The sequence below is a fragment of the Mesoplodon bidens genome (assembly GCF_964165515.1).
Source record: "Mesoplodon bidens genome assembly, contig: HAP1_SCAFFOLD_923, whole genome shotgun sequence".
Lineage (NCBI taxonomy): Eukaryota > Metazoa > Chordata > Mammalia > Artiodactyla > Ziphiidae > Mesoplodon > Mesoplodon bidens.
Genome location: NW_027671466.1, coordinates 9,923 through 81,620, shown reverse-complemented (window position 1 = coordinate 81,620; position 71,698 = coordinate 9,923). Strand labels below are relative to the sequence as shown.

Sequence of the window (71,698 nt, the reverse complement as noted above, 5' to 3'; positions counted from 1 at the left end):
AGTGCAGGTCCCTGTCATCAACTTCTGCAGGGAGTCGGGTGCCTCTGGGACAGGCCCGGCCAGCCCTCTCGTCTCCCACACGTAGCTCAAGTCTGCATGTGTGTGTGCATGCACACGCATGCATGTGTGTGCACGTGCACGTGTGTTGGGGCCCGGCCCTGGGGGGCTGAGGCCAGAGACGCAGAGCGGGCGGTGCCTGCCCGTCTGGGGAAGGAAGTGGGGGACTGCTTCTGGGCCTGTTGTGGACGGCGTGGGGCCAGGCCACCAGCGGCTCCAAGGCTCCAGGGACACAGACTGCAGCCACTCCAGGCTGCAGGCTTGGCCCGGGCCGGCCAGGTGCGTGGGGAAAACCGGCTGGACGCAAGGGCTGCGGCAGGAGGGGTGGGGGGCGCAACCCCAGGGCCACCCCGAGTCTCCTGGCCCTTTGCTGGCACAGCCCTCATGGCCTTTCCCTCCCACAGGAACAAAGTCTTGCAGCTCTCCGGAGGGCTGGAGGTTCCGGGGGCCCTCAACTGGGAGGTGACCCTGTGTCTCCTGGCCCGCTGGGTGCTGGTCTACTTCTGTGTCTGGAAGGGGGTCAAGGCAACAGGAAAGGTACAGCCGGGGTGACGGCAGGCCTGGGGGCAGCACTGCGTGGGGGGCTGTGGGTGTCTGCCAGCGACCACTGCTGCCACGGGAGGAGACTGCACCAGGGCCAGAGCCCGAGGAGGGGCAGGGACTTCAGTCCGGGCCACTTGATCCCCACCCCCCTGGCTGGAGAGTCCTCCCCACCCTGCGCCTCCAGGCCCGGCAGCCTTCCCTCCCGAGTGGAGGGGGAGAGGCCCCGGCAGCGGGTGCCCCTTCCCTGCGGTGGGGGGCATCCCTGGCTCGCCTTCCCTCCCTTCCAGTTTCTCTGGGTTCTGGCTCTGAGTCAGTTTTTGACCTTCTCGGTCTGTCTTCCTCACCTGCCTGTCTGCCCTGGGGCACCCAGCAGGGAGCCTGCACACATCCCTCCCTCAGGGGCTCCCTGTCAGGTTGCGGGGACAACTGTGTGAACAGACACAATAAGACAGCGTGCCGACGGTTGCGGGACACGCGGGACACGGCCAGGTCTCTGGAGGGCGGGAGCATTCCAGCAGGGTCCGCAGAGCAGCCGCTTGGCGCTGCTTGGGTGGGAGGCAGAGGCCTTTGCTGTGGTCTTGATCTTGCCTCTGTCTCTGGCTAGCTGAGTTCTAATCCCCGGCACCGAGGACCCCCGCCTCTCTGCAGACGAGGACCTGGAGTCGGCACGGGAGGCGTGGGACCTGCCTGCGGGCTGCGGCCTCGCTCCCTGCCTCTCCCTCCCTCTGCAGCTGACCTGTACTTCTTGCCGTGGGGCTGCTGGTGCCCCAGCCAAACACCCAGCTTCCTTTGGGAGGAGCCGTGGCTCTGATGAGTAGAAGGGGGTGCCGCTGGGTGGCCTCCCTCCTCAGCACTGAGCACACCGGCCAGCTGTGGGGGGGGGTGCGGACGGGGACCGTGGCCTTCCTGGCAGCCCTGCGCAGGCTGAGGGCCCCTAAGGGGGAGGTGGGTGCCACAGGACCCCTCTGAGGGGCCCCGCCCCCCAGGTCGTGTATTTCACCGCTACATTCCCCTACGTGGTCCTGGTTGTGCTGCTCGTGCGGGGAGTGCTGCTGCCTGGAGCCCTGGACGGCATCGTCTACTATCTCAAGCCCGGCTGGTCGAAGCTGGCGTCCCCTCAGGTGAGGTAGAGGTCGGGTCGGGGGACACGGTGCGGGAGCAGGCCGGCCTAGCAGGGCTCCTCACAGCTGCTCTCCCCTCGCTCACCTCCAGGTATGGATAGATGCCGGGACCCAGATTTTCTTTCCTTACGCCATTGGCCTGGGGGCCCTCACGGCCCTGGGCAGCTACAATCGCTTCAACAACAACTGCTACAAGTAGGCACTACGGCCCTGCCACCCCTGCCCTGCCTGCCCGTGGGCAGCAGGCAGTCTCACCAGCCCACATGGTCCCCTCTGCCCCCAGGGATGCCATCATCCTCGCACTTATCAACAGCGGGACCAGCTTCTTTGCTGGCTTCGTGGTCTTCTCCATCCTGGGCTTCATGGCCACAGAGCAGGGCAAAGTGCGGGCTTTCTCTAGTTGTGGCAAGTGGGGGCTACTTTTCGTTGTGGTGTGCAGTCTTCTCATTTCTGTGGCTTCTCTTGTTGCAGAGCGTGGGCTCTAGGTGTGAGAGCTGCAGTAGTTATGGCACGTGGGCTCAGTAGATGGGGCTCGTGGTCTCTAGAGCTCAGACTCAGTAGTTGTGGCGCACGGGCTTAGCTGCTCCGCGGCATGTGGAATCTTCCCGGACCAGGGATCGAACCCGTGTCCCCTGCCTTTGCAGGCGGATCCTTAACCACTGCGCCACCAGGGAAGTCCCTTGCCTTCTACCTTTGGTTGGGCACTACTCTAGGTGTGTTGGCTGCCTCATCTCATTAGCAACTCTGAAGTAAGCAGATGGCATTCTGCCCTTTTTACAAATGGGAAAACTACAGCTCAGAGAGATTAAATAAGCGGCAGAGCTGTGACTTGTCCATGTGACCCCAGGGTCTGTGTTCCTGCCTGTACATGGCCAACATGATCTACCCTTTCGTGTTCCAGAGAAATATCAATAAAGAATACAGATGCTTATAAGAGGCCCTCCCCAAGTTAAGTCACATGCTCCCTAAAAGAGGTTTTCTGTGTGATCCTCTCTAGCACATTAATACCCATTTCTGTCAAGTACCATTTATCGGGATGGGGTGATGTCTGCAAAAATATGGACAGAGGGATCCTGATGGGGCTTCAAGGCAAGCTCACGCCTTTTATAAGTAATGCACTTGAGGAGAAAGTGGGATGCGATTTCAAATAGGGTGGCCAGCAAAGCCTGGCTGAGCGGGTGACATTTCAGTAACCCCGGTGAACTCTGGATGAAGAGTTCTAGACAAGAAAAGGCCAGTGCAAAGGCCCTGAGGCAGGAATGAATGGGCCTCGTTTCTCCTAAAGGGCAAAGAGCCCTGTGGGGCTGGATTCAAATAGGCAAGGGGAAAGGGGAAGGGGAAGGGGAAGGGGAAGGGGAAGGGATGAAGCCAGAGAGGATACAGGCTGGATCACGTAGGACTTTTCAGGCCACTGTAAGGCTTTGTTTTCAACTCTGACAGGGAGCCCCTTGGAGGGTTTGGAACTGAGTAGAACAAAAACAATCAAAAATATCCACATTGGCTTAAGCCAAAGGGAGAATTTCTGGGTCTGTGTAACTGAAATGTACAGAGGTAGTTCCTGTCTTCAGGCTTGGCTGGATCCAGGACTCGGTCCTCTGAGATCTGTCTTCTTGCTCTAGCTTCCCCTCTGTCCATTGCCAGCCTGCCTCCCCTGCAGCCCCAAAAGTGTCACTGGTTGGATGGGATCACCACGGCCGCAGGAAAGCAGTGCTCCGATTGGCCAGGCCTGAGCCACATGCCCACCCCCGGAATCAGAGGTGACGTCAACTCTATCAGAACCATAATGGCCGAGAGAAAAGGAAAGGGGAGATTTTCTAGCGTGACATGACGATACCAGTACCAAGAGAAGGGAAACGGATGCTGGGTGACAAAACCCATAGATGTCCTCTACAGTGGTGCAGACTTTTCATCAAATTCAAAATCCATTTCTAATGGTTTTTTTTTTTTTTAAAAAAGCAAGACTAGGAAAGATTCTTCTCGTAATAGAGCATGTGCCCTGCTACTGGCCCTCCCATCAGCTTCCATCCCCTGACTCTGGGGTTCCACATCCACTTCAGGGGGGTGTCCTCTTCCTAATCCTCCCACACTGACCTTTGCTGGATTAAAGTTTGTTAAGTCAGTGGTTGTAAAGGGGAAAAATGGAGCAGACTATTATTTTCCAAAGGAAAAACATTTCAAAGCTAATAATTCCTTATGAAAATACTTAAACAACATGGAAATCTAAAATCTAAATAGTGAAAGGTTTCTTCCCCAATGCCCAGGGATGACATTGACAGCAGGGGTGGCTCATTCCAGGTGGTGACTCTGCCTTTCCCCACATGCTCATATGGTCCGAATGTATCGAAAAACAGGAATATGCCGTGCCCAGAATTCTGCAGTTTGCTTTACTCTCTTTCCATATTAGTTCCCAGCTATCTACTTTGCTCTGACTGCCATATGGTACTCCACCAGGACGGACTTGCCGTGACTTACTGAACCTTTCCCCTGTCGATGTACATTCTACCTGTTTTTCACAATGACAAACAATGCTGTAATTAACGCTGTGGTCAATTCTGCCTTGTTCACATACACAAGAGTTTTCCTGTGATAGATTCCCAAAGGTGGGTCAAAGGATAAGTATATCTTAATATTTAAGAGGAAATGCCAATCAAATGTCCAGACAGATTTTACCACCACTCTGATAGTGTATAAGAGTCCTTGTTTCTAACTATAGCCTTCTTGAACACTGAAGATTCCAGTTAATTAAATTAATCCTACACTGAGACTTGCTCTGGTCCCACAAAGCAAATTTTAAAAAGTACGACTCAAGAGGTTCAAACTGTTTCCAAGTAACTTAATAGGATCCCAGAACAAAGCTCAAGAATAAGTTTAGGAATAGAAAAACATCCAGCACCCAAGGGAAATCTTACAATGCCTGGCATCCAATCTAAAATTACCGGGCATGCAAAGAAGCAGGAAAATCCAAACCATTATGAAAGAAATCAGTTAAAATGCATCGATTGGAGAGGAAGAAGTAAATGTGCCTTTATTTACAGACAAAATGATTGTATATGTAGAAAGGCCCATGGGATTTATAAAAAGAGCTATTACTATCAACCAGTGAGTTTAGCAACGTTGCAGAATACAAGCTGTTTTAGAGGGAGCTAATCACCTCACCCCAAACACTTAACCAACTGCCCCAGCACTTTTCTTTGCAGATCTGAAACAAGGTCGGTAAGCCACAAATTCCTACTTAGTATTCTGGCATTATGTGTTAATATAAAAATGTAACTATAAAACTAAGAAAATATTCCAAGATTAACACTGAATGGCAGGACGCAATTTTCTTTTTGTCCCATTGTCTTCAATTACGTGTACTACTTGAATAGCTGAATCCCAGACCTCCCCTCCAACCTGAGGACAAATGCAAGAATATTAGGAGGTGCAGAAGCTAAAACTAAACTCAGGCACAGAACAGCAGCTCAGTTGTATTTTCTGCAGTTAACATTTAATCACCAAACAAAATACGTGGACCCTGAGTGCCCAAGGGCCAGTACAGGCAAACGATGAAACGGCAACAACAAAGTGGTGACCACTGAAGAAAGCAATGCCCTAGGGAAGGACGCCAAGGACAGGACACAGAAGTTAGGGTTAGGCCCCTGTGGACTGCTGACGCTGAACTTAAAAGGGGCGCACAGAGCGCTGCAAGATGTGAACCGCACAGGAAATCTTGTTCACACAGAGCATGATGGAAGTTCGGAGTTGGCCAAAGTCTTCACCACTCAATCGGCTAAAAGGGAGGGAAAAATAAAATTCAGGTTCGTGTGGAGGAGCACGTCCCTCCCTGTCCCCCCACGCCGACAATCCCAGAGCAGCACACTTCTTCTTTAGGCTTAACCCTCCCTTACAGCTCCACCGGGCCTGAGCTTGGCTCTGGCCACTTGCCACCACCCCCTCCCCAGCCCCCTCTAGAACTGACACGACCAGGACGCGGCCCTCCACGTCGAGCTCCTTCTGAATGGACCCTGGGACTTGAAAGTATACAGTCAGCAACTTGTGAGCGATCTCTGCGTCCATGTGCGTTGAGAAATCCACAGTAAGGGTGCTGGTGGAGATATGGTTAAGGCACCATCCACACTACTGATTTCGCCTGTGCGTCAGGCTTCCTCCTCACTGAGACCAGCCTTCACACCCCACCCCCAGGCTTCTCCCCGAGACCACCCCTTAGGCCGTCCACACCTCCCACCCTATACACTGAGGCCACCCTGGACATTACCACCCCTACCCTCTGGTTTCCCTCAGGTTGGTTTTCCCCACCACCATCCCGTCAGCCCAGACCACCCTTGGCCCATACCCTGCAGCTGCCCAGACTTCCCTCCTTCTACACTTCAGGCCCCACCGCCTGCAGCCCCTCCCCCCAAACCACCTCCAGCCCAGCCCCTGTCCGCCCGGAACACTGGGGCTCCTGAAAACGGTTACCACTGTAGCGCCTGCTGAGCCGCATCTCCACCCCTGCCTGCTGCGTCTGTACGTGGCCCTGCTGCGAGGGGTGCCCACTGGACCTGCACAAGGCCACCGGCTGCGCCGCCTGCCTCTCCTGCGACGCCAGGATTGTTAGCGTCTCCAGGGTCGCCAGGATTGACTGGGTCACCAGGGTCACCCTGGTCGCCACGTGCTGCTCCCTCTGCAACAGCCGCGGCGCCTTCGCCTTCGTCTGCTGCCCTCATGGCTCCTCCACCATCTGCCTCAGACTCCATCTAGAACCGCTTCCACCCTCCCGACGAGCTGGGGAAGAACAAAACGCTCCCTTACGAAACTCAACCGTCTAGCGCCCCGAGCTACTCGGGATTCCCAGAGCGCCTGCGCAAACAGACCCCTGGTAACGCCTCCTGACTCGTGATTGGTTCCCACCGACAGAGCCTGCAGGCTCTCCAGCCAACAGGCGCCCCTGTATGAAGCTCCACACCTCAGAGCGCTGTGTAACCCCAATGAGCCTGCACAAACAGACACCCACACGGTCTGGTCCCTCTAACCGGTCTACCTCAGGCCCAGACACCCCGGAAGCGGCTTAGCCATGAGGCCTCCAGGTGACGCTCCTCCCCTTAGTGTGGCTGGGGCTCCCCAGTGCGCATGTCCAAACAGACCCGTGCCCCTCCTCCTAAGGCCTTTGTGTATGTAACTTTCCCTGCCAAGCCTGCAAACCCCAGGCGAGCCCCGTGCACTTCGAAGTCTGTATCAATGCCAGCCTGGCCAACTTCACATGTGACCAGCCTGCTGAGCGCAGGTCCCTGTCATCGACTTCTGCAGGGAGTAGGGCACTTCTGGGCCAGGCCCGGCCAGCCCTCTGGTCTCCCACAGGTAGCTCAAGTCTGCATGTGTGTGTGCATGCACACGCATGCATGTGTGGGCACGTGCACGCGCGCGTGTGTCGGGGCCGGCCCTGGGGGCATGAGGCCAGGGATGCAGAGCAGCGGTACCTGCCCGCCTGGGGAGGGAAGCGGGGAACTGCTGCTGGGCCCACTGAGGTGGCGTGGGGCCGGGCCGCCAGCGGCTCCAAGGCTCCCGGGACACAGACTGCAGCGACTCCAGGCTGCAGGCTTGGCCCGGGCCGGCCAGGTGCACGGGGGAGACCGGCTGGACTCAAGGGTTGTGGCAGGAGGGGCGGGGGGCGCAACCCCAGGGCCACCCCGAGTCTCCTGGCCCTTTGCTGGCACAGCCCTCATGGCCTTTCCCTCCCCCAGGAACAAAGTCCTGTGGCTCTCCGGGGTGCTGGAGGTTCCAGGGGCCCTCAACTGGGAGGTGACCCTGTGTCTCCTGGCCCGCTGGTTGCTGGTCTACTTCTGTGTCTGGAAGGGATTCAAGTCAACCGGAAAGGTACAGCCTGGGTGACGGCAGGCCTGGGAGCAGCACTGCCTGGGGTGGGGGGGTGTGGGTGTCTGCCAGTGACCACTGCTGCCACGGAAGGAGACTGCACCAGGGCCAGAGCCCGAGGAGGGGCAGGGACTTCAGTCCGGGCCACTTGATCCCCACCCCCTGGCTGGAGAGTCCTCTCCACTCTGCGCCTCCTGGCCCGAGTAGAGGGGCAGAGGCGCCGGCAGCGGGTGCCTCTTCCCTGGGTTGAGGGGCATCCCTGGCTCGCCTTCCCTCCCTTCCAGTTTCTCTCCATTGTGGCTCTGAGTCAGTTTTTGAACGTCTCGGTACACCTGGTCTACGCCTGTCTCTCTCACCTGCCTGTCTGCCCTCGGGGACCCAGCGGAAGCCTGGACACATGGCTCCCTCAGGGGCTCCCTGTCAGGTTGGGGTGACATATGTAAGAACAGTTGTGCCGTAGAACAGGGCTCACCAGATGAAGGTTGGAGTAGATGGCGAGGGGCCAAGCCACAGAACTCAGCAAGGTCCACCCTCTGGCTACTGGACTCCGTAGTAATAGCTGGCACTTCCTATGTTCCATACGCTGTTTCAAGTGCTTTCCGTGTATTAGTCCATCATGTAGGTTTTCAGACAATATTGCCAACGTCAGTCTCCTGTCTCCCATTTTGCAACTCTCCTCCAAACAGATAAAACACACCCACTCTCTCCCCAACACTAGCGATTCAAAGTCTTACCCTTCTCCGGGGGTTGTCCCTTCCATCTCTAATTCGAGCAGATACATGCACCCCAGTGTTCATAGCAGCACTATTTACAATAGCCAAGACATGGAAGCAACCCAAACGTCCATCAACTTACTTCAGAGTTACGTCCATCTGCTTACTTCAGAGTTGCTAATGAGATGAGGCAGCCAACACACCTAGAGTAGTGCCCAACCAAAGGTAGAAGGCAAGGGACTTCCCTGGTGGCGCAGTGGTTAAGGATCCGCCTGCAAAGGCAGGGGACACGGGTTCGATCCCTGGTCCGGGAAGATTCCACATGCCGCGGAGCAGCTAAGCCCGTGCGCCACAACTACTGAGTCTGAGCTCTAGAGACCACGAGCCCCATCTACTGAGCCCACGTGCCATAACTACTGCAGCTCTCACACCTAGAGCCCACGCTCTGCAACAAGAGAAGCCACAGAAATGAGAAGACTGCACACCACAACGAAAAGTAGCCCCCACTTGCCACAACTAGAGAAAGCCCGCACTTTGCCCTGCTCTGTGGCCATGAAGCCCAGGATGGAGAAGACCACGAAGCCAGCAAAGAAGCTGGTCCCGCTGTTGATAAGTGCGAGGATGATGGCATCCCTGGGGGCAGAGGGGACCATGTGGGCTGGTGAGACTGCCTGCTGCCCACGGGCAGGCAGGGCAGGGGTGGCAGGGCCGTAGTGCCTACTTGTAGCAGTTGTTGTTGAAGCGATTGTAGCTGCCCAGGGCCGTGAGGGCCCCCAGGCCAATGGCGTAAGGAAAGAAAATCTGGGTCCCGGCATCTATCCATACCTGGAGGTGAGCGAGGGGAGAGCAGCTGTGAGGAGCCCTGCTAGGCCGGCCTGCTCCCGCACCGTGTCCCCCGACCCGACCTCTACCTCACCTGAGGGGACGCCAGCTTCGACCAGCCGGGCTTGAGATAGTAGACGATGCCGTCCAGGGCTCCAGGCAGCAGCACTCCCCGCACGAGCAGCACAACCAGGACCACGTAGGGGAATGTAGCGGTGAAATACACGACCTGGGGGGCGGGGCCCCTCAGAGGGGTCCTGTGGCACCCACCTCCCCCTTAGGGGCCCTCAGCCTGCGCAGGGCTGCCAGGAAGGCCACGGTCCCCGTCCGCACCCCCCCCCACAGCTGGCCGGTGTGCTCAGTGCTGAGGAGGGAGGCCACCCAGCGGCACCCCCTTCTACTCATCAGAGCCACGGCTCCTCCCAAAGGAAGCTGGGTGTTTGGCTGGGGCACCAGCAGCCCCACGGCAAGAAGTACAGGTCAGCTGCAGAGGGAGGGAGAGGCAGGGAGCGAGGCCGCAGCCCGCAGGCAGGTCCCACGCCTCCCGTGCCGACTCCAGGTCCTCGTCTGCAGAGAGGCGGGGGTCCTCGGTGCCGGGGATTAGAACTCAGCTAGCCAGAGACAGAGGCAAGATCAAGACCACAGCAAAGGCCTCTGCCTCCCACCCAAGCAGCGCCAAGCGGCTGCTCTGCGGACCCTGCTGGAATGCTCCCGCCCTCCAGAGACCTGGCCGTGTCCCGCGTGTCCCGCAACCGTCGGCACGCTGTCTTATTGTGTCTGTTCACACAGTTGTCCCCGCAACCTGACAGGGAGCCCCTGAGGGAGGGATGTGTGCAGGCTCCCTGCTGGGTGCCCCAGGGCAGACAGGCAGGTGAGGAAGACAGACCGAGAAGGTCAAAAACTGACTCAGAGCCAGAACCCAGAGAAACTGGAAGGGAGGGAAGGCGAGCCAGGGATGCCCCCCACCGCAGGGAAGGGGCACCCGCTGCCGGGGCCTCTCCCCCTCCACTCGGGAGGGAAGGCTGCCGGGCCTGGAGGCGCAGGGTGGGGAGGACTCTCCAGCCAGGGGGGTGGGGATCAAGTGGCCCGGACTGAAGTCCCTGCCCCTCCTCGGGCTCTGGCCCTGGTGCAGTCTCCTCCCGTGGCAGCAGTGGTCGCTGGCAGACACCCACAGCCCCCCACGCAGTGCTGCCCCCAGGCCTGCCGTCACCCCGGCTGTACCTTTCCTGTTGCCTTGACCCCCTTCCAGACACAGAAGTAGACCAGCACCCAGCGGGCCAGGAGACACAGGGTCACCTCCCAGTTGAGGGCCCCCGGAACCTCCAGCCCTCCGGAGAGCTGCAAGACTTTGTTCCTGTGGGAGGGAAAGGCCATGAGGGCTGTGCCAGCAAAGGGCCAGGAGACTCGGGGTGGCCCTGGGGTTGCGCCCCCCACCCCTCCTGCCGCAGCCCTTGCGTCCAGCCGGTTTTCCCCACGCACCTGGCCGGCCCGGGCCAAGCCTGCAGCCTGGAGTGGCTGCAGTCTGTGTCCCTGGAGCCTTGGAGCCGCTGGTGGCCTGGCCCCACGCCGTCCACAACAGGCCCAGAAGCAGTCCCCCACTTCCTTCCCCAGACGGGCAGGCACCGCCCGCTCTGCGTCTCTGGCCTCAGCCCCCCAGGGCCGGGCCCCAACACACGTGCACGTGCACACACATGCATGCGTGTGCATGCACACACACATGCAGACTTGAGCTACGTGTGGGAGACGAGAGGGCTGGCCGGGCCTGTCCCAGAGGCACCCGACTCCCTGCAGAAGTTGATGACAGGGACCTGCACTCAGCAAGCTGGTCACACGTGAGGGTGGCCCGGCTGGCACCAGCACAGACTTGGAGGTGCATCGGGCTCGCCTGGGGTTTGCCGGTTTGCTGGGAAGCAGTCACGTGCCCAGAGGCCTCGCAAACGTGACATCTGGGGAATGGCGGCGGGGCCTGCTTGCACAGGCGCTCCTCTGGTAGCCCCAGTGACGTCAGCCACCTAGGGGCAGAGCTTCCTGTGGCGGCCTCGTTTCCTCAGAAGCTCGTGCTGGGCGTGGAGGGCAGAAGCGAAGCCTGAGGCAGCATGGAGGAGGCAGCCCCAGGCGCTGGCCGCGGCGTGGCGCGAGGTGGTGTAGTCCAGGGCGGCGGAGAAGTCCCCAGAGGTGTCCCAGAAGAGGGTGGAGGTCCACCGGCCGCACAGCTGCCGCCTGCTCGTGGGCCGAACGGACACGCTTTGCGCCGGTCGGGCATACGCGGCGTCGCAGGGCCCGGTCGCCATCTCCCGGGAAACCGAGGTGGATGTGCCGCAATGAGACAGGGTGGAGACGCTGCGGGGGGACCTGGTGGAGACACTGCGGGGGGACCTGGTGGAGACCCTGCGCGGGGACCAGGTGGAGACCCTGCGCGGGGACCAGATGCAAACGCCGCCTCAGGGCTGGGTGAGTTTGTCGGGCCCGTGGGCAGCGGATCCGGAGGCCAATTGCTTCAGTTGTATTCTGTTTGAGGAGAGGCCGGTGGATGCGCCTTCGGGAGGCAGTGGAAGGGGGGGGGAGAAGGGGGTCAGTCGGGGGATGTGAAGGGGTGGGGGAAGGGGGACCAAGACCGTTGGAGGCGCTGGCCTGGTGGGGGGCCGGGGGTCAGTGGGGGCTGGGAGAGGTGGTGGGGGGAGACGGCCTGAGGGACCAGAAGGGAGGGGAGCAGACCTGGAGGGGCCCGAGACAAGTGAGAACGGCCTGAGGGGACGCAGGCCTGCGGCCCAGGCCAGGTCGACGGACGGTTCCTTGACTGTGCTGCCACCGGCTCCTTCCCGGTGCCCCTCCGGTGGCCCGTGGAGGCAGAGAGGGCCTGCCAGCCCCCGGTGCTGCATGTGCAGCCCCACCGAGGGGCGGTGTGGAAGGAGCTCGCGGTGAGCAGCAGCACCGTCGCCGTGTGTGTTCTCCGAGGGGCCCCGGTGGGGGGCGCTGGCCGGGGGCCGGTGGCCGGGCTCGTTCTAAGAGTGAGTTGGAGACCCCAGAGGCGAGGTGTGAGGACGTGGACTTGCGCGCCGAGCCTGCCCCCCGCTGAGGGGCAGAGCGTTCCACTCACAGTTACCATGTTTACCCTGGTTTTCTTTTGCTCTCTCCCTTTTAGCCCAATGAGTGCTGAGGACCCTGGCCGACTCCAGATTTCCATCACCTCCGGTCTCACCCAGCCTTCCCCGTTGGTTCGGACCATGCAGCACTTTGTGTCCCGTGTTTCCACTAAGCCCGGGCCAGGAGAGGGGGCGTAGGACTCACCTAGCGTCTCTTCCTAGGCAGGGCGTCCCTCCCCAGGGCGTTGACTCCTATACTAGTTGCCACTTCATTATGGGGCCCTATTTGTTTGCTTGCATTGGTCTTGGGCACAAGATCTTGGCCCTGTTGTTTCCCTGTTGCTTCCCTGTTGCTGGAGGAGGAGGGTGCTGAAATGTTTGTTACGGCAGAAAATAAAACTGAACTACTATTCCGTGTCTGAGTATACTTTCAGGTACTGCGCCTCCACGGTTTCTTGCTTTGTCCTTGGTTCCAAGGGAAGGTTCTGGGCTTCAGATATTCTAGTAGTACAAGGTAACTGAAGACAGTTTAGGAAGTGGAAGCACATTAAAATGCACTATGTCCTGTCATTCAGCGTTAACTACTACCAGTATTCTGGGATATCTTCTTAGTTGTATACTTTCATTTACATATAACAATAATATAATGTAATTTTTGCAAGTTCATGGTTAATTTTTTTCCTGAATTATTTTCACTTAACATAGGAGCTTTTTTTCCCCTAAAATTCCTTCAAAAACATGTACTTCGTTGCATAAAAGAAGAACTATAAGTGTTAAACATTTAATACGTTTCTGTTTATCCCTATTGTAAGTAACGAGTCAGTGGAATTCTTCTGTGTAAGTATTTGCCTGGCTGGTTATGTCCCCAAGGTCGATTTCAATGGGTAGAAGTACTGAGGTAAGAGTTCACTTTTCTATTGATTTTTTAAGGCCGTTGGTGTACGGTACATGGTTGCTGCTCAGAAAGTGTGCCCTCCCACCAGAATTCCAGTTTGCCCACCACCTTGTACCAGTAGGTCTGATTCCTGCCAAAATAAAAAGCTTAGTTTGCAGGAGAAGATCAAACAACCCAGAAACACTGGAACTGGACCTTTGTGGTCTACTGACCTTGTTTCAGACGAGTGAAGAAAAGTTTTGGGACAATTAAGTCTTTGGGGGAGGAGTTAGCCCCCTCTAACGGATAGTGTTTCCTGCAACCTCGCTAAATTTGCTTATAGTTTTAGTAGCTCTTCTGTGAATTACATCATATTTTCTACATACACGATCAGGTGGTCTGAAGATAAGGTAGTCTTACTTTTCCTTTCCTGTTGGGATGCCTATTTGTGATTGATTTCTCTCCTAATGGGATTGGATTTTCCTGCTGCTTTCATGCCTGGTGATTTTATATTGGATGCCAGACACTGTGAAATTTTACCTTGGATGCTGGATATTTGTGTTCCCAAACATATTCTTGAGCTTGTTTCTGGGACTCTGTTAAGTTACTTGGAACCAATTTGATCCTTTCAAGTCTTCCTTTTGGTGAGAACAGGGCAGGTTTTAGTGTAGGAATAATTTAACTAATTAACAACCTCCAATATTTGTTAGAAACAAAGACTCTTATACTTCATCAGTTGGAGTGTTAGTAAATCTATCGGGACATTTATTTGGCATTTTATATTGAAGTTGAAGCTGTTTTTACCCTTTGGCCCGCCTTTGGGAATCTATCATAGAGAAAGTCTTGCATATGCCAACAAGGCAGAGTTAACCAGAATGTTAACTCTAGCATTGAGTAAAAAAACTTCAACTGAGTAAAGATTCAGTGAATTACAGTAAGCCCATCCTAGTGGAAAACCGTGTGGCAGTTAGAGAAAGAGCAAGGTAGATAGCTGGGTACTAAGAAAGATGAAAACAAGTTGAGAATCTCTGCGTGGTATGGTATGTTCTCTTCTCACAGTGTGCTGCCACCGTGTGAAAGTGCGGGGATATGCATAGTAACTACCTAGAGTGAGCCCCCTCCACTGTCAGGAATGCTCATCTCCAGACATTAGCGTTAGGGAAAGAAACTTCCACCTTGTAAATTTCACACGTATGTATTGTTTAAGTATTTTCATCACGTATGTATTACTTTTGACATAAGTATTTTTATTTTGGGAAAATAAAAATACTGTTCTATTAGATTAAGGAATAATCTTTCCTAGTCTTGTTCCTTTAAAACATTGGAAATGGATTATGAATTTGATGAAAAGTCTGCACCACTGTAGAGGACATCTATGGGTTTTGTCACCCAGCATCCGTTTCCCTTCTCTTGGTACTGGTATCGTCATGTCACGCTAGAAAATCTCCCCTTTCCTTTTCTCTCGGCCATTATGGTTCTGATAGAGTTGATGTCACCTCTGATTCCGGGGGTGGGCATGTGGCTCAGGCCTGGCCAATCGGAGCACTGCTTTCCTGCGGCCGTGGTGATCCCATCCAACCAGTGACACTTTTGGGGCTGCAGGGGAGGCAGGCTGGCAATGGACAGAGGGGAAGCTAGAGCAAGAAGAAGACACATCTCAGAGCACCAAATCCTGGATCCAGCCATGCCTGAAGACAGGAACTACCTGTGTACCTTTCAGTTATACAGACCCAGAAATTCTCGCAGTGGCTTAAGCCAATGTGGATATTTTTGATTGTTTCTGTTCTACTTTTTTTCACTTGCAATAGCAAAGTCTTGACTATTAATGAATTGGGGGAATCATACTTTTATTTATTTAACTACTGTGGTCTGAGGACTTGGCCCTCCTTTAATTACTTCAAGGGAGAAATTGACCTCTTTTCTTGTTAAGGGATTAGCTCCTGGCTGATCAACTCATACTGTGGTAGAAAAGGAGACAAATGAGTCAAAGGAGGGGAGGGACTGCAAGGGGCAGCTGGAGGAAAGGGAAAAGGAGAAGGACCATCCCTTTCCAGACAGGGCACCCAAAATTGGCCCAGAAGTGGGCCATATAGTGGATATGGAGAAGCCTGTGCCTTCCACATTATTTTTAATAGCTGTATAATGTTCCACAGAATGTGTATACCATAGTTATTTTAACCAATCTCTTGTACATAGGCCTTTAGGCTATTTATAATTTTTCAGTATTATAAACCATGCCGAAATTAATACCCTGGTACATTTGTTTTTGTGTAACACATTATGTACAATAGGATTTTAGAAGGAGGGTTGTTGGGTCAAAGAGTAATCTCTTTTTAAAGTGTTTAATATGTATTACCAAGTTGCCCTCCAAAAAGTTTGCATCAATTTAACTCCAACGAATTGTGTATGAAAGTGTCCATTTTCTTACGTCCTACCCTCTATTTGTCAGCTTCGCCTGCCATAATAAAATACCACAGACTAGGTGGCTTAAAAAGTAGAAATTTGTTTTCTCATAGTTCTGGAGACTTGAAGTCCAAGATCAAGGTGCCAGCAGGTTGGTTTCTGATGAGGCTTCCTCCTTGATTTATAGACAGACACCTTCTCGCTGTGTCCTCACGTGTCCTTTGTGTGTGTGTGTGTGTGTGTGTGTGTGTGTGTGTAGTGAGAGAGAGAGAGAGAGGTCTTTGGTGTCTTGTTTCTCTTCTTATAAGGACACCAGACCTATTGGATTAGGTACCCACACTTATGACCTGATAAATATAACCTTAATTACCTCTTTAAAGTCCCTATCGCCAAATACTGTCACATTAGAGAATAGGATTTCAACATACGAATTAAGGGGGATACAATTCTGCCCATAATGCACACCAAGCAGGACATTTTCAATCTAACTTTGGTCATAGTTCTTTTCTATATAGAAGGTTTTAAAAAACTTCTAAAATGTATTTAAGTGATCGATCTTTTCATTATGATTTCTGTAGTTTATGTCCAATAGAAACCTTACCCACTGTAAAAGTGTAAAGTTTGTCACTCATAACGTCTTCTAGTACTTTAAAATTTTAATCCACTAGGAATTTATTTGGGTGCAAAAAATGACATTGATCTAATTTTGTTTTGCCCCCAAAGGTTAGTCAGGTGTTGGAACGCTATTTATTGAATAATCCGTATTTCTCCACTGAGTTGAAATGTCATCGTCACCAAATTTTAACCCCCATCTTTGTTTATTCTTGCAATTTGTTCTTCTAGCTAATTTGGGTTGAGTGATCTGGGATGGCCTCTCTGAAGAAGTGACCTGAAGGATTCAGTACAGAAAGTTGGGCTTGGGGAGGGAGAAGAAAGAGACAGAGGAAGACAGACAGACATTTGATTGGTTCAGCTTAAGTTGCCTTCCCAAGGATGCAGGGAGAAACGTGAGGACAAGAAGGGGATGAGAGAGAGGAGATTAACGCATCAGTGGATTAGAGGACTGTTGAGTTGGGGATACTTGAACATTTGAGTTTTTCTATTTTATACTATTATAAATAATATTGTTGTGAATATTTTGCTTAAAAGGGTTGCATACACACATGTGTAAATATACACGGTCCTAGTTTTAGTGATGAGAGGGTTTTCAGGTTGAGTTCATAACTTTGCAAGAACTATGCATTCCCACATGACATATTTATCCAGGCCTCTGTAATTACAGCATATTACCTGGTTAGGGAATGAGGGAACATTACTCTACCATGTAGTAGGGTGAAGGCTATGTGGAGAAAGGCCAAGATATGTGTCTGCAAAATTGATGTCCAAAATAAAAAACAAGTTCCATATTCTCACGGGAAGGTAGGGTTTATCAGCCAGGATGCCAGCAGTTGTGTCTAAGGGACCAAGCCAGAGATGTGACTGGAGAGAAAATGTAAAATTAAGAGTCAGAAGTCAGAGTGAAACCGAAATTGAAAGAGTACATAAAGAGCAATGGTGAAATTACTTGGATTACACAAGTCAGAAGAAAGCTGGTCTAGACTTTACTTTTTACAGAAAAATTAATTTCCAAAAGAATTAAACTTGAAATGGGAAAAAATGAAAGCATACAATTAAGTAGAAAATATGAAACCATAAAAATGAAAGGAGAAAACATTGAGGAAGACAATTATGCATGATACAAAACCCAGAAGCCATACATGAATAAATATGAATCAATGTCTGAACACAAAGAAATGTGAAACGTATTTATGGAAGAAAACACCGTGAGAGCATCAAATTGGGACTCAATTGGGATAATTCTTTATAAATCACATAGTAAAAAAGGCAGGATACAAAGTGCAGAAGGCAAAAAAATAAAATCAATATCTAATTATACGAAAATGTTAAACTCTGTTATGGAACAAAACACCATAAATAAGATGAAAAGACAAACAAGTTAGGAAAAAAATCAGTGATACAAATAGTAAACTAAAGAAGATATCTTTAAAATGTAAAAAAAAAAAGCCCTAAAAAACTCCTGGAAATCAATACATAAAAGACAAACAATCCAATAGGGAATTGTACAAATGACAAGAACATGGCATTCATGGAATAAGAATTATAAACAGCCAAATTGGTACTTGATATGATCTTATTTATGTAAAAAAAAACTGTAAATGCAGGTTAGCATATCATAGGAAAAAATCTAGAAGGATACCCATAAAACTGCTCATAGTGGTTAGTACAGAGACATTATGAGAATAAAAATTTTAATTAATTTATTTAATTTTGGCTGCGTTTGGTCTTCGTTGCTGTGTGTTGCATAAGCAGGGGCCACTCTTCGTTGCGGTGCACGGGCTTATTGCGGTGGTTTCTCTTGTTGCAGAGCATGGGCTCTAGGCGCGCGGGCTCAGTACTTGTGGCTTGTGGGCTCTAGAGCGCAGGCTCAGCAGTTGTGGCACATGGGCTTAGTTGCTCCGTGGCATGTGGGATCTTCCCAGACCAGGGCTCATACCCATGTCCACTGCATTGGCAGGCGGACTCTCAACCACTGTGCCACCAGGGAAGCCCCCTATGAGAAATTTTAACTTTCTAGTAATGCACCTTTATGTAAAGCATAAAGGATTTTATTTCATTAGATTTTTTTAACCATTAAAAAAATTGAAGTATAGTTCATTTACAGTGTTGTATTCGTTTCAGGTGTATAGCAAAGTGATTCCATTACACACACACACACACACACACACACACACACACACATATATATATATATATATATATATATTCTTTTTCAGGTTCTTTTCCACTTTAGGTTATTATAAGATATTGAATATAGTTCCCTGTGCTATACAGTAGGTCCTTGTTGTTTATGTATTTTATATATAGTAGTGTGTATATGTTAATCCCAAACTCCTAATTTATCTCTCCCCCTCTCCCTCTGCTATCCTCTTTGGTAACCATAAGTTTGTTTTTTATGGCTGTGAGTCCATTTCTGTTTTGTAAATAAGTTCATTTATATCATTTTTTAAAAGACTCCACATATAAGTGATATCATATGATATTTGTCTTTCTCTGTGTTACTTCACTTAGTATGCTAATCTGTAGGTCCATCCATGTTGCTGCAAACGACATTATTTCATTTTTTATGGCTGAGTAATATTCCATTGTATATATTACCACATCTTCTTTATCTGTTTATCTGTCAATGGACATTTAGGTTGTTTCCATGTCTTGGCTACTGTGAACAGTGCTGCTCTGAACATAGGGGTGCATGTATCTTTTTGAATCATAGTTTTGCCTGGATATATGCCCAGGAGTGGGATTGCTGGATCATATGGTAGTTCGATTTTTAGTTTTTTAAGGAACCTCCATACTGTTCTCCATAGTGGCTGCACCAATTTACATTCCCACCAACAGTGTAGGAGGGTTCCTTTTTCTCCACACCCTCTCCAGCATTTATTATTTGTAGACTCTGTTTTTATTTTTTGCTGCGTTGGGTCTCCATGGCTGTGCGTGGGCTTTCTCTAGTTGCGGCTGTTGGGGGCTACTCTTCGTTGCGGTGCGCGGGCGTCTCATTGCGGTGGCTTCTCTTGTTGTGGAGCACGGGCTTTAGGCGCACAGGCTTCAGTAGTTGTGGCACGCGGGCTCAGTAGTTGTGGTTCACGGGCTTGGTTGCTCTGTGGCATGTGGGATCTTTCCAGACCAGTGATTGAACCTGTGTCCCCTGCATTGGCAGGTGGATTCTCAACCACTGCGCCACTGGGGAAGTCCCTATTATTTGTAGACTTTTTAATGATGGCCATTCTGACTGGTGTGAGGTGATACCTCATTGTAGTTTTGATTTGCATTTCTCTAGTAATTAGCGATATTGAGCATCTTTTCATGGGCCTGTTGGCCATCTGCATGTCTTCTTTGGAGAAATGACTACCTAAATGATTTTATAATAAGCATATATTGTAGTTGAAAAAAATAAAAAATCTCTAAGCGTCCAGAACTGTAAATACACAGTGATTCCAGTTTTGTTTCCCTGCTTTAAATGCACATGCACATACATTGGTAGTTCAAAAAGAAACCTGAAGGAAACCATGAAAATGTTCACAGTGGTTCTCTGTAGGCGGTGAGATTGTGAAGGGTATTTTTTGTGTGTCATTTTATGAGCTTCTGTAACTGCACAACTTATCCGATGACCATGTTTTATTTCTATAAATACAAAAAAAAACAATGTTTTAGAATAAAAAAATGCAACAGAAATATTTGATCTTTGCTGGAATGGAGGAAAGCCTGGCACACAAAATAAGATTCACCAAATGGACCATCTACGCTAAATTTCAGAATCCTATGTAGTTGGATTCACTCCCAAAGCATCAGGTATGTGCCAGCCGCACTGTGGAGGAGTGTGGCCTTGTTTCGCATATGCCGTAGACGATGGGGTTGAGCATAGGAGCGGGGACCACATACAGCACAGAAAGAACCCGGTCTCTCAAGCCAGAGTGTGCAGAGCTGGGAAGGATGCAGCAGAGGACTGGAGTGATGTAGAAAATGCAGACCATGGTGATGTGAGCGCCACGGGCAGAAAAGGCTTTTCTTCGGCCCTCGGCAGAGTGAATCCTGAAAACCGCAGCGACAACATGTATATAGGAGATCACAACCAGGGCACAAGGTGCAAGAGCCACCAGAAAACTGAAGAACAGGGCAAGTTCATTGGCCCACGTGGTGGAGCAAGAGAGTCTGAGCAGTGGAGGGAGGTCACAAAAGAAGTGGGTGATAAGGCGGGGTCCACAGCGCTTGAGGAGAGCTGCAAGAATGGTGTGGGTGAGTGCATTGGCCAAAGCAAGCAGGCAGGAGATTGAAGCCAGTCCTGTCCGAGTCCTTTGGCCCACGAGGACTAGGTAGTGCAGTGGCTGGCAGATGGCTGTGTAGTGGTCATAGGCCATGGCTGTGAGCGGGAAGCACTCCCAGGGAGCCAGGAAGTAGAGAAAGAATATCTGGGTAAGACAAGCATGACAAGGCATGACCCGCACTGGTGCCAGCAGATGAACTAGAACCTGAGGCACCGTGTTGGAGATATAGGCAGTATCCAGCAGCGAGAGGTTGGCCAGGAAGAAATACATGGGAGTGTGGAGTCAGAAGTTCCCAGCCACGGCCACTGTGTAGACCAGCAGAAAGACGGTGAAGGGCAAATGCCTCAACTCCTGTGTCCCATTCCCCAGCTGCATGAAACCACGCCCAGAAACTTGCACCTGTAGAGTCCAGCTCAGAGTCAGATGAGGGTTTTAAGTTTGGAGTTTCAATTTACAAAAGGGAGTGGTGGTGAGGGACAGAGACAAAGAAGGCAGGTTTCAGGCTTAAGGGAATAAAACTCAGAATTGGAAGAATGAAATTAGGCTCAGGAGACCAGCGGTAAAGTAGAGGCCAGGAGAATGGAAACCCCACCAGCCCTCACACCAAGAGGAGGTGCACAGACCTTGAAGTCACAGTGCACGCACAGCCTATGAGAATATCAAAGTCAGTCCCTCAGAAACTTCTACCTGAGTAAGTGGCCCTGCGCCTTGTAATTACCTGAAATTGTCCCATCACCAACCCAACAGAACCCCTACTCAGGACCAGTGATGAGATCAAGATCAGGTCTCTCCTTCTCTTGCGCTGAACCTTTCAGTGCCTCCCATCTCACTCAGAGTCAAAGCCAAAGTCCTCCTCATGGGCTAGCAGACCCTCTGTGATATGCCCTCTCCTTTCCTCTCTGATCATCAGACAAGAGTTTCGTTCGTCAGCATCTTGTCCCATGTCACATCTTCAGACCTACCTACAGCAGCAAGCATCCTTGCCTATTTCCTGCCTTGGCGGAAGAGGGCTCTGCCCTTCTATCCAAGGCTAACTTCTCCAGCTGCTCTTCTTCTCAGTACTTGGCAATCCTTTTACATGTGAATGTACTAAATGCCACTAAATTGTTTACTTTAAAATGGTTTATTTTATGGTGTGTCAATTTTGCCACAATAGAGAAGAAAGCAAATTAAAGACTTCTTTCAGACATATAAAAGCTGAATTATTGTCAGCAGAAAACCTGCACTACAAGAAATGTTAAAGAGAGTTCTCCTCAAGGAAGGATGACACCAGATGGGAATTTGGATCTACGTGAATGAATGACGAGTTCCAGAAATGGAAAATATGTAGGTAAATATAAATTTTTCTCATTTTAATATCTCTTTCAATCATAGTAAACTGTTTAAGCAAAAATATTAACAGCATAGTGTGCGGTTTATAACCAATGTAGACATGAAATGTATGACAACAATAGTACAAAGGACATGAGTGGGTAATTGGAAGTATATTGTTGTAATGTTCTTACATGATACGTGGAATGATTTTAAACCAGTTGAAGGTAGTCAATAATAAGGTAAAATGCGTATCAGAAACCCTAGCTCTAAAAGAAGATATAGTGAGGATAAAATGGAATTCTAAAAATTATTCAACCTAAAAGAAGTCATGAAAAGATAGAACGAGGAACATAGAACACATGGGACAAACAGAAAATAAAGTACAGGATGGTACATTTAAACTGAGCCATATCACTAGCTACATTAATGGTAAATGGTCTTCAGTTAAGAAAATGCTTCAGTTAAAAAGCAGAGAGTGTCAAAGTACATGAAAGGATGCTCAACATCTTTACTCATTAGAGAAATGCAAATCAAAACTACAATGAGATATCATCTCACACCAGTCAGAATGGCCATCATCAAACAATAAATGCTGGAGAGGGTGTGGAAAAAAAGGAACACTCTTGCACTGCTGGTGGGAATGTGAATTGGTACAGCCACTATGGAGAACGGTATGGAGGTTCCTTAAAAAACTAAAAATAGAACTACCATATGACCCAGCAATCCCACTACTGGGCATATACCCCGAGAAAACCATAATTCAAAAAGAGACATGTACCAAAATGTTCATAGCAGCCCTATTTACAATAGCCCGGAGATGGAAACAACCTAAGTGTCCATCATCGGATGAATGGGTAAAGAAGATGTGGTACATATATACAACGGAATATTACTCAGCCATAAAAAGAAACGAAATTGAGCTATTTGTAATGAGGTGGATGGACCTAGAGTCTGTCATACAGAGTGAAGTAAGTCAGAAAGAGAAAGACAAATACTGTATGCTGACACATATATACGGAATTTAAGAAAAAAAAATGTCATGAAGAACATAGGGGTAAGACAGGAATACAGACACAGACCTACTAGAGAATGGACTTGAGGATATGGGGAGGGGGAAGGGTAAGCTGTGACAAAGTGAAAGAGCGGCATGGACATATATACACTACCAAACGTAAGGTAGATAGCTAGTGGGAAGCAGCCGCATAGCACAGGGAGATCAGCTCGGTGCTTTGTGACCGCCTGGAGGGGTGGGATAGGGAGGGTGGGAGGGAGACGCAAAAGGGAGGGGATATGGGAACATATGTATATGTATAACTGATTAAATTTGTTATAAAGCAAAAAATAAAAAAAAAGAGTAGATGGGAGTTTTTTGAGAGGGTCTAGGGATATTAATTTCTTTATGGTTACATGGGGTGCATTTTCTTTCTAAATGTTCATCATTTAAAGTAGTGATCTGTGTACTTATATGTCAATAAAACATTTATTAAATAAAAAAAAAAGCAGAGAGTGTCAAAGTGGATAAAAAGGCAAAACAAAACATATGCTAAGCATAAGAAACCCACTTTAAACATAAAGATATAGGTCTGGTAACAGTAAAACGATGGATGAAGACATACCGTGCAAACTCGAATAATAAGAGAGTTTGAGTAGCTCTATTAATAGCAGGCAGAGTAGACCTTACGATAAGGAATATGATGGGATGGAGGACATTTGCTAATGATAAAGGGGTTATTTCATGAAGAAGTCATAATAACAGAGCTTCAAAATGTATGAAACAAAACTCACAGAAAAGAAAGAAGTAAAGTAGCAATCAAGAGGAAACTTATCTTAAGTAACAGAACGATACTGCAGAAAATCAGACATAGAAGAGCAAATTTTGATTAATTGCACCTAAATAAGCAGTAGGAAAGAAATAATGAAGATAAGAGCAGATATGAATAAAATGTAAAATGAGCAAATAAATGATAGAGAAAAATCCATGAAACAGAAAGCTTTTGAAAATACCAATAAAACTGATAAAAAACTGTAACCAGGGAATGTTAGGGAAAACGTTTGTGAATAAATTTGCCAATTTAGATGAGATGGACAAATTCCTTGAATGACACAAATCACCAAAACTAACTCAAGAAGAAGTGGGAAACCTGAATATCCCTAAATCTATGAAAGAAATGGAACAGAAAACTCCAGGCCCATATGACTTTACTAGTGAATACTATGAAATACTTAGAGAAGAAATATTACCAATCCTATACAAACTCTTTCAGAAAGTAGAGGAGGGGAAACACTTCTCAAGTCATTTTATGAGGCCAGCATTACAAAATACCCAAACCAGATGAAGACATTGCACGAAAAGAAAACCATAGACCAATATCCTTCAGTAACTTACACACAAAAAACTTAGTTAAATATGAGCAAGTTTAATCCAGCAATATATAAAGAGGACGATACATTACGACCAAGTGAGATTTATCCAAAGAATGAAAGACTGGTTTTGCATTGAAAAATCAATCAAGAGTTATTCATCATATTAACAAAATAAAGGAGAAAAACCATGTGATCATTTCAATAGATGCAGAAAAAGCATTTGACAACATTCAACAACCACTATGATAAAAACTCTCAGAAAACTAGGACTAGAAAGAAACTTTCTTAATCTGATAAAGGCAATCTACAAAAATCCTACAGCTAAAATGATAATGGAGGAAAATATACTTCCCCACCCCTGAACTTGAGAGTAAGGCATGGATGTTCACCACTTTTAAGTATTGTCCTGGAAATCCTAGGCAGTGCACTAGACAAGAAAGAAAAATAAAAGTTATACAGATTGGAAAAAATAGAATTATCTTTATTCAGAGATGACATGTTTGTGTCTGTAGAAAATCCTAAGCAATCTACAAAGAAAGAAACGTGAAATTTAAAAGTCACTATAATTTATAATAGTATCCTAAAACATGAAATACTTAGTGATGCATTTAATAAAACACGTGCAAAACATTTACAGTGAAAACTAAAACCTATTAACAAGAGAACTTAAAACCTATATTAATGGAGAAATGTATCATGTTCATGGCTTGGAAGACCCGGGATTTTTTTCTTTTACTCACAAAAATTTAACGTTTGAAGATTTCCATCACAAAGCAAGATTACACATAGACAAAAATTAGGAAAGCAAACAAATAGAAAATTTGTTAGCAGAGGAAAGAAAAGTAGTACATATGGCAAAATATTCAATCCCACAAGTTACTTATAAAATGATAATTAAAATAGCAAGTGAATACCATTTTATAACTAGTAAATTAGATGTACTAAAATGAACAGCCAGTGCTGACTAGGTTGTAGTCAATGGGTAGACTATATTGGTGACAGTGTGAATTGATGTAATTCTTTTTGGCAAACAATTTGCAATACATTTGAAAAGAAACATACATCTATTGCATGTGATACTGGACATCCTGTTAACACAGCATCTACAGCTTTGTCTCCTTCTCCTCCCACAGTGGACAGAAATAATTCCATATTCAATCTTTCCAAGGTGCCCCACAGTATCAGTTACTGGGTGTTATCTGACATCCTCAGATATATATGAGGATGAAGGATCAGAAATATTAAACCCAGGCCCAGGAACTATGAGTATATATTAGGAAAAGGATACCACAAAGGAGCGAAGACTCAAGTATTAAGAAGAGATTTGGGGGCTTCCCTGGTGGCGCAGTGGTTAAGAATCCGCCAGCCAATGCAGGGGACACGGGTTCGAGCCCTGGTCCGGAAGATCCCACGTGCCGCGGAGCAACTAAGCCCGTGCGCCACAACTACTGAGCCTGCGTGTCACAACTACTGAAGCCCGCGAGCCACAACTACTGAAGCCCTTGTGCCTAGGGCCCGTGCTCCGCAACAGGAGAAACCACCACAGTGAGAAGCCCGCACACCACAATGAAGAGTAGCCCCCGCTCGCCGCAACTAGAGAAAGCCCGTGCGCAGCAACGAAGACCCAACGCAGCCAAAAATAAATTAATTCATTAAAAAAAAGAATATATTTTTAACATATCCTGCTGGTCATCAAGAAGATAAGAGCAATTCCAATTTTTTTGGAAATGGCCGAACGATATGAATAGGCTAGTTACAGAAAAGGAAATCCCCAAAGGTCGCAAGGCTATAGTAGGAGTGGAGACGGGTACAGCCATAGCAGAGAGCAGCGTGGCGTGACTGAATCCAGTGACGTCTGCCCATCCCTAAAGCCCAGCAATTCTGCTCCTGGGAACTTGCCACTGGTCCCCTTAGTGGGTATGTATGAGGCTGTCCATCAGGTATTTTTCGCGGAGGCGGGAGTCAGAGCCCCCTAGACGTCCCACTGACCCTCCTTCTGCCCTTGTTTCAGACCCTCAGGTGGGGCTGGTTAATTCATGAGTTTCCTCTTGTGATATGGACGACAGCAGAAGCCAACAAGCTAGACCCTTGCTCAGTACGTTCTCTGGGCTTTTCCCGCACATGTCCAACCAGTGTCCACGCCTACTCACTACCTACCCACGTGAGTCCAATTCTGCACTGATGGTTTTTTTTTTCCCCCAGTGATGATGATTAAAACCTATTTGCTAAACCTAAAACTAAAAAACTATGAGAATGTCTGCTCACGGCTCCCGCTTTGCAACTCCCACAGGGAAACGTGGGACAGAGAGCTCATTGAGTCTTCCGTAAGTGACTGTGAGGCGTTAATTCCCACCTGGCTTTTGTACAAGACCACGGCTCGGCCTCCCTAGTCCGGCTCCCTACTGCCCATTATTCAGAGAAGCTGGCCTGCTCTCCTTTCCTCGTGTTTATATGTTAGTCTGGTGTGAATTGTAATCACTTCTGTACTCTCTGCTTTCTCCCGAAAAAAGTATGTGGCTTTACAAATTGGACCACGCGAATCATTTCCTCTGCAAGGAGTTCACTGACACCATCCACTCACACCTGCCGCCTGTCCTTTTCCACTCCTTTCAAATAGGTCTAGTTTACCATCTGCAGCCTTTGACACATCTCCCTTGACATGTTTTTCAACCTAAATACCAGCTTTATTACTGATAAAACTGATTGGGGGACTTCCCTGATGGTGCAGTGGTTAAGACTCCATGCTCCCAATGCAGGGGGCCTGGGTTCGATCCCTGGTCAGGGAACAAGATCCCATGTGCATGCCACAACTAAGAGTTCGCATGCCACAACTAAGAAGCCTGTGAGCTGCAACTAAGGAGCCTGCCTGCCACCACTAAGGAGCCCACGTGCCACAACTACAGAGCCCGCCTGCCACAGTCAAGGAACCCGCGAGCCACAACTAAGACCCAGCACAACCAAATAAATAAATAAATGCATTAAAAAACAACAAGAAAAACTAACTCATTGGGGGTACTTCCCTGGTGGTCCAGTGGGTAAGACTGCGAGTTCCCAATGCAGTTCCATCCCTGGTCGGGGAACTGGATCCCATATGCCGCAACTGAGGAGTTCGTATGCCACAACTAAGGAGTCTGCACGCCGCAACTAAGTCCCACATGCCGCGGAGCAACTAAGCCCGTGCGCCACCACTACTGAGCCTGCGTGCTACAGCCCGTGAGCCACAACCACTGAGCCCACGCACAGCAACGAAGACCCAACGCAGCCAATAAAGAAATAAACAAACAAACTGAAAAAATACTTAAAAAAGAAAGCACAGGTGCAGATGTCGAGTAGCCAGAGGGAGGACTCTGGTGGGTTCCGTGGCTTGGCCCCTTGCCACGTACTCCAACCTCGGTCCGGTGAGGCCTCTTCTACCACACGCGCTGGAGAAATGAGAGCTGCGTTTCCCCGGCCCCTTTGGAACTAGCGTCCTGGGCGAGGTCCAGGCGTGGCCAGCTAGTTGCCCTCACGTGTGATGTGGGGGGCAAAGCGAGATGGAAGTCTGCTTCTGGGTGCTCTTCCTGTGAGTCACAGTGACACGGTTTCCGTGTGAGTACTAGCAGAGTGTCCGTGTGTGCTGGGACGCACGGTGCGGCCCTGGGGGTGTGCTGGGCCACCTTGGACCTGCTGGCGACAGCCGAGCAGGAGCGTGTCTTTGCGGCCAGGCACTCAGTGACGTCGTGTTGGCGGCCTGCAGTCAGTCGGCTGTGGTGGGAGTGGGTACAGCGTGGAGATCAGCAGATGCAGCGCCCCTGCTGCATCTGGAGAGCCGTTGTTAAAGCTTCACCAGTGCAGCACTGGCCGCCCGGGCGAGGGCGCCTATTGAGTGAGCGTCCACCTCGGGGCAGCCTCTGGGGCCGAGGGCAGGGCTGCGGAAGGACGGTAACCAGCCCAGCAGGTGGAGGAGTGGCCTGGAAACAGCCGAGAGGAAGCCAGACCGGCCCGTGTCACCTCCTGGCCCTGGGACGCGAGGGACCGGGCCGGCCCAGGGGCAGGAGGGTCCACACCACTGGCAAGGACAGCAGGGAGCACGAGGAGGGGGAGGGGCACCCGAGAGGAGGTGGAGTGAAAGTAGAATTAGCATCCATCACCACAGCGGGTGTCACCGCCACAGCTCCTTTGATTCCAGGCGCGTCCTCAGGGCGCTTGGGGTTGACTGGCGTTAACCCACAGAATCTTCGTTTCCCCGTTTGCGTCCCGGCCCGCAGCTGGGGGACCTGTGAGGCCTTGGCTGGCGCATCTCTCAGGACAGCTGAGGTGGATCATCTCTCCGTCAGGAAAGATGCTGTTTCTGTGTTCGGTCAGGTAAGTCAGTGGCGCCCCGCTAAGAATACTCACGGGAACCTAGCCCGGGTTAGCTGAGCAGTGCTGGCCTATGGCCGGAGCGTCCAGTCCCTGCCCCTCCCCCTCCCCTCCCCCGGTTCACCCATGGAAGCCCTAACCCCCCCATGGGATGGACTTTGGAGGCGGGCCTTTGGGAGGTAATAGGGTCTGGACGAGGTCATGCGGGTGGCGCCTCCATGATGGGGTCAGTGGAGACACCCACCAGCCCTGACCTCCCCACTCAGCGGAGACCCCGCTGCTTGGAGGTCCTACGCTTCCCCTGCTGTTTGTGGTTTACTCTGGGCTTTACCGGGGGGAGGGTCGGGGGGCTATGGGGGTGGGTGGGTGGCCCTTATTGCCTGGGGCAGATGGTTTGGGAGACGGTTCAAGGCCTTGGGAGTGGAAAGGCGTCATTCCTGTCTCGGTGGTGACTCCGTGGGCACTCGGCACCCGCTCCACGCCGCCCAGGCCCCGCCGGGGGGGCCAGTCTGCGCAGGCGCATCCGGGGCGCGCGAAAGGAGCGGGGCTTCACGGCAGAACCGAGTCCGTGCAGCCCAACGGGGTCTCCGGGGCGGCCCGTGGGGGTCAGGGCGGCAGCCAATCGGGTGCCGGGAGGCGACCTCAGGGGTGTGTGCGCAGGCGCCCTGGGCGTCCTTGGGCAGAAGGGGCGTGGCCTCGTGAGGCGCTCAGGCTCTCCTCTGCTCTTAGAGGGACGCACAGCGGCCATGCAGGCCCCGGGGGATGGCGGCGCGGTAGGTGCAGGGGGCCGAGTTGGCCAGCAGAGCTCCGGAACTCCTGGTTACCAGAGTCGGTCGGGTAGCCCTGAAGGCGAGGGTGGTCCTCGGCGCCCGGAAGCCCCCCGTGGGCCTGGCAGAGGAGGAGCAGCGACGGGAGCGGCTGCTGCAGGTCCCCAGGGTGGGCGGGCACCACGTGCCCTAAGAGCTGGTGGAGATGCAGCGTTCGCGGCTGTAGGGCCTGGAAGCAGACGGCTGGTGTTGTATCCTTTCCGTGGAGCCTCCCTGGGCTGGGGCAGCGGTGCGGTGGCAGGGTACATGGCGGCCGCCTGTGGAGGGGACGGAGGGGAGCGCAGGGCGCAGTCAGGGGCAGCAGGGGCGGGCAGCCCTGCAGGAAAGGGGATTGTCAATGCCTGAGGAGCCTGGGGGGTGGGGAAGGACCGAAGGGTTAGGGAGGCAGCTCCGGGCGGTCTCATCCTGGGGCAAAAACGGGCCTCTGAGGTGTGGGCAAGCCCGAGATACCAGCAAATTCAGTGGCGGATGGTGCCTTAACCACGTCTCCCCCAGCAAGCTCATAGTGCTCTTCCGATCCCCGCTGGAGGCACACATGGCCCGCAGAGCTCTGACCCCAGATGCCCAGCGTGACCAAGGCATGATTCGGAAGGAATATAGAGTGAATGGCAATGCCCTAGATATGTGAGTTCTAGAAGAGTCTGCCGTGGGCGGGGGTGGGGTGGGGTGGGGTCGGTGGCAGGTGCTGGGATCTGATCTCTGTCTTAAGAGTGCTGCGATGGGGGCGCTGACGGGCTTGGTATACGGAGGGGCCTGGGGGCTGGTGCCCTGGACCTACATGAGCGATCTCCCCTTTAACCTGATTTTCCTTTCCCCTCACTTGTAGTACGTGGACTGCTGAAGACCTTGAGCTCTTCCAGATTTCCATCAGCTCCTCCCTCGATCAGCTTTCCCTGGTGATTCGGAATATTCAGCACCTTGGGCCCTCGCCTCCCTAAAGGCTACGCGAAGGAAAGGGGGCTGAGGCCTAACCTTGTGTCCCCTACTAGGCAAGGCTTAGGGAATTCAAACTTGAGTAATCACCACTTTGTTATTTGGGTTTAATTTTTTGCCAGTACTGGCCCTTGGTATCTCTTGGTTCACTTGTTTTGTTTCCCTGCGGCTCGAGGAGTGGGATGCTTCAATGTGTATTACTGCAGAAAATAAAACTAGGCCACTGTTTTGTGTCACAGTTTCTTCTCAGCTAATGCATTTCTGGATTTTTTATCTTTGTCCTCGTGTTGGAGGGAAGGTTCTGGAATTCAGATATTCCAGTAGTACAAGGTAATTGAAGACAGTTTAGGAAAATGAAAAGCCCGATGTCCAGCACTAAATACTGTCAACGTTCTAGAACGATTTTTTTAGTTGCACTTGCACAGTAAATGTATAACGGTATGCAATGTAGAAGTCATTAAGGTTAGCATTAAATTTTTTCCTGACTTTTTTTCATTTAACATACTAGCTTTTCCACATTCTAAAAACTCTTCAAAAATATGTTATTGAGTGGAGGTATATAAGATGCACCATAATGTAATCATTGAACATTTAAGTTGTTTTCAATTTTTTCATTACTATGGTTAACGATTCAGTGGAATTCATGTATGTAATTCTTTCCATGAATGATTATTTCCTGAAAGTATATTCCAAAAGTTGGAAATATTGATCTAAATGTTTACTTTTCTATTTCTTTTTTGAGACTCTTGATCACAGGGAATTCCCTGACAGTCCAGTGCTTAGGACTCCGTGCTTCCACTGCAAGGGGCACGGGTTCCATCCCTGGTTGGGGAACTAAGATCCTGTAAGCCACGCGGCATGGAAAAAAAAAAAAAAAGAGCGGGAGAGAGAGGGAGAGGAAACAGACTGTCTTTAAAAAAGGAAAGACTCACAGTTTCTCTTCAGAAAATACACCTACTACCGGATTTCTGGTTTCCCAACATCCTTGTCACAATCGGCTTGGTTTCCTACTAAAATTAAAAACTTAGTTTGCACAAGAAGAGAAAAACCCTAGGCACAGTAAAAGAACAATGTTGTGGCTGACTGGACTTGTTTCAGATCAGTGCAGAAAAGTGCTGGGACAAGAACAATTAGTTGAGCGTTTGGGCAGGTGGAGTTAGCTCCTCTGATATCTTTTATCCTGTGATCTTGCTAAACTCACTGACTAGTTCTCCTCACTCGTGTAGATTGCATTCGGTTTTCTACATAGACAATCATGTTGTCTGCAGATAAAGTTTTACTTCTTCCTTTCCAATTGGGATGTCTTTTATCAATTGATCTGTCTCCTCCTAATGGGTTGGATTTTTCTGAATCTTAGCATACCCTTTTCCTTGGGTGCTGGGTACTTTTCTTCCTAGGTATATTCCAGAACTTCAAAAAATCTAATATTGTTAACTTCCTGGGAAACAGTTTGGTCCTTTTGAGTCTTGCCTTGAGACTTTCTGGGTGGGGGCAGAGCAGCTTTTAGTTTTCCACACGATTGAGACAAGATCCGTCTGAGTACTGTATATGATGTCACCCGAGTTCCGAGTTTCCGCTAGTGGACCCTCCGCCCTTGGGCACGGTTCTGTCCCTGTGCCGCTGTGTCCTCTCCAGTCCTCCACCCGCCAACTCCGGCTGCGTGCGCTCTGCGATCCACCCCCGAGACCCGGGGAGGCGGCTGGACTCGGTCCGGACGGTCCGTGTAGACAGCAAGCTGGGGCAGCTGCACGGCTCACCTCTTTGGGGTCTCAGCTCCCAGAGGTCACTGACGGTCCTCCCTCACCCGAGGCCCAGTTTCTTCACAGCCTGTGTTTCATAACTTTTGGCTGCGTTTAGGGGATTCTTTCAAGCCAGTGCGGGGGAGATCCGGTCCCTGTTCCTGCATGTGCGTGAACGGAGTCCGCCGGCACAGAGCCCAGAGAGCTCTGACAGCGTGGGCTGGAGGGAGGGCGATGCTGGTGCTGGGGATGGTGGCGGTGGGCATGGCGACGACGGTGATGATGGAGCATCTCCCCTGCCAGCACGCAGCAGCTCTGGTGGCTACGCTGATCCTGCCTTTCAAAATAGAAGTCAGATCACGTCTCCCCTGCCTAATTCCCTTCAGGGCTCCATTCTCACCCAGAATATAAGCCAGAGGTCCTTGTAATGGCCAGCAAGTCCCCACATTCTAATCTGTGAATCCCCCATCGCCTCTCTTACCTCCTCTGCTCTCTTGCTCACTCCATGCCAGCCACGCTGGCCTCTTGCCTGTGCCCTCAACGTTCCCGGTTTTCTACTGACTTAGGGCTTTTGCACAGTCTGTTCTCCCTGCCTGGAATGTGCTCTCATCTCCTTCGAGTCTGCCCAGATCTCGTCTTCTCGGCCTACTTCTTCCTGAGGCCACCAACAGCCCATCCTCTTCCTGCTGTTCTTTTCCATACGACTCATCACCTTCTACAACACAGTATAATTTACAAATTGACTTTTTATTTCCTGCCTCTTCCCAATAGAGATAACCACTATTCTGACTTCTACCACCATAGAGTATGAAAGTGAATTAAAAGTCTCATGTTGAAGAACAAAAAAATGGAAATGATTTAAAATTTCAAGACGGATATAAAACAGTTAGGATGCATTTGTTTATACAAAGGTAAACAAAAGATAAAACTCATTGAAATGGAGGTTTTGACCATGAAACAAAGACCAGAACAACAGTGCTGGATGGAAGCCAAATGGCTGTGATAAGGCAGAGGGGACGCGTCCCATGGATTGTTCTGCCTTCCCCATGGAGCTTCCCCAGGAACCGATGTCTGTAGGCGGCGGCGGCAGAGTGGGGTCAGGTTCGTCATCATCCTCGTGGGGCTCCAGTGACCTGGCAGCCTTGATTGTCCCCGAGGCTCTCCAGCCCCCCTCTGCCATCGGTGAAGTGCCCGTGGCGCGGAGCCTGCGTCTCAGCTCTGCTGTCTCCCATCGGGCCCCCTGCTGCGGCCAGCACCACTGCCACTCTTTTTTTTTTGGTGGGGGGAGGGGCTACTAAATTATTTTATTGTAAGGAATAGTAGAAATGAAAGAACTTAAGTGGGTGCTTTGGTACAACTTATAGAAAAGGTTAAGGTAACCACGACATTCATGCCCCGCCTTGGCGACCAGGGAAGTCACCCCCACCCCGAGGCTGGCTCATTGTCACCGTGTTCCAAGGTGTGCTTGTCAAAGAGAGACAAGCTGGTGTCATCGTCACCCAGTTTGTTGATGGATCTCACCTCTTATTCAGCTGATGAGTCTCAGTGAAATGACACAAGCGGGGGTTGTGTTGTCAGTCGTCACTTTTTTCCAAGTGCAACACATTCTGTTGCATTCAGCTGCTTGCTCTCCAAGTCGTCATGGTTTAATTTCTTGATTTCATGACGATTTTGGGATTCAGCCACCTTGTTGGTTCTGCCCAAACAATGTCGAATAGGAAGAATTTCTGGAAACAATTAAACAATACAGAAATACATACTATCTCTTCTTTTTAAAGCATAAATGAAATCTGAATATATTTACTGTAATACAACTCGTTATCCTGAGATCACACCACCACCATTCTTGCCTGCCTCTAATCTGTTCTCCACACGAAGTCAAGTGGTCTCTTAAAAAATGTAAATCAGATAGTCAGTTCCTTGCTAAAAACCAATCTGACGACTTCTCTTCGCACTTGGGATAAAATCTAAATTTCTTAGCATAGCGTGCAAGGCCCACTGGGATCTATCGTGCCTACATCCCTTATCCTTCTTTTATTTTTCTTCCGGTTTTATTGAGATGTAATTGACGTACAGCACTGTATGAGTTTAAGGAATACAGAATGATCTGACTTACACACATCGTGAAATGATGACCACAGTAAGTTTTGTGAGCATCTATCATCTCATGTAGATACAACATTAAACAAATAGAAAAAATATTTCCTTCTGATGAGAACTCTTAGGATTTACTCTTGTTAACAGCTTTCGTATATGACATGCAGCACTGTTATTTATATTTATCTTGTCCTGCACTCCATCCCTAGTACTTATTTATCTTAGAACTGGAGGTTTGTACTTTTTGACCACCTTCAGACCTTCATCCAATTCCCCCTCCCCCAATACCATACTCTCAACTAGGAGTGAAAGTGCAGAGTCCTAACCACTGAACCACCAGGGAATTCCCCTTCCTATTTTACTTCTGTCTGTAATTTTTATGGTTTTTAGTGAAATCTTGCATAGCTCATTAATGTATTCCCATGCATTTGTTATTTTTTACGTGAGTGCCAACGGTATTTTACTTTAAATAATTTCTTTGCTGTTGCAATCAAATAAATTAGCTTTATATTTTGATTTTGTATCTACCTTTTCTAAACTATATATTTATTTGCATTTTCTTTGTATACAATCATATCACATGCAAATACTAATAACTTTGTTTTTCTTTTATAACATATCTTTCATTTTCTTTTTCTTACGTCACTGCTTGGGGTAGGAGGCCAGGACATCTTTGAATAGTAGTATTAATAACAGGGACCCTTGTCTTATTCCCGATCTCACATGGAAAGCTTCCAGTGTTTCACCATTCTAATGTGGTTTGCAGCAGACTTTTATAGACACCATTCATTAGATTAAGGACATTCTCTGATATTCCTACTTTGCCAAATGTTATTTTTTAAAATCATGAAAAGGTATTGAATTTATTGAAATATTTTATGATCATGTGATTTTTTTCTCCTTTATCCTGTTAACGTGAAGAACTTCACTGGCCAATTATTTTTTGCAGTATAGTTGGTTTACAATATTATATTAGTTTCAGGTGTATAGCATAGTGATTCAGTATTTTTACAGATTATACTCTGTTAAAAGTTATTACAGGGACTTCCCTGGCAGCCCAGTGGTTAGGACTCGGCGCTCTGACTGCCGGAGCCCGGGTTCAGTCCCTGGTTGGGGAACTGAGATCCTGCAATCTGCGCAGCATGGCCAAAAAAAAAAAGTTATTCCAAAGTAATGGCTATAATTCCCTGTGCTGTACAATATATCCTTGTTGCTTATCTATTTTACACATAGTAGTTTATACCTCTTAATCCCCTACCTTATCTTGCCCCTCCCCCTTTCCCTCTCCCCAGTGGTAAACACTAGTTTGTTCTCTATATCTGTGAGTCTGCTTCCGTTTTGCTATAATACATTTATTTGTTTTATTTTTTAGATTCCACATACAAATGATATCATACAGTATTTGTCTTTCTCCGTCTGACTTACTTATTTCACTAAGCATAAGAGCCATCCACATTACTGCAAATGGTAGAATTTCATTCATTTTTATGGCTGAGTAATATTCCATTGTACATATGTACCACATCTTCTTTATCCATTCCTCTGTTGATGGACACTTAGGTTGCTTCCATGTCTTGGCTATTTTAAATACTGCTGCTGTGAACATTGGGGTGTATGTGTCTTTTCAAATTAGAGTTCTCATTTTTTCCTGATATTTGCCCAGCAGTGGGATTGCTGGATCATATGGTAGCTCTAGTTTTAGTTTTCTGAGGAACCTTCATGCTATTTTCCATAGTGACTACACCAATTTACATTTCCACCAACAGTGTACAAGGGTTCCCTTTTATCCACGTCCTCACCAGCCTTTGTTATTTGTTGCCTTTTTGATGATGGCCATTCTGACAGGTATGAGGTGATACCTCATTGTGGTTTTGATTTGCATTTCTCTAATAATTAGAAATTTGGAGCATCTTTTCATCTGCCTGTTGGCTATCTGTATGTTTTCTTTGGAAAAATGTCTATTCACTTCTTCTGTCCATTTTTAAATCAGGTTGTTTGTTTTTTTGACATTGAGTTTTATGAGCTGTTTATATATTTTGAATATTAAACCCTTGTTCGTCATATCATGTGCAAATATTTTCTCTCATTCTGCAGGTTGCTTTTTGTTTTGTTGGTGGTTTCCTTTGCTGTGCAAAAGATTTTTAAGTTTAATTAGGTCCTGTTTGTTTATTTTGCTTTTATTTCTTTTCCTTAGAAGTTGGATCCAAAAAATATTGCTATGATTTATGGCAAAGAGTGTTCTATGTTCTCTTCTAGGAGTTTTATGGTTTCAGGTCTTGCAGTTAGGTCTTTAGTCCATTTTGAGTTTATTTTTGTATATGGTGTGAGGAAATGTTCTAATCTCACTGTTTTACATGTAGCTGTCCAGCTTTCCCAGCACCACTTATTGAAGAGACTGTCTTTTCTCCACTGTATATTCTTGCCTCCTTTGTTGTAGATTAATTGACCATAGGTGTGTGGGTTTATTTCTGGGCTCTCTATTCTGTTGCATTGATCTATGTGTCTGTTTTTGTGGCACTATCATTCTGTTTTGATTAATGTAGCTTTGTAGCATTGTGTTAAGTCTGGGAGGGTTATGCCTCCTGCTTTGTTCTTTTTCCTCTGGATTGCTTTGGCATTTCAGGGTCTTTCATAGTTTCATTCAGGGTCAAAATCCATATGAATTTTGGGATTATTTGTTCCAGTTCTGTGAAAAATATGGGTATTTTGATAGGGATTGCATTAAATCTGTAGATTGCTTTGGGTCCTACGGACACTTTAACAATATTAATTTTTCCAATCCAAGAGCGCAAGATATCTTTTCATTAGTTTGTATCATCTTCAGTTTCCCTCATCAGTGTTGTATAGTTTTCAGAGTATAGGTCTTTCACCTCCTTGGTTAAGTTTATTCTTGGTTATTTTATTCTTTTTGATGTGATTTTAAACAGGACCATTTTCTTGCTTTCTCTTTCTGATAGTTCATTATTAGTGTATAGAAATATGACAGATTTCTGTATATTAATCTTGTATGCTGCAACTTTGCTGAATTCATTTATTAGTTCTAATAGTTTTTTGTGGAGACTTTAGGGTTTTCTATATAAAGTATGTCATCAGCAAATACTGACTGTTTTACTTCTTCCTTTCCAATTTGGTTGCTTTTTATTTCTATTTCTTGTTTGGCTGCTGTCGCTAGGACTTCCAATACTCTGTTAAACAGAAGTGGTCAGAGTGGGCATCCTTGTCTTGTTCCTGAATTCAGAGGAAAGGTTTTCAACTTTTCACCGTTAAGTATAATGTTAGCTGTGGGCTTGTCATAAATTCCCTTTATTGTGTTGAGATATGTTCCCTCTATACCCACCTTGAAGAGAGTTTTTATCATGAATGGATGTTGAATTTTGTCAAATGATTTTTCTGCATCTATTGAGATGATCGTGTGATTTTTATCCTTCCTTTTGTGAATGTGGTGTATCACATTGATTGATTTGCGAAAATTGAACCATCCTTGTGTTTCTGGAATAAATCCAACTTGATTCTTTGATGGTATATGATCCTTGTTATATATTGTTGGATTTAGTTTGCTAATATTTTATTAAGGATTTTTGCATCTATATTCATCAAAGATATTGACCTGTAATTTTCTTTTTTTGTAGTGTCTTTGTTTGGTTTTGGTATCAAGGTGATGGTGGCCTTGTAGAATGAATTTGGGAGTGTTCTGTCCTCTTCAATTATTTGGAATAGTTTGAGAAGGATAAGTATTAGTTCTTCTTTATATGTTTGTTAGAATTCCCCTGTGAAGCCATTTGGCCTTGGAGTTTTATTTTCTGGGAGTTTTGGGGTTTTTTTAATACAAATTCATTTTCACTACTAGTGACTGGTCTGTTCAAATTGTGTGTTTCTTCTTGTTTCAGTCTTGGCAGGTTGTATATTTCTAGAAATTTGTCCATTTCTTCTAGGTTTTCCAATTCTTTGGCATTAACTATTTGTACTATTCTTTTATGATTTTTTAAATCTCTCTGGGATCAGTTGTTATTTCTCTTGTTTCATTTATTTTGTTAATTTGGGCCCTCTCTCTTTACTTCTTGGTGAGCCTGGCTAAAGGTTTATGAATTTTGTTTACCTTTTCAAAAAAGCAGCTCTTGGTTTCATTGATCTTTTCTATTGTTTTTTGATCTCTATTTATCTCCTCTCTGATCTTTATGATTTCCTTCCTTCTGCTGACTTTGGCCTTTGTTTGTTCTTCTTTTTCTAATTCTTTTAGATGGTAGGTTAGGTTGTTTATTTGAGATTTTTCTTGTTTCTTGAGGAAGGCCTGTATTGCTGTAAACTTCCTTCTTAGAACTGCTTTTGCTGCATTCCATAGACTTTGGAGTGTTGTGTTTCCATTTTAACTTGTCTCAAGTTATTTTCTGATTTCCTCTTTGACTTCTTCATTGACCCATTGATCTTTATTAGCATATTGGTTAGTCTCCACACATTTGTGCTTTTCCTATTTTTCTTTCTATAATTGATTTCTAGTTTCATACTGTTGTTGGAAAAATACTTGATATAATTTCTATCCTCTTAAATTTGTTGAGACTTGTTCTGTGGCCTAGCATGTGATTTATCCTGGAGAACATTCCATGTGCACTTGAAAAAAATGTGTATTCTGCTGTTTTTGGATTGAATGTCCTGTAGATATCTATTAAGTCCAACCAGTCTATTGTGTCATTTAAGACCACTGTTGCCTTACTGAGTTTCTGTCTGGATGATCTGTCCATTGATGTCAGTGGGATGTAAAAGTCCCCTACTATTCTTGTGTTACTGTCAATTTCTTCCTTTATGTCTGTTAGTATTTGCTTTGTATATTTAGGGGCTCCTGTATTGGGTGCATATTTGTTAATGAGTGTAATATCCTCTTTTTTTATCGATCCCTTTATCATTATATAGTGTCCTTCTTTGTCTTTTGTTATAGCTTTTGTTTTAAAGTCTGTTTTGTCTGATAGAAGTATTGCTACTCCCACTTTTTTTGTTATTTCTGTTGGCATGAAATATTCTTTTCCATCCCTTCACATTCAGTCTTTGTGTGTCTTTAGCCCTGAAGTGAGTCTCTTGTAGGTAGCATATTGAAGAATCTTGTTTTTAATCTGATCAGCCAGCCTATGTCTTTTTTTTTTTTTTTTTTTTTTTTTTTTTTGGTATGCAGGCCTCTTACTGCTTTGGCCTCTCCCGTTGTGGAGCACAGGCTCTGGACATGCAGGCTCAGTGGCCATGGCTCATGGGCCCAGCCGCTCCACAGCATGTGGGATCTTCCCGGACCGGGGCAAGAACCTGTGTCCCCCACCTCAGCAGGCAGACTCTCAACCACTGTGCCACCAGGGAAGCCCCAGCCTATGTCTTTTGATTGGAGCATTTAGCCCATTGACATTTAAAGTAATTATTGATAGATATGTATTTATTTCCATTTTATTGCTTGTTTTTGGTTGTTTTTGTAGGTCTTCTCTGTTCATTTCTTCTTTTTGTGTCTTCCCTTGTGGTTTGATGATTTTCTTTAGTTTATGTTTGTGTTCCTTTCTTTTTAGTCTTTGTGTATCTATTGTAGGTTTTTCATTTGTGGTTATCATTGGGTTCATATATGTTGACTTATAACTGTATCTACTTGTTTTAAACTGATAGTCATTTAAATTCAAACAAATTCTAGAAGATTTACATTTTTTACTCCCTTCCCCCACATTTTGCGTTTTTGACGTCATATTTTACATCTTCATGTCTATCCCTTAACTCTTTATTGTAGTTATAGTTGATTTTATAATTTTTTGTACCGTAATCTTTGTACTGGCTTATTTAAGTGGTTGATCCTTAGTCATTACTATATATTTGCCTTTCCTAGTGGGATTTTCCTTTTCCTATAGATTTTTCCTTCTTTTCTGCTTAGAGAAGACCTTTTAACATTTCTTTTAGGGTAGGTTTAGTATTGATGAACTCTTTTAGTTTTTGCTTGTCTGAGAAGCTCTTTATCTCTCCTTCGATCCTAAATGATGATCTTGCTGGGTAGATTATCCTAGGTTGCAGGTTTTTCCCTTTTAGGACTTTGAATCTATCACTCCACTCTCTTCTGGCCTGCAAAGTTTCTGCAGAGAAATCAGCTGATATAGCCTTATGGGGATTTCCTTGTAAATGACTATTTTTCTCTTGCTGCTTTGAGAATTATCTCTTTATCTTTAACTTTTGCCATTTGATTATGATATGTCTTGGTGTGAGTCTGTTCGGGTTCATTTTGTTTGGGACCCTCTGTGCTTACTGTACAGGAAGGAAACAGGATATCTGTTTCCTTCTTTAGGTTTGGGAAGTTTTCAGCCATATGTTCTGCAAATACATTTTCAATGCTTTTCTCTCTCTTTTCTCCTGGAACCCCAATGAAATGAATTGTTGGTATGCTTTTGCTAGTACCTAGAGGAATGGAGTTTTTTATATGCTTTGATCCAAATCAAATTAGACCCCTTTGGCAAAGAAGCTTCTGGTCTTCACAACTTGCCTTGCCCTGGTAGAACTACTTCTGAGTGAGCTGGTGAGGGGTATGGGAGCACCCCAAGCTAAAATGCCACAGATTCTCAGTGTTCTTACCGGATTCCAGTAGTTGTTTTTCATTTCTTCAATAAATCCTTCCCAGTATAATATGCAACAATTTTGTTGTATGCTTTTGGTAAATTTTCAGAGTCCCCAGATAGTTGTGCTTGACTTTTTAAAAATAGTTTTGTACACTTGTATAATTGTTTTTTGGAGAATGGCTTTTCTGAGCTCCTCATTCAGCCATTCCAGTAATACCACCTTCCTCTGTTTGCTAATATTTTTGTGGAGTGAAGTAGAAAAGAATAGCTTTATTGCTTTGCCAGGCAAAGGGAGCTGCAGCAGGCGAATGCCCTTAAAACTGTGTGTCCCAACTTGGAGAGGGTAGTGAGAAGTTTTACAGTAATGGTTCAAAGAGGGTGTGACATTTGTTAATATTTTATTTAGGATTTTTGCATTGTTAATCATAAGTGATATTAGTCTGTACTTTTCTGATATATTTTATGTTTATCAGGTTTAGCTACCAAAGTTATACTTGCATCATAAAAAGAATTAGAAATATTCCTTGATTTCCTAAACTCTTGAACAAATTTGTGAAGCATTGGGACTGTCTGGTCTTTGAAGTTTTGGTAAAATTGTCTGTTGAAACCATCTGATCTTCGTAACTTTGTCTATTTTATTCTTTGGAAATTTTTTGTGTCAATTTTGCTGTAGTGTATTTTTTGGAAAATTATCCATTTCATCTAGATTTTAAAATTTATTTGTGTAAAGGCATGCAGAATTGTCTCTTTTAAAAAAATTCCTCTGTTTCAATGATAATTTTTTCCTTGTCAATTCTTATTTTGGATATTTGTGCCCCCCTCTTTTATTGATTAGATTGGCTAGTCGGTTGCCTTTAGGTTAATTTTTTTCCCCAGGAAACCAAGATTTTGATTTTTTAAAATTAATTCCACTATTTCTCTGTACTCTATTATTTTTTGCTTTTATCTTTATTTTATCATTTCTTTTCGTTTTCTCTATTGTGCTTTTTTAGCTTTGAGCTGGTTATTTAATTCATCTGTTTCATTCTGTCATTATTATTGATATAATGTTTTAATAGATTTTACATTCTGGGTAGAATTGACCATTTATTTATTCCAGGTACTTGATGGGCCCTTTCAATATTAGATTCAAGTGTTACTTTATTTGTGGACCTTTTCTTGGATTATGATTTCAATATTTTGTAAAATTAATTTTTATTGGAGAATAGTTCTTTACAATGTTGTGTTAGTTTCTACTGCACAGCAAAATGAATCAGCTGTATACATATACATATGCCCCCTCCCTTTTGGACTCCCTTCCCGTTCACGTCACCACAGTGCATTGAGTAGGTTACCCTGTGCTATACAGTAGGTTCTCATTAGTTATCTATTTTACACATAACATCAATAGTGTATATATGTCAATCCCAATCTCCCAGTTCATCCCACACCCCCCTTCCCCCTTGGTGTCTATACGTTTCTTCTCTACATGTGTGTCTGTATTTCTGCTTTGCAAATAGGATCATCTATACCATTTTTCTAGGTTCCACATATATGGGTTAATATGTGATATTTGTCTTTCTCTTTCTGACTTACTTCACTCTCTGTATGACACTGTCTAGGTCCATCCATGTCTCTACAAATGACCCAATTTCATTCCTTTTTATGGCTAATATTCCATTGTATATATGTACCACATCTTCTTTATCCATTCCTCTGTTGATGGACATTTAGGTTGCTTCCATGTCCTGGCTATTGTAAATAGTGCTGCAATGAACATTGGGGTTCATGCCCCTTTTTGAGTTATGTTTTTCTCTGGGTATATGCCCAGGAGTGGGATTGCTGTGCTGGGTCACATGGCAGCTCTAATTTTAGTTTTTTAAGGAACCTTCATACTATTTTCCATAGTGGCTGTATCAATTTACACTCCCACCAACTGTGCATAAGGGTTCCCTTTTCTCCACACCCTCTCCAGCGTTTGTTATTTGTAGACTTTTTAATGATGGCCATTCTGACCGGTGTGAGTAATACCTCATTGTAGTTTTGATTTGCATTTCTCTAATAATTAGTGATGTTGAGCATCTTTTCATGTTTTTTGGCCATCTGTATGTGTTCTTTGGAGAAATGTCTATTTAGGTCTTCCACCCATTTTTTTATTGGTTTTTTTTTTTTTGATATTGAACTGCATGAGCTGCTTGTATATTTTGGAGATTAATCCTTTGTCAGTTGCTTTGTTTGCAAATATTTTCTCCCATTCTGAGGGTTGTCTTTTCGTCTTGTTTATGGTTGCCTTTGCTGTGCAAAAGCTTTTAAGTTTCATTAGGTCCCATTTGTTTGTTTTTATTTCCATTTCTCTAGGAGGTGGGTCAAAAAGGATCTTGCTGTGATTTATGTCAGAGAGTGTTCTGCCTATGTTTTCCTCTAAGAGTTTGATAGTGTCTGGTCTTAATTCCATCAATCTCCATCACATCTTTCTGAGCTGGGAGTTATTCTCTTGCTTTAAGATGATGTTGACTCTTCAGTTTGTTTCTCAGAGGCAGCCTGGCTTTTCACATGTCTAAGTTCTAGGAAGACATTTTGCTCTGGTCCCCACGTGCTGAGGGCCCATTTTGGTGGTGTTCCCCACCACCAGCCACCATCTCCTCCTGTGGGCTCTCGCAGTCCGGGGCCCCTGACTTTCCTCCTTCTCCACTTGCTCTCTCTCAACATGAGCCAGTGCTCATCTTCCTACTCTTTGAATATTGAGAGTCTCTAGGATTTTATATTTAAACTTTTCTCAACATTTACAACCTAGATCATCTCCTCTACTCTTAGGTTTTGACTGTCATCTCTAAGCAGGTCTCATTTGAATCGAGGCCCATATATCTTGCTACCTTCTGGACATCTCCTATTTCAGTTCAACAGTTATTCTAAGTTTATGTCACATCCGTCTCACAAATGTCTGATCCTGGATTCATCCAGCTCTCCTCTCTCTCCGGATCTGTTCCTGAGGCGCTGACTCTTGCTTCAGAAGTTCATGGTCACCGATTCGCGCTGCTGCTCTGCAAAGGCTTTTATTCACCCCGTGCTCCTGCTCATCACAAGGGCTATTTCATGCCTGCTCCCCTCTCCTCAAACCTCCAGCTCTGTCTCTACCATCTCTAAGTGCAGAAAATTCATGTAACAAATGCAACGAGCATTTGTTAATTACTTGCTCTGACTCTCCCCAGTTCACAGAGAGAACTGAAGCCGTCATACAGCAACCTCTTCAAAATCTGGTCCGCTTTCCATCTGTGGGGGGAAGGTGTTCTGACTGCCCAGCTAGACTCAATAGCAAGTCTCTCTCCCTCTCTGGAGCTGCACACAGGGCCCTGAGGCGCATAGGTACTTGGAGCCTAGTTTCAACTGATGTTGTCCGCATTTTTCACCACCCTGCTTGTTTCTTGCAGGTGATGTAGAAGGCCAATCTTTAAGACACCGAGATAAGCGGCTAAGTTTAAATTTGGTAAGTTTGGTACTTGAGTTTCTTTCAGCCTCAATTTTTACCAAAAAAATACCCTGACCTACTTATGTTCCCATGATATCTTTTGAGACAGCACTGTGAATCTCTGAGGAGCCCTCCAGTCTCCCATCAAGGCTTAAACTTGTCTGGGAGCTACTGGACTTTGTGTGCTGTGAGGACCCTGCCAGTTCTAATGGTCCAGAGGCTTCCCCAAACTTGGGGTACCTGCTGAAGTCATCACATGATACTTAAAGCATTTGCATAAATTCATTAACCTCTGTCTTCCAGCATGAGATCTAGGCGAATCATCACCTACCTCACATGATAAGTCCAGAGGCAGAGCTTGAGTTAGAGGCTTGTCTGACTTTCCTAAGAAAATTCAAAGTTATTCTTGGATAATCTGCAACTGAAATGCCATGTGCAGCCGAGGCTGCCCACTGGAAGCAGTTTCCATGGCTATTCTGTGCTTTCCCTTGCAGCCGTGCAGGTTCTTCCCGATGTCCCTTCCGGGTTCTGCCAGCACTGAGGACAGTTACATGCCCATGAGCCCCCAGGCCACCGCCTCTGCTCTCGGACCCCACTGCAGCCCTGACGACTACATCCAAATGAGCTCAGGAAGCATCTCCAGCCCATTGCCCGAGCTCCCGGCGGACCTGGAGCCTCCCCCCGTGAATAGAGATCTCAAGCCTCAGAGGAAATGTAAGTCACTTCCCCAGGCCTGCTGTGCGGGACTGGGGAGCAAGGTCTGGTGGCCGTGTGGAAAAGCTTCCGTCCTGACCGTCTCTGGGAAGGGGACACTAGAGAAACCAGCCCAGGGGCCTGGGAAGCACAAGGGCAGGGAGAAATGGCTGGGATTGAGTGGGGAGGGCTGAGGAGCCCTTCTGCCCCAGATCCTAAGGATAAAAGGAACCGGGGGACTTGCAATCACTGTGGCCTGGCAAATGCAGCCTCTGAAGCCAAGTTCATTCCAGAGGACTCATCTTTGGCTGCTTCCCTAACAAAGTCCCAGAAATAAGTGAGGATGGGTGAGAATGGAACCCACCTGTCCTCTCTTTGTTTAGACAGCACTTAAATGTAATCACAGTGTCCACCTTGTGTAAGGCAGCCAAGAATGGCCTTTGACACTGATTCCTGAATGTAGACCTGGTCGTATGCCACGTCGCTCAGTGCCCTGCTAGTGCCTGGCAGAAGAGGTGTGTGGGGCGGGGGCATGTGGAGATGAGCAGCCGGAACCGGCAGGGAGGAGGGCGAAGAGGGGACGAGCAAAAGCAGGTCAGAGTAACTTGCTAACTTCCTTTTTCGCTCGTCGTCACCTGCCCAGTAGGGCTGGGCGATTCCAAGGAAATACCTGGTACCGTGACCGTGACCCCTGACAGTCCATTGGCTCCATCGCCGCCTCTGCTGCTTCAGGTGGCCACGCCCAGAGCTGGAACTAAGTCGTCTGCTTATGTCCAGTCCACTCCAGCCTCCCTCTCTTCAATTCGAGTCAAATCACATTTCTGGGGGAGGCACAGATGAGGAAGCAAGCAGGGAGAAAGATATGTCCAAACCACCTGGAAGAAAAATAGTTATTCAATAGGTACTAAATAGGAGAACAGACCCTGTCTCGTGAGCTTTAGAGGAAATAGCCATTCAGGCTGGCCAGAAACCATTTCACAGGGACCTGTAACTTTGAGGTAGATACTGTTGTTTTGCTCAGTGACTTTTCTGTAGCAATGCTGTGCAACAGAACTTTCTGTAATGAAGAAAATGTGGCTGTTGAACAAGTGAAACGTGGCCAGTGCAACTGAGGAAGTGAATTTTTAAATTTCATTTAATTTTAACGTATTTAAATTTCAATAACCACATGTGGCTAGTGGCTACCACGTTGGATGTTAGAGCTCTAAAAGACCTAGTGATGGAGGTGCAGAGATTTTGGTTGGACGTGTGGTTGTGGATTAATTGGGACACCTGGGCCGGGAGGGGCTGGTTCTTACACGTGTGGCTCCAGGGATGGACCCTGTGGCCCAAGTGAGAGAGGCAGGGGGTGAAGCCAGGAGGCGGCTGGTCAGTGAAGCCAAGGCCAGGGTGCATCACAGCCAGGAGAGACCTTCTCCCCGGGGACTACACGACGCATATGTCCTTTCCAGCTCAGCACCTGGCAGGTCTGAGGCTCCTGGGAAACTGATTGAGCAGCACGGAAGTCACTGGCAATATGGAGCGGAGTTAAACACTCTCCACCTGTGTGGCCTAGTGAGGAAAGAGCTAGAAGACCAAGCAATAGAGGAATACACTCACGGCCAACTCAGCAAGGCGGGCAGCTAAGGCAGAATGGGATGCCGAGGCTACTGCAGTGAACAAGCCAGAAAACCCTGTGCTCCCAGAACGTGGTCGGTCTAGAGCCGAATGAGATCATCACAGCTGAATGTATCATCACGAAGTGGGCGAGTGCTGTGAAGGGTAAGCACAGGAACTCATGAGAGCCCATGAGCTGGGCCTTATCTTGCCTAGAGGTCAAAGAAGGCCTTCCTAAGCAGGACATGTTGAGCTGAGATCCGAAGATGACTCTAACTAGACAGACAGATGGGGAAGAAAGGTACAGTTTCAGTTTGGGACACCTAGAACCATGCCTGACAGTGAGTTCTCAATAAGTGTGTAGTGACTGGATGTAAGCCCAGCTGATGATGTGGCCACTGGCTCGGTGGTTGTCCCCTCTACTCCCAGTGAGGCAGGGAAGAGTAGGACAGCACAAAGCATGCTCATCATCAGCACTGCTTGTAAGTAAATGTGGATCTGATGGAATGTCATAGTTTTATATTCTTCAGTTTCTGGCCTTGAACCCCTGAGAACTTACCATGTTGGCTGTCATGTGTTATCTTGTAGCACGGTCACCTCCCCTGGACCTGAAAAGCCTCTCCACCATCCGGGAACACACGGCTCTCACCAGGACCCGCACTGTGCCTTGGTGAGTCTTTGATTGCTCATAGGGGCCTCATCTGGTGCACTCCCAGCGTTACTCAGGCCTCGGTGGTTAAAGGTAGTCGAAGCCCACTGGATCTAGCTTAAGCCGAACAAGGGATGGGATTTATTATCTCGAGCTGGAAGTGTTTTGTAGGTCACAGAGGAAGGACCATAAGTGAGTCTCCCAGGACAATGGAATCGGGAATGAGAGTGCTGCTGGGAACCTGTCTCTCACGTCTGCTTCTCTGTTGCACAATCCTCACGGCCTGAGATAGCTGTCCCTTAGATCCTTATTTACATGCTACAACCCTAGTACCAACAGAGAAAGTTCTTTTTCAATCCCAATTCACATGGGCTCAGTAGACAAACCCCAAAATGTATCTGCACTCTCTCATCTCACCTTGTAGCAATTTCAGAGTCCTTGTAGGAATTTCAGAGTCCTGAGCCTGGCCTGGGAGTTTCTTAGTTCACCCTATATGCCGCAGGACACAGTGGCTCTGTAAAGCAGAATTCTGCAGTGAACTACATTTCCAGACAGAAGTACAGAGCCTTGGCCTCTGCTTCTGACTTGGGAGTATGATGAAAGTGGATTTGTAGTCTTGATCTCATCCTATCAAAGGAATGACCACACTTCCTTACTTTTCCTGGTTACTCTGAATGGAAAGAAGAGAGCCTCAAAGGAGCGTTTTTGTTCTGTTTTGTTTTTCTCTAAATGATATGATGCCTTGGTCTCTTTCTAGAAAGCTCATGAGCTGTGTCACATGGAGGGCCTGGAAAAAAATAGCCTTTGAGAATTGGGAACCCTTTGCCCCATAGCAGGATGGCAGCTGTGGGGTAGTCTCTCTCCTGGTTCAGGAATTGCTTTGGCCAGGAGGAGGTTGCATGGGGAAGCGGGGGCGAGGGCCGAAACCCCAGAGGGGCCATGTCAGTTCTTGGCTGGCTTTCAGAGCAGCTGTAAGACATTGCTTTGACCTCATCTATATTTCTGTTCTTAGCAATCGAACCAGCTTTCTCTCTCCAGAAAGAAATGGTATTAATTCTGCAAGATTTTTTGCCAATTGTGTTTCCAGAGAAGAGGAACAAAGCTACATGCAAATGGTAATCCTATATTTTTCACACTCTTCGTATTCTTCACCCCAATCTATATTCTTATCAGTTCACTATAAAGGAAACATAGCATTCAGAAAGTCCCGTGCAATCTTAAAACAATTACTTGACTGTAATACCAGCTTACAATGTTTTCCAGACGGGGAACAAGTTGTTATGAAGTCGGTTTTCTTTCCTGCGATATTCAGCTCCTCGTACCATTTTGAGGCCACAGTTTTAAGTGTACCCAGGGCTGCAACGTGTAATGGGAAAATGGAAATGCTAGCGGTTCTTTTCACCATGGCTGGGATATCGTGTTTGACCGCAGTAGCTTTGTAGCTCCCTGTATGTCCAGAGTCTAAGCTGTGAAAACTCACACATTGGATGTTCCCGTCCACCACACCACCGGGTAGCCCTGCCCTGACTGCCTCCGAACCTTTACCAAAGATAAATCAGAGTCCCGTTGGGAGGGTGGCCCAGTGTCCCGGGTCATGGATGGGTCTAGTCTCTGGAGACTCCTGGTAGAGTCTTTCTGTGGCCCAGAGTGCACAGAGACCCGATATCTCGATCCTTTGATGAACGATTTATGGTTCAATCTCTCCTCCTGCCCTGTGTTGTCCCTTCCATTCTCTCTACTTTGGATTCTGTTGAGAATGGGTTACTGAAGAGAAAGAGGGTCTTTTAGCACCTCTGGCAATTATCAGGCCCTTTAGCCAGAACTTTAAAATGTAGGGAACTCTAGAGAGAATCTCTGTTTAAACTATGAAATTTTGAAAAACAGATCTTAGAAGGACAGTGTTCAAGGCACTGAGACTATATACTTTTCAGAAGAGAACTCTGCCTTCCTATACGTGACAATAACAGGCATTTACAATTCTCAAAACAGTCATCTCCAGTGAAGCAGCAATTAAATGCTTCATTTTGCCTTTCTATTTGACAGATTGTTCTGTGAGTACCCATATGCAGGTGGAAAGTGACTCATATCCAGTCTGCTGTGGTATTCCCAATATTTTTCACACTTAGTAATGGCCCTTGGGAAACCTCTAGAAGAAAACACTCTTATAAAAGATACTGCCCAGCTGTGCTTTGTCTCCAGAGAACAGAGAAGGGAAGTGAATCTATAGCCTCATAGAAGCAAGTGCAGAGTCATTCCAGACACTAACCGTTATTTCTGATCTTTGAGGTTGTGAGAAAGACCAGTGTTTCATTAACAGCATAATTCAGGATTGCTTTCTTGCCTGTATATAGTCATTGATTAATGACTCTCTCTGTACATTACTAGGCAATATGACCCAGTAGATTAAGAGCCCAGAAAACTGGCTGAAGGAAGGTAGCTCTGAGGGAACCACCACATAAATGAATTTAAAGCCTTCCCACCTCATTCAATTGTGTGTTTTAAATTCAGTAATATGATATTTTCAAATGACTTTGATTTACATTATTTCACTTGTTCCACAAAACAACCCATTTGGTAGACAGAACTAATATGATTCAGTTTCGATTTTGCACATAATCATATGCATAATTTTTTTCTCTTTGAGGACAAGTTCTTATCTGAATGTAAAAATTTAGGCTAGGGGCTGAAATACAAGTTTTGTTTTATTAAAGTCACCTATTCTTCCTTAGCTACTTTATTTTTTAATGAAATATGGTTGACGTTCAACATTTTGTTTGTCTCAGGTGTACTACATAATGATTGACATTTGCATACATGAATGAAATGATCACCATGATAAGTCTAGTAAGCATTTGTCCCTCCATGACTTACAACAATATTATTGATCCTGTTCCTTACACTGTAGAGTACATTCCCATGGGTTATATAATGGGGGTGTGTACCTCCAAATCCCCTTCACTTTTTCCGCCCACTCCTCACCCCCTCCCTTATGGCAACCACCCATTTGTTCTCTGTATCTATGAGTCTGTTTCCATTTTTTGTTTTTGTTTTTGTTTTTGTTTTTGTTTTGGCTGCATTGGGTCTTCATTGCTGCACGCGGGCTTTCTCTAGTTGCGGTGATTGGGGGCTACTCTTCATTGTGGTGCACGGGCTTCTCATTGTGGTGGCTTCTCTTGTTGTGGAGCACGGGCTCTAGGTGCATGGGCTTCAGTAGTTGTGGCTTGCGGGCTCAGTAGTTGTGGCTCGTGGGCTCAGTAGTTTTGGCTTGTGGGCTCTAGAGCGCAGGCTCAGCAGTTGTAGTGCATGGGCTTACTTGCTCTGCAGCATGTGGGATCTTCCCGGACCAGGGCTCAAACCCGTGTCCCCTGCATTGGCAGGTGAATTCTTAGCCACTGTGCCACCAAGGAAACCCCTGCTTTTTGGTTTTTGTATTTGTTTTATTTAGATTCCACGTATGAGTAAGATCATGTAGCGTTTGTCTTTCTCTGACTTATTTCACTTTGGCATAACAGCCTCTAGATCCACCCATGTTGTCATAATGGCAAGATTTTTTTTTTTTACTGGGTAACATTCCATTGTGTGTGTCTCTCTCTCTCTCTCTCTCTCTCTCTCTCTCTCTATATATATATATATATATATATATATATGCAAATGTACATATACACACACACACACATATATATATACACATCCGTATACCACATTTTGTCCATTTATCTGTTGATGGACACTGAGGTTGCTTCCATGTCTTGGCTATTGTAAATAGTGCTGCAGTGAACATGGGAGTGCATGTATCTTTTCGAATTAGTGTTTTTGTATTTGGGGGGGATAAATACCCAGAAGTGAAATTACTGAATCATATTTTTAATTGAGGAACCTCCATACTGTTTTCCATAGCAGCTGCACCACTTTAGGTTCTCACCAACAGTTTAGGAGGGTCCCCTTTTCTCCACATCCTCACCAAATTTGTTACTTGTGTTCTTTTGATGATGGCCATTCTGACAGGTGTGAGGTGATGTCTCATTGTGGTACTGATTTGCATTTACCTGCTGATTAGCGATGTTGAGCATCTTTTCATCTATCTGTTGGACACAGGTATGTCTTCTTTGGAAAAATGTCTATTCAGGTCCTCTGCCCATTTTTTAATCAGATTGTTTTTTTGATGTTGATTTGTATTTGTTATTTGTATATTTTGGTTATGAACCTCTTGTCAGATGTATCATTTGAAAATATCTTCTCCCATTCAGTAGGCTGCCCTTTTGTTTTACTGATAGTTCCCTTTGCTGTGCAAAAACTTTTTAATTTGATGTGCTCCCTTTTATTTATTTTTTGTTTGTTTTTCTTTCTCTTGCCTGAGGAGACATAACCAAAAAATATTGTTAAGACCCATGTCAAAGAATATACTGTGTGTTTTCTTCTGGGAGTTTTATGGTTTCAGGTCTGGTATTTGTCTTTCATCCATTTTGAATTTGTTTTTGTATATGGTGTGAGAAAGTAGTCCTGTTTGATTCTTTTGCATGTAGCTGTCCAGTTTTCCCAACATTTATTGAAGAAGCTGTCTTTTCTCCATTGTATATTCTTGCTTCCTCTGTCGTAGATTAATCGACCATACAAGTATGGATTTATTTATGGAGTCTATTCTGTTCCATTAACCTATGTGTCTGTTTTTTTGCCAGTACCGCAGTACTTTGATTATAGTATAGTTTGAAATCAGGGAGTGTGATTCCTCCAGCTTTCTTCTTCTTTTTCTTTCTTTCTATATATATATTTTTTGCTGCACCCTGGCTTTCTCTAGTTGCAGCGAGCGGGGGCTACTATTTGTTGAGGTGTGCAGGCTTTTCATTGCAGTGGTTTATCTTGTTGCAGAGCAGGGGCTCTAGGTGCAAGGGCTTCAGTAGTTGTGGCTCGCGGGCTTCAGTAGTTGTGACACACAGGCTCAGTAGTTGTGGCGCACGGGCTTAGTTGCTCCGCAGCACGTGGGATCTTCCCGGACCAGGGCTCGAACCCGTGTCCCCTGCATTGGCAGGTGGATTCTTAACCACTGCACGACCAGGGAAGTCCCTGTTCTATGTTTTAAAATTTGATGAAGCACTTCAGTAGGCAAGGTACCGTGAAAACCACATGACCACCATATAAAAATAATCTTAAAATGGTAGAGAATATAGTTTTAAATGTATTTTTTAAATCCAAAACTCAACTGCCAAGAAAGGAAAGGGGATCTCTCAGGCCAAAAATATTGAGAAATTGCAAATCTTGAGAATCAGTAGGAATTACAAAAAATAAAATCACATAAGGAAGTAAGTCATTATTAGAAATATTAGATTTCACATATAAAATAACTATGTTTTATATATTTAAAAAATAAGATGAGGAGTTGAAAGTTGGACTGAGTCACAAGATACTATTTAAAAATGACCAGGTGGGGGCTTTCCTAGTGGGGCAGTGGTTGAGAGTCTGCCTGCTGATGCAGGGGACGCGGGTTCCTGCCCCGGTCGGGGAAGATCCCACATGCCGCGGGGCGGCTAGGCCCGTGAGCCATGGCCGCTGAGCCTGCACGTCCGGAGCCTGTGCTCTGCAACGGGAGAGGCCACAACAGTGAGAGGCCCGTGTACCACAAAAACAAAACCAAAAACCAAAACCAAAACCAAAACAAAAACTGACTCAAGTAAAAACAGAAAACACAAATTATTAGGGAAACTGAATACGTAGGGAAATTTTTACTACAAAGGATCACGAGGCCCCCAAGACTTTACAGAAACTTTCTATCAGAAGGAAGCGATCATTGCAGTCTTATATAAGCACCTCCAGGGAATGGCAAAAAGAGGAAATATTACCCAGCTTATTTTATAAAGCTAAAATAACTTGATACCAAAACAAATAGCACTAACATAAGTAGAAAACTTTATAGCAATCTCACTCATTCATGCAGGTTAAAAAATCCTAAGCAAGAATAAGTCCAACCAAATCTTGCACGTGAATGTTCATAGCCTCGTTTTTCATAATGGCCAACCAGTGAAAGGAACCGAAATGTTCACCAAGTGATGAATGGGTAAATAAAATGTGGTCTGGCTACACAGTGGAATGTTATGCAGCCATACAATGAAATCAGATATCCATGAAACAACAAGGATGAACCCTGAAAGCAATACGCTGAGTGAAAGAAGCCAGTCACAAAAGACCACTCTTTGGGATTTCTGGACCCAATTCCAGGATGTGTGTGTGTGTTGGTTGGGGTGGGTTCCCACATAACACCAAGCAATTCTCGGACACCGGCAGGGTGTCCAAGGATTCAACTCAATTCTGACACTTTCTACCAGGAGGTAGCATCAGATTCCACAGGTTAAGGGTTCAGTCCTACAGGACTGCCCACCCCTTCCAACTTCAGCTGCTAGTCACAATCCCAGGTTGTTATCTGTGCTTCTGACTGACTGGCTACAGATTGGAGGTTCCCATGTCCCCCTCCTTGGGTTTGACTCATTTGCTAGGGCAGCTCACAGAATTCAGGGAAGCACTTACTTAACATTTACTAGTTTATTATAAAAGGATATGATAAAGGATACAGATGAACATCCAGATGGAAGAGATGCACAGGCCGAGGCATGAGGAAAGGGCCCAGAGCTTCCACGCCGTCACCAGGGGCCACTCTCTCAGCACCTCCAGGTGTTCACCAACCAAGAAGCTCTCTGAACCCAGTGCTCTTGGGTTTTATGGAGGCTTCATGATACCGTATGACTGGTTAAATCATTGGCCGTTGGTGATTGAGTCAAGCTCCAGCACCTCCCCACTCCCCGGAGATCGGGTGGGAGCCGGGGAGTGGGACTGCAATTTCCAAGCCTGTGATCTCATGGTTGGTTCTCCTGGCGAGCAGGAGGCACGTTGTTAGGTGCCACCTGAAAGTCACCTCGTTCCTATAGTGAGACATCTCTGTCATTCTCAACACTTAGGAAATTCGAAGGGTTTTGGGAGCTGTGACCCAGGAATTGTGGACTGAAGACCAACTATATATGAGAAATAAATATTTGGTCATCTGAATGACCAAATATATATTTCTTGTAAATCACAGTATCACAACCACATATTGTATGATTCCATTTGTATCACATGTCTAGAATAGCAAATTTATAGAGACAGAAATTAGATTAGTGGTGGTTGCCTAGAGCTTGGGGAGATAGTGGGACTAGGGGATGATGGCTAAGGGGTGCAGGATTTCGTTTTGGGGTGATGAAAATAATCTAACATTGAGGTGATGATTGCACAAATATGTGAATAGCCTAAGCACCACTCCCCGGAGGCTGACCACTGTGGCTTCCCCTCTCCTACTCCACACAAAAGATGAAGTGTAGTCTCTGGAGAGAGTAAAACAAGGGGTCTCTGCCCTGTGGGGTGCTAGACACATCTGACCAAGAATACTAGGCTAAAAACAATGTAAGTAAATATGCACAGTAGATACACGAGCCTTTCCCAAACCCTTTTCCAGTGGCTCTCTCCCAGAATGTTGACAACCAGACCTTTACCCTTGGGTCTAGAGATTCGAAGACAGTTCTCTGACCTACTTGAGCAGCCCAAGAGGCGAGACATGGGTCATAATATTAGGGGCTCCCCAAGAAAATCGTCCAGCTAGGTCACCTTGCAGTGAACCCCACAGCTGACAAGCACCACCAGATCAGCGTTTTGGTCTTCCACACTTAAATGTGAGCAGACAGCCAATGATTTGGTCAGACATCTCAGGGAAGCTCTAGCATAAAGACAGAAACCAAACAAACGGACTGGAGGAAATGAAAACTATGCCAGAAGGAGAAACATTTTTTAAAAAATCTATTGTTCCATATATATGTGTCAGCATACAGTATTTGTGTTTCTCTTTCTGACTTACTTCACTCTGTATGACAGACTCTAGGTCCATCCACCTCATTACAAATAGCTCAGTTTCGTTTCTTTTTATGGCTGAGTAATATTCCATTGTATATATGTGCCACATCTTCTTTATCCATTCATCCGATGATGGACACTTAGGTTGCTTCCATCTCCAGAACATAGGGGTAAGACAGGAATAAAGACACAGACCTACTAGAGAATGGACTTGAGGATATGGGGAGGGGGAAGGGTAAGCTGTGACAAAACGAAAGAGCGGCATGGACATGTATACACTACCGAACGTAAGGTAGATAGCTAGTGGGAAGCAGCCGCATAGCACAGGGAGATCAGCTCGGTGCTTTGTGACCGCCTGGAGGGGTGGGATAGGGAGGGTGGGAGGGAGACGCAAAAGGGAGGGGATATGGGAACATATGTATATGTATAACTGAGTAAATTTGTTATAAAGCAGAAACTAAAAATAAATAAATAAATAAGAAAAAAAATCTATTGTTACAAATATTCCCTGAGAGATGAGCTGTTACAACCATAAATTAAAGGAATCTATCAAGTCACTCAAGCACATTAACATGCTAAAGGAGAGAAGTGATGTGATTGTCTCAGATGCAGCAAAAATATTCAGTAGAACTGACCACCTATTCACATATGGGAACGTGATATGTGAGCAGAGGCTGCATTACTGGGGAAAGGAGGGTTGCCCATGTGGGATACAAACAGAACAAAAGGGAATTAATTGTATCCCCGGGTCACCACCACATGTTAAAATCAGTTGAGGCTAGATTATTGCTTAAATGTAAAGGACAAAACTTTATAACTTAGAAGAAGATGTGGGAAAACAAATTACAACCTCAGCATAGGAAGAATTCTTTAAACAAAATACAAGAGCAAGCTCCTCAGGAAAATATTGATATATTACATTGAAAGCGAGAACAGTTCTTAATTTAAAAAATACCAAGAAAAACCCACTGTAGACTGTGATGGGCTATTAGCAACACACATAACCAACAAATGATTAGTCTCTTAGATGTGTGAGGAAGTACGGAGGAAAATCAGAAAAATACAAGCACTTCAGTATAAAAGTTAGCAAAACAAAAACAAACCTAAACACATAATTCACAGAAGAGAAAAAAATAAATGACCCATAAACATATGAAAGGATGGCCAATTAATTAAATTATCAAGGGCGTGGAAAATCAAATCACAGTAAAATACCATGTTCGACATATCAGGCTGGTGATAGTCAAGTTGAAGGGGCCCACATCCCAGGGACACCCTAGAAGTTCTTCCACAGGTGCATGAATGCTCACAGCAGCATTGCTTGTAAGAGCCGCCAAACTGGAAACAACTCAAATGTCTGTTGTTGGTAGAACAGTTAAATAAATTATGCAATGGAATCATGTATGCTAAGGAAAATGAATGAAACAGGGCATTGACATGGGTGAATGTGAAGTATGTAAATGGAGCGCAAATTGAAGACACCACAAGTGCATACAATACGGTTCTACTGATAAAAGTTCAAAACAGGCAAAACAAAACAGTAGGCCACTTAAGGACATTCATAAAACCATCTTTGAAAAGAAAAGTGGTAAACACCAAGTTCAAGATAGCACTCACCCCCTTGGGGGGCAAGAAGGCAGCAGTAGAAGGGGGCCCTCGGCATGGGCCGTGTGTGTCATGTAGTGGTGGTATATTCTGAAGCTGGATGGTGATGCCATGGGTGTGTGTTGCACACGTTATCACTGTTTGTATTGTATAAAGTATCTTTAAATGCATTTGGGATGTCTTTACTAAAGCTTTCATAAGTGTGATTGACCTTTTCAGGATTTAAAGTCTCTAAGGTATCATGGGCCTGTCAGATCCCTAAAATGATTTCTTCTTGGGGCAGATTTTGGCCGACTGCTTCAATGGTGAATGAAGGCATAGCCTCCTGTGCAGGCCAAATGGGCTGTATTGTATTTCAAAGCCAGCTCTCCTTCCGAGGTGCAGGCTGAGCTGCACGGGACTCATCGGGCCGCTGTTGTCCAACGGCAGCTGCTCCTCCCCTGGCCAGCCCGGCCAGAAGTTGGTAACCCGCATCCTGTGACGTTGGTTTCTAGGAGGAGCACGGAGAAGCCAACTTGCTGAGCAGTGGAGCTCTGACGTGGACGAGGAAATTCAGCCTGGACTATTTAGCCCTGGACTTCAACTCAGCGTCACCAGCCCCTGTGCAGCAGGTAGGAAGTACTCTTGAGTCTGAGACTTGCCAGGAGATCCCATTTCGGTTTGGATTTTGTTTGGATGATTCCACCATGGATGTTCTCCTTGCAAAGTCTTAAACCTACAGACACGTACAGTGAAGAATCTTAAAATCAGCCCTAATTCTGCCTCCCAGAAGTCCTGGTGTATTTCCCTCGGGGGTGGGTTCTTTGCACGTCTATGTGTAAATGTATGTAGTATTCGTGCTCTTCAAATCTTGGACCGTAAGGTTTGCTGAGAAATTGCTCTGGCAGAGATGAGGGTGGGGTAGAGTGTAGTCCAGCCATAGGAAGGGCCTGCTGAGGAAAGAAGTAACAGTCCCGCTTGGCTAGACTCTGGGGAGTGGTGACGGAGCTCTCAGCTGGCTTTGAAACAGCTCCGTAAAGGGCCTCAAGTGCCAGGTTGGGCAGTTTTGACTCCTTTGAGCGGCATTCTTGTCTGTGGAGTGCTCAGCAGAAATAACGCCTACGTTGAAGCCTGTCGTGAGGATTAAGTGAGTTAATACATGTCAGGGACCTTAGCCATTGACCGGTGTCACTCACTGCCCAGGGGAAGCCATGGAATGAATGGCTGGTAAGCAGTGGACGACAGCTAAATAGTTTTTAGCACGGGATGGTCATAGTCTAGACTGCGCTAACAATGTATTGTTTGATGAGAAAAATCACCTGCTGAACAGAATATACAGTATAATTTCACTTTGTGCGTGTGGAGAAAAAAAGAGTCTGGGGGGCTTCCCTTCCCTTTGGCTGAATGACCTCCCACTTCTCCTTTACCTTTCATTTCATTCCAGACACCTAAAATGATACTCCAGCAAAGCTGGTCAGCAGGATAGACAGATAAGCCCAGACGGTGCATTAGTCAGCTCTGGTCAGCTGTGCAGTGAAGACAAGCCCCGAATCTCTGCGGCTTTCGACCGCAAAGGCTTCTCAGTTGTGGCCTGTGGGACAGTCCATCACGGTCCCCACGTGAGGCATGCCGGCGTCGTGGCAGGGGAAAACGGGAGAGTGCAGGATCACAGGACGCCTGTCTTCTCTTTAGGAGGGGCACCCGTCACCCCACGCACATTATATTGGCCAAGGCGAGTCAGCTGGCTAGAGCCAAGTTGAAGGGAGCAGAGGTGAGGAGAGATTTACACACGTTCACACGCAGCATGACGTTTCTGCAAGTGACGACCCAGGGGGGAGGGCCAGCCAATACTCGACACTGTAATCCACCAGAGACTGACTGACGTTGTGCCGAATTTTTAAATTTGATGGAATGAAACCTTTTTCTTCTCCCCCTTCAGAAACTTCTCTTTTCAGAGGAGCAAAGAGTAGACTATGTCCAAGTGGATGAGCAGAAGACGCAAGCTCTCCAGAGCACAAAGCAGGAGTGGACGGACGAGAGGCAATCCAAAGTGTGACGGGGCTGGGCTGCGGGCAGGGGGCTCTGAGGGAGGCCAGCCCTTGTCACCGGCCACACTTGCCCCTGCCGAGCCTCAGGCCGGTGGACTGGGATGTAGAAGACTCCATTCGGGCAGGGTGGGAACAATCAAAGCAAAAGTGGCATTAGAAATCTTCTCCAGTGGAGCCCTTGACGTGCAGATTGGAGCCAACAGGATGACATCTTTTGACTCCAACGCCTGAAGTTTCGATCTCTCTCCTGTGCTTCCACTGGAATCATAAATGACCCTAGGAGAGATGCGCCTGGACACCATCTTGTCCTCACCCCTGAAGACACAGTGCAAGACACCAAGCCTAGTGATGGTGGCAGAAAGACAATGCGAGTGACAGGAGCCTTGAGTCCCGAGGTCCGTGATGGGCCTATCAGATGACACTGGTGGCTCTAAGGACAGCGTGCTTGAGCAGCCACCTGTGGCTGGGCGTCCCACTGCTGTTGGCCTTTTCCTGGCATGCTTTCACACGCATCGTCTCATCTCTTCCCCTCAAAGACCTCGGAAGCTAGGCTTGGCGGAGATCACCGCTCCCACTTTGAGGAAAACAATACCAAGCACCAGAGAGGGGAACGCTTGACCCAAGATGACTCATGGAGTGAGACAGCAAGTCAGGCTCCTTCCGCCGTCTTAAGGCTGCGTCCGTCGCTTAGGGTAACTTCGGAGACGCGTGGGAAACACGTGCAGACACGGGATGACTCATCATCTCCTGTCCCTTTCATAGGATCTCGAGCAGGTGCTTGTATACTTGAAAGGTATGCCTGTCGAGCCAGGGTTTCTTTGTATGGTCTTCAAACAGGGCACTCTAACATAATCAGCAGTTACCATTAGAGACACCTCCCGACAGTCAGTGTGAAATCCGTTCTTGGTTCACATGGTCCCCTTGCCGTGTGTGTCCCGTGAGCTGGCTAATGCTGGCAGAAGAATCTTTGCCACCTCGGGGAAAGCTATCCCTGGCCATCCTGTGCTGCACTCAAGCTTCTGAGTGACAGTTATGATCCAAAACAAAGCCAAAAAACAGACCAAACGCCGGTGACTTCAAGTCTCAGGTTTCCTGGCTAATTTTCCCTTCTGCTTTAGTGGTGACGAGCCCCTGAGACTGCACACGTTCCCCGCAGGCAATGAAGGCATCTTGTCACTCCTTCCTTTATGGGGCGCTGGGGTTCAGGGGACGCAGACAACAGGCTCGACTGGGCTTGGAGTTTTGCTTAACGCCCATTCCCAATCCTTCTGAGCACCTGCAGCCAGAAGACAAACCTCGCCAACTGGGTAGTAGGCAGGTTCTGGCCCACTGTTCTGCCACGGTGGCTTATATACGAGGATGCATCAAATAGGCGGGCAGGTCTGCGGCAGCCAGGGTTAGGCAGGGCACCTGTAGGCTTTGCTGCAGGGTTTCAGGGTTTCAAACTGCTCCGAAGGTAAGTGCCAAAGTCTTGGTTTTCCAGACCATAAAAGAAGTAATTTTGATGTTCAAAGCAGCACGGTCTGGTGACATCATTTTCTTCCCAGAGCAAGATGGGGGCCAATTGCCAAGGGATTTAACTGAGTTAAGAGTCCTTAGTGAGTTTGGATGGAGCCACGAGAGGGCTCCCTGAGCCTACGGCCTGCTCCACGGCCAGAGCCTGTAAAGAGCTGCCTTCTTCCTTCTGTGACTTGCAAGGAGTCACAGAGCCTCAGGCAAGAATCCAGGGCTACAGACGGCCAGTTCCCGTAGATGGTGGCTTCCTTATGTGTGGGCCACCTGTGTTTAGCTCACTGATTGCCTGACAAAGGCCAGTGCAGAAAAATTGTACGTCCAAGTGTCAAGAACCTCACCAGATTGAAGAGAGATTGGAATAGTAAATGCAGCTGAAATTTTGTCGGCAGTGAAATGTCATCCAGTTGACCAAAAAACAAAAATCTGTTTCTACAAAACATTTCCAGGGACATACTTACTGCACGAAACAATAGACACTTGAGCAGTGTGACTTGTTTGGAAGTGATTAGGGATTTAAAAAAATATGACTTCACCCTCATTTCCAGGGTGGATGGGATGATGTCTTGCTTTGCTAAAAACTGCTAATGGATGGCTACACGAAGGCATAATGATTCAGGGACACAAAATACAGGTAGTTTTGGAGCTGACGGCAGCATATGCTCCTGAGAAAGGCACCGTAAATCACAGCGATGCCGGCCAAATCTTGTTTTCCGGCAGAGATAATCCACGTGTAATAGAGGGCTATGATTCTGATGGGGTCTGAGGGATTTTTGTGGGGTTTTTTTTTTAACAGAAATGATCCCAGATACCACTCCAACTCAAGTACACATGGCATGTCTGTACACTGTGCAGAGTACACCTTTCTAGAAGATTTGGGAATCAACATAACAGGACAGTGCAGCAATTAATCTCGCATTATTTTCTGTAGCTCCTTTTTGGCTTCGTTTCCTTCCGTCTCCTTTCATTAGGAAATACTTCCAGATCAGGCGTTTTGCCATGCAGAAAGGGGGACCGAAGGGACTCAAGCCTAAATCCACAGGCCCAGGAACGTTGGGAGTTAAGCTTTCCTTGGGGAGGGAGGAGCCCTGAGGCCCAGCACACAGCCTGGCTACAAGGGCATGGTGTGACCCTGGGGACTGTGTCCAGGCCACTTCACCACGCAGCAAGCAGCAGCTGAATCGTGGCCGTTGGGTCCGGGTCGAGACTGATGGCTCCCCTTAGGCCTGGCTTCCCCCTCTCAAGGCCTCCTCCTCGGTCCCCGTTCAAACCACCTTTGTATCCACAACCGTGCAGATTTTTAACAATTCACTATGTTTTTACTATTTCATGTCTGGCATTAATAAAAGTCTTATAAGGAGAGGAATCGTGACCTAAGTGCCCTCTTATTTAAGTGATGACATCTGAAAGACTACGGGACACGTTTTGAAACCTGAATAAGTGGAAATAGACTTCATTGCCATTTTCAAATACAGCTGACTTAACCTGACTCACATGGAATGACCTACATCCGTGTCACTTTGCTGCAAACAGTGGAGCAGGTGGCTGTAAGAAGTACTGCTTCTGCTCAGCCAAACCACATCTTGACATCTGGGTCAGCAGCTAGCTTCGATAATTGGCAGTAAACTTACCGGCTCTGCCAGTTACCACGTATAACACAACCGTTGTCATTACTGACATTAAAAAGCAACAGCGCCCAGCTTGCTTCTCCCCAGAGGGGGTCTCTTGTGCCACCACCTCCCTTTTCCCTATGGCTGAGACTCCCAGTTGCCCTGGCTGCCAGGCCAGCAGCATCTCTAGGCCACGATGTGAGGCAGAGACAACCAGAATAGCAGGGGCTCAGGTCTGGGGAAAACAGGCCCAAAGCAGAAACCCTACAGCCAACGGGAGTCCTGGTGCTGAGAGAGAGGAGGAGAAGCCACGTGAAATTCCTCACCCTGGTCAAGTACGAGGCTGATTACCATGAACGCTTTTTCCTGGCACACACTCCAGGCCGAGCCCTTGGCCTAAAGGAGAGCAGGTCGGCCCACTAGGCTAACCTGGAAGCAGGGGCCGGGAAACCTGACCTAAAGGTCTCTGAGCCCCAGGCCCCTCGTGCTCTGGCCCCTTTACTTCACCAGACAGTTCCCTAAGTATCCAGCTTTCTACTTCTTTATTTTCCTTGATCTTAAATTGCATTTATTGTTATCATTTCCTTATTTTAATTGTCATTTGTTTTTATAAATTTAGTTTTTATTTTCTGCAACTGAGAGAGAGTGGCAGTGGTGCTGGCCGCAGCAGGGGGCCCGATGGGAGACAGCAGAGCTGAGACGCAGGCTCCGCGCCACGGGCACTTCACCGATGGCAGAGGGGGGCTGGAGAGCCTCGGGGACAATCAAGGCTGCCAGGTCACTGGAGCCCCACGAGGATGATGACGAACCTGACCCCACTCTGCCGCCGCCGCCTACAGACATCGGTTCCTGGGGGAGCTCCATGGGGAAGGCAGAACAATCCATGGGACGCGTCCCCTCTGCCTTATCACAGCCATTTGGCTTCCATCCAGCACTGTTGTTCTGGTCTTTGTTTCATGGTCAAAACCTCCATTTCAATGAGTTTTATCTTTTGTTTACCTTTGTATAAACAAATGCATCCTAACTGTTTTATATCCGTCTTGAAATTTTAAATCATTTCCATTTTTTTGTTCTTCAACATGAGACTTTTAATTCACTTTCATACTCTATGGTGGTAGAAGTCAGAATAGTGGTTATCTCTATTGGGAAGAGGCAGGAAATAAAAAGTCAATTTGTAAATTATACTGTGTTGTAGAAGGTGATGAGTCGTATGGAAAAGAACAGCAGGAAGAGGATGGGCTGTTGGTGGCCTCAGGAAGAAGTAGGCCGAGAAGACGAGATCTGGGCAGACTCGAAGGAGATGAGAGCACATTCCAGGCAGGGAGAACAGACTGTGCAAAAGCCCTAAGTCAGTAGAAAACCGGGAACGTTGAGGGCACAGGCAAGAGGCCAGCGTGGCTGGCATGGAGTGAGCAAGAGAGCAGAGGAGGTAAGAGAGGCGATGGGGGATTCACAGATTAGAATGTGGGGACTTGCTGGCCATTACAAGGACCTCTGGCTTATATTCTGGGTGAGAATGGAGCCCTGAAGGGAATTAGGCAGGGGAGACGTGATCTGACTTCTATTTTGAAAGGCAGGATCAGCGTAGCCACCAGAGCTGCTGCGTGCTGGCAGGGGAGATGCTCCATCATCACCGTCGTCGCCATGCCCACCGCCACCATCCCCAGCACCAGCATCGCCCTCCCTCCAGCCCACGCTGTCAGAGCTCTCTGGGCTCTGTGCCGGCGGACTCCGTTCACGCACATGCAGGAACAGGGACCGGATCTCCCCCGCACTGGCTTGAAAGAATCCCCTAAACGCAGCCAAAAGTTATGAAACACAGGCTGTGAAGAAACTGGGCCTCGGGTGAGGGAGGACCGTCAGTGACCTCTGGGAGCTGAGACCCCAAAGAGGTGAGCCGTGCAGCTGCCCCAGCTTGCTGTCTACACGGACCGTCCGGACCGAGTCCAGCCGCCTCCCCGGGTCTCGGGGGTGGATCGCAGAGCGCACGCAGCCGGAGTTGGCGGGTGGAGGACTGGAGAGGACACAGCGGCACAGGGACAGAACCGTGCCCAAGGGCGGAGGGTCCACTAGCGGAAACTCGGAACTCGGGTGACATCATATACAGTACTCAGACGGATCTTGTCTCAATCGTGTGGAAAACTAAAAGCTGCTCTGCCCCCACCCAGAAAGTCTCAAGGCAAGACTCAAAAGGACCAAACTGTTTCCCAGGAAGTTAACAATATTAGATTTTTTGAAGTTCTGGAATATACCTAGGAAGAAAAGTACCCAGCACCCAAGGAAAAGGGTATGCTAAGATTCAGAAAAATCCAACCCATTAGGAGGAGACAGATCAATTGATAAAAGACATCCCAATTGGAAAGGAAGAAGTAAAACTTTATCTGCAGACAACATGATTGTCTATGTAGAAAACCGAATGCAATCTACACGAGTGAGGAGAACTAGTCAGTGAGTTTAGCAAGATCACAGGATAAAAGATATCAGAGGAGCTAACTCCACCTGCCCAAACGCTCAACTAATTGTTCTTGTCCCAGCACTTTTCTGCACTGATCTGAAACAAGTCCAGTCAGCCACAACATTGTTCTTTTACTGTGCCTAGGGTTTTTCTCTTCTTGTGCAAACTAAGTTTTTAATTTTAGTAGGAAACCAAGCCGATTGTGACAAGGATGTTGGGAAACCAGAAATCCGGTAGTAGGTGTATTTTCTGAAGAGAAACTGTGAGTCTTTCCTTTTTTAAAGACAGTCTGTTTCCTCTCCCTCTCTCTCCCGCTCTTTTTTTTTTTTTTTCCATGCCGCGTGGCTTACAGGATCTTAGTTCCCCAACCAGGGATGGAACCCGTGCCCCTTGCAGTGGAAGCACGGAGTCCTAAGCACTGGACTGTCAGGGAATTCCCTGTGATCAAGAGTCTCAAAAAAGAAATAGAAAAGTAAACATTTAGATCAATATTTCCAACTTTTGGAATATACTTTCAGGAAATAATCATTCATGGAAAGAATTACATACATGAATTCCACTGAATCGTTAACCATAGTAATGAAAAAATTGAAAACAACTTAAATGTTCAATGATTACATTATGGTGCATCTTATATACCTCCACTCAATAACATATTTTTGAAGAGTTTTTAGAATGTGGAAAAGCTAGTATGTTAAATGAAAAAAAGTCAGGAAAAAATTTAATGCTAACCTTAATGACTTCTACATTGCATACCGTTATACATTTACTGTGCAAGTGCAACTAAAAAAATCGTTCTAGAACGTTGACAGTATTTAGTGCTGGACATCGGGCTTTTCATTTTCCTAAACTGTCTTCAATTACCTTGTACTACTGGAATATCTGAATTCCAGAACCTTCCCTCCAACACGAGGACAAAGATAAAAAATCCAGAAATGCATTAGCTGAGAAGAAACTGTGACACAAAACAGTGGCCTAGTTTTATTTTCTGCAGTAATACACATTGAAGCATCCCACTCCTCGAGCCGCAGGGAAACAAAACAAGTGAACCAAGAGATACCAAGGGCCAGTACTGGCAAAAAATTAAACCCAAATAACAAAGTGGTGATTACTCAAGTTTGAATTCCCTAAGCCTTGCCTAGTAGGGGACACAAGGTTAGGCCTCAGCCCCCTTTCCTTCGCGTAGCCTTTAGGGAGGCGAGGGCCCAAGGTGCTGAATATTCCGAATCACCAGGGAAAGCTGATCGAGGGAGGAGCTGATGGAAATCTGGAAGAGCTCAAGGTCTTCAGCAGTCCACGTACTACAAGTGAGGGGAAAGGAAAATCAGGTTAAAGGGGAGATCGCTCATGTAGGTCCAGGGCACCAGCCCCCAGGCCCCTCCGTATACCAAGCCCGTCAGCGCCCCCATCGCAGCACTCTTAAGACAGAGATCAGATCCCAGCACCTGCCACCGACCCCACCCCACCCCACCCCCGCCCACGGCAGACTCTTCTAGAACTCACATATCTAGGGCATTGCCATTCACTCTATATTCCTTCCGAATCATGCCTTGGTCACGCTGGGCATCTGGGGTCAGAGCTCTGCGGGCCATGTGTGCCTCCAGCGGGGATCGGAAGAGCACTATGAGCTTGCTGGGGGAGACGTGGTTAAGGCACCATCCGCCACTGAATTTGCTGGTATCTCGGGCTTGCCCACACCTCAGAGGCCCGTTTTTGCCCCAGGATGAGACCGCCCGGAGCTGCCTCCCTAACCCTTCGGTCCTTCCCCACCCCCCAGGCTCCTCAGGCATTGACAATCCCCTTTCCTGCAGGGCTGCCCGCCCCTGCTGCCCCTGACTGCGCCCTGCGCTCCCCTCCGTCCCCTCCACAGGCGGCCGCCATGTACCCTGCCACCGCACCGCTGCCCCAGCCCAGGGAGGCTCCACGGAAAGGATACAACACCAGCCGTCTGCTTCCAGGCCCTACAGCCGCGAACGCTGCATCTCCACCAGCTCTTAGGGCACGTGGTGCCCGCCCACCCTGGGGACCTGCAGCAGCCGCTCCCGTCGCTGCTCCTCCTCTGCCAGGCCCACGGGGGGCTTCCGGGCGCCGAGGACCACCCTCGCCTTCAGGGCTACCCGACCGACTCTGGTAACCAGGAGTTCCGGAGCTCTGCTGGCCAACTCGGCCCCCTGCACCTACCGCGCCGCCATCCCCCGGGGCCTGCATGGCCGCTGTGCGTCCCTCTAAGAGCAGAGGAGAGCCTGAGCGCCTCACGAGGCCACGCCCCTTCTGCCCAAGGACGCCCAGGGCGCCTGCGCACACACCCCTGAGGTCGCCTCCCGGCACCCGATTGGCTGCCGCCCTGACCCCCACGGGCCGCCCCGGAGACCCCGTTGGGCTGCACGGACTCGGTTCTGCCGTGAAGCCCCGCTCCTTTCGCGCGCCCCGGATGCGCCTGCGCAGACTGGCCCCCCCGGCGGGGCCTGGGCGGCGTGGAGCGGGTGCCGAGTGCCCACGGAGTCACCACCGAGACAGGAATGACGCCTTTCCACTCCCAAGGCCTTGAACCGTCTCCCAAACCATCTGCCCCAGGCAATAAGGGCCACCCACCCACCCCCATAGCCCCCCGACCCTCCCCCCGGTAAAGCCCAGAGTAAACCACAAACAGCAGGGGAAGCGTAGGACCTCCAAGCAGCGGGGTCTCCGCTGAGTGGGGAGGTCAGGGCTGGTGGGTGTCTCCACTGACCCCATCATGGAGGCGCCACCCGCATGACCTCGTCCAGACCCTATTACCTCCCAAAGGCCCGCCTCCAAAGTCCATCCCATGGGGGGGTTAGGGCTTCCATGGGTGAACCGGGGGAGGGGAGGGGGAGGGGCAGGGACTGGACGCTCCGGCCATAGGCCAGCACTGCTCAGCTAACCCGGGCTAGGTTCCCGTGAGTATTCTTAGCGGGGCGCCACTGACTTACCTGACCGAACACAGAAACAGCATCTTTCCTGACGGAGAGATGATCCACCTCAGCTGTCCTGAGAGATGCGCCAGCCAAGGCCTCACAGGTCCCCCAGCTGCGGGCCGGGACGCAAACGGGGAAACGAAGATTCTGTGGGTTAACGCCAGTCAACCCCAAGCGCCCTGAGGACGCGCCTGGAATCAAAGGAGCTGTGGCGGTGACACCCGCTGTGGTGATGGATGCTAATTCTACTTTCACTCCACCTCCTCTCGGGTGCCCCTCCCCCTCCTCGTGCTCCCTGCTGTCCTTGCCAGTGGTGTGGACCCTCCTGCCCCTGGGCCGGCCCGGTCCCTCGCGTCCCAGGGCCAGGAGGTGACACGGGCCGGTCTGGCTTCCTCTCGGCTGTTTCCAGGCCACTCCTCCACCTGCTGGGCTGGTTACCGTCCTTCCGCAGCCCTGCCCTCGGCCCCAGAGGCTGCCCCGAGGTGGACGCTCACTCAGTAGGCGCCCTCGCCCGGGCGGCCAGTGCTGCACTGGTGAAGCTTTAACAACGGCTCTCCAGATGCAGCAGGGGCGCTGCATCTGCTGATCTCCACGCTGTACCCACTCCCACCACAGCCGACTGACTGCAGGCCGCCAACACGACGTCACTGAGTGCCTGGCCGCAAAGACACGCTCCTGCTCGGCTGTCGCCAGCAGGTCCAAGGTGGCCCAGCACACCCCCAGGGCCGCACCGTGCGTCCCAGCACACACGGACACTCTGCTAGTACTCACACGGAAACCGTGTCACTGTGACTCACAGGAAGAGCACCCAGAAGCAGACTTCCATCTCGCTTTGCCCCCCACATCACACGTGAGGGCAACTAGCTGGCCACGCCTGGACCTCGCCCAGGACGCTAGTTCCAAAGGGGCCGGGGAAACGCAGCTCTCATTTCTCCAGCGCGTGTGGTAGAAGAGGCCTCACCGGACCGAGGTTGGAGTACGTGGCAAGGGGCCAAGCCACGGAACCCACCAGAGTCCTCCCTCTGGCTACTCGACATCTGCACCTGTGCTTTCTTTTTTAAGTATTTTTTCAGTTTGTTTGTTTATTTCTTTATTGGCTGCGTTGGGTCTTCGTTGCTGTGCGTGGGCTCAGTGGTTGTGGCTCACGGGCTGTAGCACGCAGGCTCAGTAGTGGTGGCGCACGGGCTTAGTTGCTCCGCGGCATGTGGGACTTAGTTGCGGCGTGCAGACTCCTTAGTTGTGGCATACGAACTCCTCAGTTGCGGCATATGGGATCCAGTTCCCCGACCAGGGATGGAACTGCATTGGGAACTCGCAGTCTTACCCACTGGACCACCAGGGAAGTACCCCCAATGAGTTAGTTTTTCTTGTTGTTTTTTAATGCATTTATTTATTTATTTGGTTGTGCTGGGTCTTAGTTGTGGCTCGCGGGTTCCTTGACTGTGGCAGGCGGGCTCTGTAGTTGTGGCACGTGGGCTCCTTAGTGGTGGCAGGCAGGCTCCTTAGTTGCAGCTCACAGGCTTCTTAGTTGTGGCATGCGAACTCTTAGTTGTGGCATGCACATGGGATCTTGTTCCCTGACCAGGGATCGAACCCAGGCCCCCTGCATTGGGAGCATGGAGTCTTAACCACTGCACCATCAGGGAAGTCCCCCAATCAGTTTTATCAGTAATAAAGCTGGTATTTAGGTTGAAAAACATGTCAAGGGAGATGTGTCAAAGGCTGCAGATGGTAAACTAGACCTATTTGAAAGGAGTGGAAAAGGACAGGCGGCAGGTGTGAGTGGATGGTGTCAGTGAACTCCTTGCAGAGGAAATGATTCGCGTGGTCCAATTTGTAAAGCCACATACTTTTTTCGGGAGAAAGCAGAGAGTACAGAAGTGATTACAATTCACACCAGACTAACATATAAACACGAGGAAAGGAGAGCAGGCCAGCTTCTCTGAATAATGGGCAGTAGGGAGCCGGACTAGGGAGGCCGAGCCGTGGTCTTGTACAAAAGCCAGGTGGGAATTAACGCCTCACAGTCACTTACGGAAGACTCAATGAGCTCTCTGTCCCACGTTTCCCTGTGGGAGTTGCAAAGCGGGAGCCGTGAGCAGACATTCTCATAGTTTTTTAGTTTTAGGTTTAGCAAATAGGTTTTAATCATCATCACTGGGGGAAAAAAAAAACCATCAGTGCAGAATTGGACTCACGTGGGTAGGTAGTGAGTAGGCGTGGACACTGGTTGGACATGTGCGGGAAAAGCCCAGAGAACGTACTGAGCAAGGGTCTAGCTTGTTGGCTTCTGCTGTCGTCCATATCACAAGAGGAAACTCATGAATTAACCAGCCCCACCTGAGGGTCTGAAACAAGGGCAGAAGGAGGGTCAGTGGGACGTCTAGGGGGCTCTGACTCCCGCCTCCGCGAAAAATACCTGATGGACAGCCTCATACATACCCACTAAGGGGACCAGTGGCAAGTTCCCAGGAGCAGAATTGCTGGGCTTTAGGGATGGGCAGACGTCACTGGATTCAGTCATGCCACGCTGCTCTCTGCTATGGCTGTACCCGTCTCCACTCCTACTATAGCCTTGCGACCTTTGGGGATTTCCTTTTCTGTAACTAGCCTATTCATATCGTTCGGCCATTTCCAAAAAAATTGGAATTGCTCTTATCTTCTTGATGACCAGCAGGATATGTTAAAAATATATTCTTTTTTTTAATGAATTAATTTATTTTTGGCTGCGTTGGGTCTTCGTTGCTGCGCACGGGCTTTCTCTAGTTGCGGCGAGCGGGGGCTACTCTTCATTGTGGTGTGCGGGCTTCTCACTGTGGTGGTTTCTCCTGTTGCGGAGCACGGGCCCTAGGCACAAGGGCTTCAGTAGTTGTGGCTCGCGGGCTTCAGTAGTTGTGACACGCAGGCTCAGTAGTTGTGGCGCACGGGCTTAGTTGCTCCGCGGCACGTGGGATCTTCCGGACCAGGGCTCGAACCCGTGTCCCCTGCATTGGCTGGCGGATTCTTAACCACTGCGCCACCAGGGAAGCCCCCAAATCTCTTCTTAATACTTGAGTCTTCGCTCCTTTGTGGTATCCTTTTCCTAATATATACTCATAGTTCCTGGGCCTGGGTTTAATATTTCTGATCCTTCATCCTCATATATATCTGAGGATGTCAGATAACACCCAGTAACTGATACTGTGGGGCACCTTGGAAAGATTGAATATGGAATTATTTCTGTCCACTGTGGGAGGAGAAGGAGACAAAGCTGTAGATGCTGTGTTAACAGGATGTCCAGTATCACATGCAATAGATGTATGTTTCTTTTCAAATGTATTGCAAATTGTTTGCCAAAAAGAATTACATCAATTCACACTGTCACCAATATAGTCTACCCATTGACTACAACCTAGTCAGCACTGGCTGTTCATTTTAGTACATCTAATTTACTAGTTATAAAATGGTATTCACTTGCTATTTTAATTATCATTTTATAAGTAACTTGTGGGATTGAATATTTTGCCATATGTACTACTTTTCTTTCCTCTGCTAACAAATTTTCTATTTGTTTGCTTTCCTAATTTTTGTCTATGTGTAATCTTGCTTTGTGATGGAAATCTTCAAACGTTAAATTTTCGTGAGTAAAAGAAAAAAATCCCGGGTCTTCCAAGCCATGAACATGATACATTTCTCCATTAATATAGGTTTTAAGTTCTCTTGTTAATAGGTTTTAGTTTTCACTGTAAATGTTTTGCACGTGTTTTATTAAATGCATCACTAAGTATTTCATGTTTTAGGATACTATTATAAATTATAGTGACTTTTAAATTTCACGTTTCTTTCTTTGTAGATTGCTTAGGATTTTCTACAGACACAAACATGTCATCTCTGAATAAAGATAAAGATAATTTTTCCAATCTGTATAACTTTTATTTTTCTTTCTTGTCTAGTGCACTGCCTAGGATTTCCAGGACAATACTTAAAAGTGGTGAACATCCATGCCTTACTCTCAAGTTCAGGGGTGGGGAAGTATATTTTCCTCCATTATCATTTTAGCTGTAGGATTTTTGTAGATTGCCTTTATCAGATTAAGAAAGTTTCTTTCTAGTCCTAGTTTTCTGAGAGTTTTTATCATAGTGGTTGTTGAATGTTGTCAAATGCTTTTTCTGCATCTATTGAAATGATCACATGGTTTTTCTCCTTTATTTTGTTAATATGATGAATAACTCTTGATTGATTTTTCAATGCAAAACCAGTCTTTCATTCTTTGGATAAATCTCACTTGGTCGTAATGTATCGTCCTCTTTATATATTGCTGGATTAAACTTGCTCATATTTAACTAAGTTTTTTGTGTGTAAGTTACTGAAGGATATTGGTCTATGGTTTTCTTTTCGTGCAATGTCTTCATCTGGTTTGGGTATTTTGTAATGCTGGCCTCATAAAATGACTTGAGAAGTGTTTCCCCTCCTCTACTTTGGTAATATTGGTAATATTTCTTCTCTAAGTATTTCATAGTATTCACTAGTAAAGTCATATGGGCCTGGAGTTTTCTGTTCCATTTCTTTCATAGATTTAGGGATATTCAGGTTTCCCACTTCTTCTTGAGTTAGTTTTGGTGATTTGTGTCATTCAAGGAATTTGTCCATCTCATCTAAATTGGCAAATTTATTCACAAACATTTTCCCTAACATTCCCTGGTTACAGTTTTTTATCAGTTTTATTGGTATTTTCAAAAGCTTTCTGTTTCATGGATTTTTCTCTATCATTTATTTGCTCATTTTACATTTTATTCAT

The 71,698-nt window shown here is 47.2% G+C and overlaps 2 protein-coding genes across 2 annotated transcripts; one reads left to right on the top strand and one right to left on the bottom strand.

Moving 5' to 3' along the window:
- Positions 1-19,869: 19,869 nt before the first annotated feature.
- On the bottom strand, positions 19,870-20,622 carry LOC308611322 (olfactory receptor 3A1-like; the record flags this gene model as incomplete). Its single annotated transcript, XM_081260149.1, has 1 exon — positions 19,870-20,622. A coding segment is annotated over one exon (753 nt), but the record flags the coding sequence as incomplete, so codon positions are not given.
- Positions 20,623-29,727: 9,105 nt separating this feature from the next.
- Positions 29,728-61,738, top strand: LOC308611321 (GRB2-associated-binding protein 3-like; the record flags this gene model as incomplete). Its single annotated transcript, XM_081260148.1, has 9 exons — positions 29,728-29,816; positions 31,761-31,907; positions 31,983-32,140; positions 43,932-43,987; positions 44,464-44,683; positions 46,847-46,928; positions 47,920-48,022; positions 56,876-56,992; positions 58,300-61,738. The coding sequence occupies 9 exons, from the start codon at positions 29,728-29,730 to the stop codon at positions 58,414-58,416; spliced, it is 1,089 nt and encodes a 362-aa protein (XP_081116274.1). The 3' UTR covers positions 58,417-61,738.
- Between the last annotated feature and the right edge of the window lie 9,960 nt (positions 61,739-71,698).